The following is a 67,797-nucleotide window of genomic DNA, read 5'->3' as shown; positions in this document are numbered from 1 at the left end:
GGGCCACGGGCGTTATTGAATAGAAACAGATCGGAAAGTAGCGAACCGAAAAGCTAGGGAAGGGTCTGAAAATACAATGCTTTTCCTATTACTGAATTAGAGCAATGAAGTGCTATGTCTATCGTGAATTGTCCGAAAGGACTGCCTCAAAAATCACCAAAGAGAAAGGCTCCAAAAACACCTCCGTTCTTTCCTCAACGCTATCCCCACTCCTTCTGGCAAAACCACTCCTGCGCCCCCTTTATCCGCCGCAAGACCGCTTCTGATACCGATAAAGATAATGAAACAAAGATGAATGTACAATGTGGCCACTTGATTTATCCAACACATGCAAAAGCAAAATGGCCAGCAGCAAAAGATCCTCCAACTTCTCTAATCCCTCCGATATAGATACTAATATCGAGTCTTACTGTTGACAAGAGATGCACTCAGTTGATAAATGAACCCAGATCACCACCGATCGACGACAATTTCTTGCTCTTCCACATCGACTTCTTTTTCTCGCGCTTGGCCTTCATCGCCGCCCACCCCTCCTCATCGTCATCATCCGAGCCACTTCCAGACTTTGTGACCGATATTGTGGGCTGTGTGATTGCTCCCGACATGGTGGTCGATTTCCGGAGATGGCCTGGCGCCACGGGAACGTGTGGTGCCGGAACGTGGGAGACTGGACGGTAGCGGCCAGGAAGGCCAATGTTGCTTCGTTCTGAGGGGGCAATTGATGGAGCGTATCCGCCGCCCTGCATCATGATCGAAGGGGCAAAGCCAGGATGTTGCAGGGGCTGTATCCATGAGGCCGAGCTTGGCTGTACCATGCTCATCGTGCGCACTTGCGCGTCGCCCCCCCGACCAGTGGGCAGATCCAGCATGGAGTCGTTTCCTAGAAACGAATGACGCATCTCAGGAGCACCGCACATCCCCGGCATTGGTGGGAGAGGACCCATGGCGCCGAGACTGCCGGCTGACTGTGAGGTAGTCAAGTAGCCATTGGGCGTGGTGGGAGCGCTGCCATTTTGGCCCGCCATCATCTGCATAAACTGCATCTGCATCTGCATGAATGTTTGCATCTGCTGCGTCATCTGGATCTGTGCCTGGTCACCTGGCGTCAGCATCGGAGGAGCAGCTTGGTTCTGGTACATGAGATGTGACGGCATGCCGGTCATCGGATCGAAAGGACCTGCCCCGGGCATGGCCGGCATCGATGCCGAGCCGTCGATGTGCGGGCTTCCGCGCCTCATTGCGCGGTTGCGCTCTTCGTTTGCGATGATGTTGATCAGGCCACCAGGAGGAATCGCGCCTGCGGGGTTTCCGGGGGCAGGAGCTCCGCCTCCGAGAGCGAAGCTCTCGCGGACAGAGTTGCGAACCAGACCAGCGCCAAGAAATGGGTCTTGGGGAAGATTTCTTGCAAAGGCAGGAAGACGTCCAGGGGTGCCAGCTCCGGCTCCAGCAACGGCATCTCCAGTAACCGACATTGGCCTTTGAAAGCTAGGTTGTTGTGAGGCGCGCAAGTTGGGGTTCGATGCCATGGTGCTCAGGCGTGTGGGCGGCCGGTTTCTGTTTGGGAAGCCGTGTGCAGCGAGAATAGCCAATGGAATCTCCTCATCTTCGTCTGAAGGGTCCGAAGCGTGGGCAACCGCTGGGTTGGCGCCAGAGGCGAGGGCTAGATTGGGGAGGTTCGGGGTGCTGAAAGATATTTGCAGGCTCGGTCTTGAGGAAGGTAGATTGGCAGATTCACCAGTGACCTTCATCATCTGCTGCCGGTATACCGCCATGTGTGCCTCTTGCTTCCGACGCTGCTTGGTCTGCTGCTTCGCTCTTTCAATGTCGTCCTCGTCATCCTCATAGTTGTCCTCGTCATCGTCATCTTTGTCTTTGTTTGAGACAGCTTCCTGCTGTCGTTCCTTGTCTTGTCTTTCCTTGTCCTGGCGATACTTTTCAAACTCGGCTGGGGTCATTACCTTGTTGCTCGAAGGTGGGCTGGCCTTTTTGGCTGTGAAGCGGCTGGCAGATTTTGAAGAGAACGAATGCGTCGTGTCGAACAAACTGTCGTCATCTTCATCTCTGCGATATCTCGACGTGGAAGGGGCGTGAGACGAGATGACAGACCCAGTGATGAACTTATTGACAGTGGACAGAGAGTCCCTCAACAGTCTCGCCTCCTCATCCTCGCCATCAGCCTCCTCGGGGGTTGGTGTCTTTGGAGCGAGCAGCGGTTTCCTAGGACCTGCTTCTGGCGACGCACTGGGCTTCCTTTCGGCAAGCGGCGAGGTATGGCGAGGAACTGGGGGAGGGAGGTTCTCCTTGATGGGGGGCGATGGACTAGACGGCGCGATTAGCTGGTCGTTGGAGTGCTGGCTGCTCCAAGAGTATGGCGAAGCCTCGACCTTGGTAGTCATGTCGATGTGAAGGGGGGAGGGCTGGTTCAATCGCGACGCAGTGAGGGAGCGGGGGGCAAGCGCCTGCCTGCCCTTTTGTTCATCTTTGACCGTGGCCACGCTTGAGCGCTTGTCGCTTCCGAGTATCATCTTGCCAAAGTCGCCGCCCAAATCAAGACTAAAGTCGTTGTCGTCGATCCTTGGTGATGTAACAGTAGTGGAAGTTGAAGTGGTGGTCGCTCTCGATCGGCCATTTACCGGCGTCTGGGCTGTCGGGACATCGGAAGCGACCGGGCTGGATGGCCTGTCCTCCTGCATCTCGGGTGCTGGGGGTAGTTGCTTCTTTTGCCCGCCAAATGAAAATGTGCGACCGGCGGCCTTGAGAAAGTTGGCCGAGGATGATTTTGGAATGGGAGGCACTGGGATATCGGCGTGCAGCTTTTTGTTGTTTCTCCAGTCTTCCTGTCCGCCCATGTCGGCAGACGAAGGGGCAGTGGAGGCATTGCTGTGACGGGACGAGTTATCGGTCGAGTTCGTTTTGGTCGTGTTGGAAGATCCGCTTCCGCTGCGAGCTATTAGCAATGGGAAATGAAAAAAAAAGTGGAACCCCTGCTCTCGCCAGCCTTCTTATATCCCCAGCCAGCTGAAAGACGTACCGGTTGGGCTTGAGGTCAGCGAATATGTTGTCGTCAACCGTGACTTCAGACGCGGTAGACCGATGCGCGCCGTGCGGCTTGCCCGTCAATCTGACACCCCCGTCGAACGACTTTCCCCCCGAGACTTCGGTACGCTCGAGCACCCGGAACGAAGGGCCCGTCACGGCAACATTTTCAAGGCTGTCAGCGGTTGACTTCCGCTTGACAAAAGTGGGAAACCTAGGCATATAGGGAGGTCTCGATGGGGTTGTACGGGGAGATGTTGGGTGGTTGCGCCGGACTAAAAGCCGAGGAGGGCAGGGGACTGCGGTCCCTTTGTGTACTCGGGAAGGTGCGTCGGATAATACGAGGCTGGTAGGAGGTGAGGTGAGACAATGCTCAGAGAGGATACCGAGGTTGCTGTCGGGAACAGTCGCAGCTGGGTCTCGAAAAGCCGGCGGCCGCGTGTTTCTCCTCAGACAGTAACTCGGCTGATACACGCGGTGTTGGCGGACTGCATCGTTGGGCAAAACAAGGTCAGTTACACTGTCTGCGCGAGTGGGGAGGGACATGCTGTGACCCGAGAAGCCCGAGACAGAGTTTCCAGATGGGTGCTCAGGTGCTGGGTTGCTTCGTCGGACAGCCGAGGGGGCAAGGAGGAAAGGATGCGAGACTCAGAGTCTGGTGTATCTGCCAGGCGAACAGACGGACAGGGAGCAGGAGCTGAGACGCACTGGGCTGGCGTGCTTGCACGACACAGGTTCCAGCTGTCCGGCGGTGCCATCCTAACCTTCCCGTGCCTCCCCTAGCATCGTAGACCAAACCGGCACGCCCAGAGATTTAGACTGAACAACGGGAGCATAAGGGCCCTTCTGGCAGCCGTCATTCTCACGAATGATCGGTCGAGGGCTGTTTGGAGAGAGGAAGAGATCAAGGCTAGGCGGGTGACGGGCAGGCAGGGGACACGGGAAGAAAGAAGGTTTTGACTTACAGAATTGGGAGCGAGCCAAAGTCGCAAGCTTGTTGACAATTAGGGGGATTATTGGACGACAGCCAGACGGCTTTGTGTATATAACCGCCGACACTGAGATAGGCGTCAGGTCAGACTCTGACGGGCTCGTTTGTGTCGATGACAAATGACAAAGTAACGATGCACGATAACGCGAGGAAAACCACGCTATGAACCGGCGCTGTGGAGAGGGTTGCAAAAAAGAAAACTGGCGGTTCAAAACGGGCTGAGAAACTCCGAGGCGATGCAGCAAAAGAGAGGCGATTCTCGTAAACAGAGAGAGAGTAGGTAGAGTGTGCTCGAGAGAGAGGGAGGGAGAGAGAGAGAGAGACAGCGAATGCGATGCGGGTATGGTATGGTATGGAATCAGCGAAAGCGAAACTGGTGGGCGAAAGCGATTGACGACACACGATGCTTCAGAGGGGATATCCGCGAGAGCAGCAGGGTGCAATGGGAGAAAGCAAAGACGACAGCGACAGTGACAGTGACAGCAACCAGACGACAGGATGGGATCAGGAGGAGAAAATGGGCGGTTGGCTCGAGAATTATTTTTATTTCCATGGCATGGCATGGCATGGCATGGCGGGCATGCCCGGACAGGGCAGCTGGCAGCGGCACTGTGTGTGTATAGCCCAGCGCCCCAGGTAGGTATGACCTTGGGCACCTGGGATGGGGAGTGGGGAGGCTTTAGAAGGCGCTACCAGCGAGCGCCGGGGCACTGGTGAGAATAGCGCGCTCCCGTTGGTGGGAAACCCCCTGTTCGTCTTTGGCCTCGCACCCCCTGCTGAGCTGCCCGGCTTTGCTGCCCGGGGCCACACAAGTCACAGCATCACAGCACAGAGTACACAACAAAGCCACGACAGCCGGGACGAGAAACTGCGAGCCTCAATAGGTCGCTCGTCCCCCCCGCAACGAGACACGCATGCCTTTCAAGGAATGCGCGCAGCAAGCCCGTCCGTGTTTGATGCGGCCTGCGGGCGGCGGGCTGGGAACAAGGCAGGACGAGATCACTCCACGGAAAACTCCCAGGTTGGGGAGACCTGAGAGTACCTAGGTGAGGGGAATGGGATGGGGATGGAGCCTCTGAGCACGGCGGAGCCCGGTCGGCCGACCTACCTGGGCCAATACATAGCATCTGGATCGCCAAGGATCGCCGGGGATCGTGTTGTCGCCGCTAAATAAAAGCAACAAGACAACGCGTTCCTGTTCATGGGAGAGCGCCGCGGTGTTTGAATATTGCTTGATGCCGATCAGGCCGTCTGTGGCGTGCTTTGAGGCTTTTGATACCCAGTCAGGGCGGAGAATAAAAGCGCAGCTCGGTGGGGGAGGAAGGTGTCACACCCCGAACACCCACCCCTCTTCAAGAAGAAAATATATATCTAGGAAATATTGTGGTTGGTCGGAGGAAGAAGGGAGACTGCGATCGCTCACACAGCCCTCCAGAGATAGTACGTATATCTCCTGAATTGTTCAAAGGGCCTATCAACTGTCCCCAGAAACCTGTCGACAATACCTTCAGATCTCATAGTTGCCAGTATCACTCTGAGCCGCCAGCCTCTAGTATATGTCCAGTGCGTGTCAAAGCCTCACAGGGGTCCGAAGCAAGCGGTGGGCCCTGAATGGAAAAGCATCGAGATGTTTTGCTGCTCATGGCCCAACCATCTGGTTGAAGAGATCTCTTTTTGGCGATGGGTGCAGTGCTTGGCAATTTCGGAAGGCATGAGAAGCATGTCCCATAGCATGAAAGGGTATGTCCATATTATTACGCAGAACAGACATCAAATTTCCAGATGCTGACCATGGACTGGGACGCTGCCTTGCTTTGCCGCCGCGAGCTCCTTGGATCTCTGCTTCATAGGGTCGTGTTCTGCATCGCAAACTGGTGGATCGAGACATCTAACAAAACAGGACCGTGCCGCATGTGGTTAGGAAAGAAGTGATACCGTGTGCATTGGGCACAGAGGCGGCGCTTCTTCCCCACATTAAAAGGAAAAAGGGGCGAGACTCGGAACGACCCACCGTGCTGGACTTGGCGGTGGTGTGGTTGACCATCAAGCGGTTCTTCAAGAAAACGCTGGATTGGGTTTGGTGGGTGGGCTTTTGTCTGGTATACCTGCCTGGATGGTCTTCTTGAAGCTTGTTTTGATATACAATGCCCCCTTTCTAGTGCCCAAGGGTGGCCTGGTTTTCCCAACCGCCAGCCAGCATGGTCATTGCTCTGGCGCACCGGTAGCTATCTTCTCCAAAGACCTGTTGGGATGAACCGAGGTGACGCGTTTACGGCGGACATGGCGCAGGTCTTAAAAAGAGTCCCACGTCAGAGGCGGTCATAGTCCGGACACCAGCATCTTCCTCCATACCACGGGGGTTGATGAGACCTCGCTGATTACCTTGCTGCTGTACGGATTATACCTGGTGTTATGTTCATAACTAGGAGCCAAATGTGCTGTTGGTCCACCAAGCAGTGTGTAGAAATTTCGCTATGCGTAGACTCTGGAGTACCATAGTTCAACCACTCTACGAGTCGTGCCGCCGGTGAGAGCCACGAACGTGTGGTGGTGCCAAACTGGCTTCTCGGACAATGCCGAGTCCGAAGACAGTTGGGATTCATGAAACATCCTCGTGCCTTGTAGATAATCCCGAGAGAAGAATGAAGTATGTGTCCCTGAGGAATACCTTACCCAACAACAAAAGCTGTCCGATAGGTTCAAGCCGCGGACACAAAAGGCTGATAATTGTGTCCAGTTTGTGACTTGACCACAAGCCTGCGCCGCCGCCATGGCAGCGAACGGCGACGAGCTGTGACTTCCCCACGTACCGGTGGTTAGGAAGACTGTGGGGCAGTATTGAGAGTGTATCGTGAGTGTTGGTTCTGGAAAATCTGACAAGATTGGTAGGTTGGAACCCGAGTATGTGGCTTCTGAGTGCTACACGCCGTGCTCTGGTGCTGCCAACGGAAGTGAACTGCCAGGACCCTTCGGGAGTGTACAGAAGACCGTGTATAGCATGTTCTGCGAATAAAGAAAAGACCACAGATCAGCGGTGGTGCGAGTACGGAACTGCGAGGTTGTCCGGCGCTTTTCACGTTGCGCCTTTCTGCTGTTGTGGAAGCACACCTACCTTAGTATTCGCGATGTCTGTCCCGGGATGCGGCCAACTGTAGAGCGGCAGAATACATTTCGATTGCGCAATCCGATTGTGACATCGAGTCAAGACATGGGGGTATCTCGAGCGGCAAAAGACGAGAGTTTTCAGACAATGGATGGCTTCAAGAGGGGCAATGAGCATGTTGGCAGACTGGATTTGATACAGATATATCCAAAGAATCCATATAGTGCAGGCCGAGACTGCACCACGAAAGCTTGATATGAATCTGGATGGCCCTGGTGTTGTAGCACTACTCAAAAGGCGTGTCGCTGCACGATGCCGTCCTGGACTTTGCTTTTCGGTACTGAATGACATCAACCGCAGCCCGCAGCTTGCCGAGGGCGGACGATCGCCGTCGACCTCCGTCCAGTCCTGAGTCCTCAGCTCTCGGCCTCACCCTCAGGCAAGTGGCAATTGGTCGGATTGCTCTCGTGAAGAGACAAGTTCCATCTTGGCCAAATCCTGACGGCATCAGGATCAGATAAAACAGAGAGCCAAGCCAGTGGAGGTGAGTGGATAAACAGGTATCACCTCCCCACACTGCCAACCTTTGATACTATATCCATCCATATTTATAACATAGTTATCTTGTGTATTCAAGACAAACTGCTCCTCGCTGTTTCATTGCGCACCGTTTGTTGTTTCAACCATGTCGTTTTGGAGTTCAGGAGGCGTTTTAGCTTGCACCTTTGGTGGAGCCTTTTGAGGTGGCGTCGCCACCACCACTACTACCCTGGTTTGAGAGCAGCTGCTTCGCCTTCCAGCAGGCCGTTGAACCTTGAGCGTTTGGTGAAAAAGGAGCAAGGCCAGCGTTACTGACTCGAGAAGAGAGGCTGCTCGGGGAAAAAGGTTACCCGCACCGTTTTCTCTGTTCCGTTCATCATCAGGAAGCCAAGAACCTGGGTCTAGACTCGTACAGGTTCTCTGAGAAAACGAGCCGACAAGAGCGTCAATCTGATAACTGCGACTGCTGATAAGCTCACCACGCCGTTCACCAGTGGGTTTTCCTGTGGCTTGTTGCTTTGAACCGTTGCAGCCAGTGAGTGGATCAGAGCTGACCGACACTTTCTCTAGATTCTTTTTTTTTTCCTCCAAATTCTCTCTCACAGAAAAGGGCTCGTCAGGTTATCAACACACAAGTCAAGGTGAACAGGATGAGTTCGCCACCGACAACGCGCCCCATGTTCCCGCGCTCTGCATTTCTTCTCCTCCAAGATGAACCGCCAATTGCGCCCATGGGCCACGGGGCGCTGGCTTCGCTGATCAGGAATCGACCTGCAGCGGCATTAGCAAACCCTTTGTCTTTTGGTGGCCGCGATGAGGAAGAAGGCGCGGCTGAAACGGTTGAAGATGAGGCGCATAGGCGAGACGAGCGCCGCATGAGTGCCATCTTGAACAGCTCTCACATGCGCAGCATGCGCCTGATCGGAAATAGCAACCCACGATATCGATGGGAAAAATACTGGAAGACCCCAGAGGAGCTGGCCGCTATGAAGAAGGATATACGCGAGTACTATGAACGCGTCAACTACCTGGTCCAGCAGTATCTCTACATTGACCGCCTCCTGGACTCATCTTTGCCTCATGACCTGCTCAATGAGTACAACAACATGCCCGCATCTGCCTTTCGCGGTGTCGAGATACCCGCCACCATCACGGAAAACTCACCAACCACGTCACAAGAGCCCGCGCGCAAGGTAAAGCGGACCCCAAAGGATATTTACCGGTCTACCGAGACGACTCCTCTACTTCAAAGCAACGGCGGGGCAGCTGTGGACGACGACGACGACCTTGAAAACGGAGGGCGTGCCAAGCCTGAAATCCCATGGCTTGAAGATGACCTCGTCGACAGCGATGCCCCCATTGTCACCTTGGCTATCTACATCAATTTTGCTGCCAATGTTATTCTCCTAGCTGGCAAAATTGCCGTCATCATCAGCGTCCCGTCGGTTTCAGTGCTGGCCAGCTTGGTGGACGCGGTTCTTGACTTCATCTCAACCGTCATCGTATGGGTGACCACGGTTCTCATTCGCCAGCAGGATCAATATCGATATCCGATCGGAAGGCGGAGACTTGAGCCTTTGGGTGTTCTTGTCTTTTCCGTGATCATGATTACTTCGTTCGTTCAAGTTGCTCTGGAGGCCATCCAGCGTCTTCTTTCTCCCGATCGTCACATCATTGAACTGTGAGTCGATCCAGGCATTTCAAAAAGTCGTGATACACATGTCAATGCTCGGTTGCTAACAGTCTCTCAGGGGAAATGCTGCAATTGGAATCATGTTTGGTACCATTGTCATCAAAGGGTTGTGCTGGCTTTGGTGTCGCATGGTGAAGAACTCGAGCGTACAGGCCCTGTAAGTTTCCTGGTTTCTCGATGCCCGCTGTGTTGTGAGCAGCAGTTTCTGACAGGCGCAAAAACTAGTGCGGCAGATGCGAGTACAGATGTGATATTCAACGCCGGATCCATTGCCTTCCCTATTGTGGGCTATTGGGCACGTGTATGGTGGCTAGATGCTCTCGGCGGCCTTTTGCTCTCCGGCGTTGTCATTTATAACTGGTCTCAAACATCCTACGAACATATCCGCCACCTCTCGGGCTTTTCTGCTACCGCAGACCAGAGAAACATTCGTGAGACCCTGACTACCACCCCCTGTTTTGTCTGAATTCATACCTCGCTGACCCACCTGACTTGTTATAGTCCTCTACCTCACCATGCGCTTCGCAAAAACCATCAAGCAAATACAGGGCCTACAAGCCTACCATGCCGGTGATAAGCTCAACGTCGAGGTCGACATCGTCCTTGACGCCAGCACTCCATTGAAAGACAGCCACGACCTGAGGTAAGATTCAAAGCACCCTCTCTCCCCTCCTGCGCGAGCTGCAATCAAGTATACGCACATCAGGTTTGTTTTTCTCTCCCGCTAAAACAATTTTCATCCACCAGCGAGAGCTTGCAATACGTTCTGGAGTCGGTCCCCATTGTTGACAGAGCGTTTGTCCATGTCGACTACGCAACGTATAATCTTCCCACACACATGCAGCAACAAGGGTCTTCCTAAGCTATGACGAGACCTGGGGGTTACGTATAACCAAGAGCGTTTAGCAGCTTGGTGGGTGAGTGCATGGACAATCTAAACACATGAATGTAAAAGCACATGAATGTGGGTGGGCCATGCAGATTGCTCTTGACCTAAACCCACTCGGATTTATTCAGAGATACCCAGTACATACACCACCGACCTGTTTGTTTGTCTAGCGTGTACTTCTGGTGGAGGATTTCCAGATCGTACCGAGATGCTAAGACCACGGATTTCTAGGGTGAATCGAGCTATTCTTCACTAACCAGGGCCTTTTTCGAATTTATCTTTTTGACTGTGTGATCGTTGAGAGATAAATTATTCGACTGGCGATATTGGCCTTGGCTGTGCCGCGCTAGACAAACAAACAGGGTTCAGTGGTGTAAAGTGGAAGACGAATCATAGACACTGCCAAGGTTGGTATTGGATAAAGTCCTCGTGTTTAAACGAATCAGAATGCCACACTTTATTATCTCTATCAATGGTATCCATACGTAAAATGCAATAAGGCTATTAGACCATCTCCGAAGCTATCCTATTCCAACAACACATCCAGAACCCCCCATAAACAATAAAAAAACGCAGCTATATGATGCCAAAAACACAAAATTAGTACGGGATGCCGTTCGTCAACAGCTGGAACTGGTCATATATGCCGGTCGAGTAGCTGCCGTAGCTCTTCTTAATCAGGCCCTTCATAAACTCGGCGGCCTCACGTTCGGTCTTGTCCAGCACAAAACGCTCCTTGAAGTGCTTGACGCTCTCCGGTTTGAAGCAAGGTAGTCCGCTGTCCATCATGAGTAGCACAATCTGCGAGAGCTTCTCCGTGTACTGCCGAGACGCCAAAAATGCCTTGACACACAGTTCTTCGAACCACTTGAAGGCTTGTGTATCTGCACCACCGCCCATCACGGCAAGCATCTCGGACGTCAGCTTGAAGGGTGCGCGCTCAAACTTGATACCGCCCGGCGCGATGTCAAAGCAGAAGCCGAAATCGATGTGGAGGATGTGGCCGGCGTCGTCAATCATGATATTGCCATTGTGGCGGTCCTTGAACTGCAACAGAAACGAGATGACCGAGTAGGCAGCCATACTCTTCACAAAGTTGTTGCGTGCCTGCTGGAACCGAAGCGAATCCTCGTTGCCATACTTGGAGATGAAGTAATCGTAGAGACCATTGACGGCTTCACGGCCCAGCATGTCGCGTGAGATGGAGTTGGGAAGAACGTCAATGACGCCGCAGCCTGGCGCTGTCGCCGTGACGCGGTAGGGAAACACGTAGACGTCCAGGCCAACACTGTGGAAAATGCCTCGGAAAGCAGCGATCATCTGCAGGGCGAGCACGTCCTGCCGACAATCATCGCCAACCTTGAAGATGGCTGACTGCCAAACCTCAATTGTGTTGTCGTGATCGGCACTTTGGTTCTCTTGTACCGGTTCCGCGAGCAGCTCCTCGGCCTCATCAAGCTCGGGCTTCTTCTTTTTGATACGGAAGGTCGCCATGAAGGGTGCTTTGGCGTGGCTCTGTAGCGGTTTACCGGATTTACGGTCAATACCAATGACCGAGCCATCAGGATTGCTGGGAAGGTAGACCCCAACTTCGACCTTGATCTTTCGCAGTTCCTCCTCGATCTTTTGCTTCTTCTCTGGCTTTGATCTCTTGATCAACGGCTTGAGCTTCCCCGAGATGCTGGTTACCTCGTCAAAGAAGGAAAACTCGCGCTCGTAAAACTCACGATCCTCGTCCGAAAAGCTGTCCACCATGTGGCCCATGACTTTGTCCAACGTCGGCTTGATGGCGTCGGGGATCTGCGAGTCGTCGTCTTTGTAAGCATTGGCCTTCATGTTCCAAATGATCTGATGGGCGAAGAGCTGTGAAAACTGTGCGGTTTCGAGGATGTAGCGTTCGACATAGCCCAAGGCATCGTAGCGCAGAGTCTGTACGATCTGAGGGACGTAAAAGAATGTCACATCCACTGAGTGGCTTTCCAATGCTCGCATAGCATACTGAATAAGATAAGGGTGGTTCTTGTATGCTGGCAAAAACAGCGTCACGGCAGTGATTGGGTTAACAGGAGCCCAGAACAACATGTACTAAAGAGGGTAATAGTTAGCATGGGCGTTCATACTGAACAGTGGGCGAGGGAATGCTTACCTTGAGTTGGAAAGTGACGTCCTCTGGAAGGGAACCATCGATAAGAATAGGCAGTGCCTCGGGTTCTTTGATAGCCTTGGCGGGAAAGTTCAGCAAAAGCCAGCGGACCTCCTTAAGGATACGTGGATACGGGAACCTGCTTGCCAAATGTACGGCTAGAGATGGGCTCTCCGCCCAGGCTGTTCGGATCAAGGGGTGAATGCTAGCCTCAAATGGACTTTCTTTGCCGGTATGATGGTGGTGGTGATGGAAGGTTGATGGAGGTCGTGACGAGTCAGTTGGGCGAACCCAGACGCTCAGTCGAGAAAGCTCGCTGTCCAAAAGCAGTCCAAGGAGCTTTTCTTTGGCCGCAAGGGACTTGATGCTCCCAGCGGATTGTGCACCAATATTCGTGGTGGCAGCCAGGGCAGTCTGGACATCCGAGATCAGATAGATTTCGGTCTTGAGCTGGAGAATGTTGCTTCCAAACGACCAGCGCGGTGGAGCTTCGAACCAACCCAAGCCCGCTGACAGAATCTGATCCTTCAGACGATATTGTGCAATCGCGCCCATGGTCGAGCTGGTCTTGAGTACCCGAAGGCCAAGAAGGACAACCTGGAACCGAATTTCTCTTGCCATTGGGTGTGGTGTTGAGTGCTTGACAGCCTCAAGTGTCACATCAAGGAGGCGGAGGAACATGTGGTTCGTGTCAGGGTTACCCAGACGGGTGGCATTGTAATGACTGCTGAGGAACTGCAGTAGCCTTGAGTGAGGTGCTAGAAGGTTGTGAACCGTCTGTTTGCGCTTCGTCATCGCGGCGCTGTCACTCGGGGCGAATTCCTGCCTCTGGAAGAACGGATCTGGGCTAGCTATTGTTGGACTGAAAAGGCCCAGCTTCTTCTGGATGGTGAACTCCCATTGCTGAACAATCTCGGCCAGGATACGTGGCTCCATCCGGGGGTTTTCGTTCATGACCCCCAGCCAAAGAGAGATTCCGAGTTTGATGGACTGCTTGGTGAACATGGAAAAGGGTATGCTGACAAGATAATGTGCAATGGAGCATTCGTCACGATTACTCCGGCAGAGGAGGGCGGCCGCGCGGCGAAGGATATCGCGGACGTCTGTCACTGATGTAATTTTGCGGTTCAGTGCACGCTTCTCAATGTGGGCAAGAGCCGTGTTCGCATCTGCGCTTTCGTTGCCAGGAGATGGGAGGTATGAGGCCCTGCGATCTGGTCTCATGAGGCTCATCCATTCCATGCTCTGGTCAGGAAGTGCCTCAGAGTATCGGTACTCCTGGCGCGTAGTGTATTGTGCCATAAAATCAGAGGCGGTGTTGATGAGGCAGTCCCCAAGCCTGTCAAGCGAGCCAAGTCTCTGATCCGTGGATGGAATGGTCGAGCCAACTTCAACAGCAAATGATCTGCCAAGTGAGATGTGACCGAAAGCGCTATCGTCATCAAATTCGGAGAGGTAGGTCTGAAGCAACCCTTTGACATCGGCTGGCGCAATACTGATGGCACTTGACAACCACCGTTTGGCCTTTTGATACAAGTTCTGGAGAGTAAGCTGTCTGAACTGGTAGTCGTCCGAAAGCTCCACAACGACGTCCCCCTTGTTCGACTTGAAGGTGGTTCGAGGCTCGTACCGATCAATTTCGGCTTCCAGGCAACTGGACCACATCAGGGTCAGGAGCTCGAGCAGCGCAAACAGCGAGGATCGTTGGCACAAGGCTGAGGGTATCGCATCAATCATGCGGTCAGCGCAGCTAAAAGCAGCCTGCTGAACCCGTTCAATTCGGTGACAGCAACTGGAAAAGATCTTGGCGAGCTGCGTGGCTGCATATTGCGCAGTGAAGGCGGGGTTGGTAGCGTTGATAGTTTTGACGAGGTAGCGGTCAACGACAGCGTTCATGATACCATCCATGGTCCTGCTCACATCACCTCGCCTCATGCTGGGCTCGAGGAAGTACGAGAGTGCTTTGGTACAATCTCCAGCATCTGCCCGCAAACTCTCAACCAAGAAAGCCGCGTGAAGAAAAACGGTCTTGCGGTAGCTCAATCCTTTGATCTCGCTGCTCCGTGAGGGGACTAATTCGGCAAGGTGCTTCTTCATCAGAGACTCCCGATCCGAACTTTCCCCTCTGCGGAGAATGGGATTTAGGTCAATATCGCTTTCGTTCTCCTCCCCGCGGTTCTCCAACACCAAAGGCGGGGAGTGTATCGCCATGATCCTCAGATACTTCATGCTTTCTTTTCCGCGGGCTGTCGACGCGGTAAAGCCATGGACGACGATATTGAACCATGCGTCACGAAGCATGGAACGTCTATCATCATCGGCGGCGTCGTTCAAGGAAAAGTCAATGGCTGACATAAAGGTCGCCAGAGGAGGCAGCAGCTGGGCAATTTCACGCGCAGCCAACTCCAACTCAGAGTCCTTTGTGTGGTTCTGGTGCGTATGTGCGTCTCCCTGTGAGATGATGCCGTCGAGCAAGTGCTCTAGGTAGGTGTCGTAGAGCGGGGAGTCTGCTCGTATGCTGGCTGAAATATGATTACGAGCTTTCATGACAGAGTGTAAAAGTGCCTCTCTGTGCTCGACGACGGCATCATGCGCCACGCTGGCGTATTTCTTCAAAAGGTAGCGAAACTCAGATTGCCCCCCGCTGAGAGCCAGACTGGCAGCGCCGGTAATGATCCGCGCATCGACTGGAGTGCTTAGCTTAACGATCTTTTGTGCAAGCATTGACTGAGCGAGACCGGTAATCTTCTCGTCCTTACACGCGCTTGCAATCTCGCAGATTGCCTGAACCACGTTACCCTGAACAATGGCCGACTCCTCTTCGCCAGAGAACTGGAAGGATATGGAGCTGCCGGTCGACTGTCTGCCAGCGTAGATTTGAGAAGAGTCCTGGCCATCTCCATTGGGACCGCCAGGAAGTCCCCGCTCGTTGCCGGGACTCAAGACGTTGCCGAGTGTGTACAGTGTTGTAATAACGGCGTCCTTGGAAAGCATTTGCAGGACGAAGGCGAGGCACTTTGATGCCACCACCACAATATGACTTTTGGCGCCGCTCTGGACGATAAATCGAGGAAGCAGGCGGCTGACATTGATGGCGTATGAAGGAGAGACCTTGCACAATAAAGCCATGGACTTGAGGACCACAGGCGCCAATTCATGATTTGCCATACCGGACGGGTCGCCAAGTGCTTCTTCTAGCCACGCCATGAGGACCTCGCCATCTGCGGCATCCTCGTTGAGGGTGCACGCATTCAAGTAGCTGACCAGAGCATAAGCCTTGACAGCAAACGCAAGTTTCTGTTTCGCGGGCAGAAGGCTGTCAAAATCTGCGCTGGATTCCAGGTAGTTCATTTGGTCAATGGCAACGGTTGCATACAGCTCCACAGAACGAAAGTCTCCCTCGGAACTCCTTGCCGTAAGGGGTCTGCGCAAGCCACGGCCAGACATGATGATGTCCAGAATGTGCGTCTCCCGCAAAGCATCCTCTTCAGCGACCAAAAGAGAGGTTGCCGCCACTAGGAGCTTCATGAAGCTCTTTTGCAGCAGCATGGCCCCCAATGGACGGCCGGCATCCTCGTAATGGTGCGTCCATCGCCTCCACTCTTTGACATGGCGATCTGGTGAGTGAAAGTTCCGTATAATGGAGAAGGCGGTTTCTACGGCGACCAGAAAGGGTTGCGACAGGAGGTCTCGCAACCGAGAAACAAGGCCGAGGCGGCTGCCGGTTCTCCAGAAACTTGTTTGAGCGCAAGCAGCGTCCAGGAATCCCAGCAGGGCAACGGTAATAGTCGCTGTTCTTGTGGCATCCTCCAAAGCGGCTGGGTCGTCGTCGTCAGTTGGAGAAACACTCTCGGTGGCATGGGCACAAGCATTGAGAAAGGCAGAGATGCTGTCGGCCACCGTCTGCTGCACATCGGCATGACGATTTCCGAGGGACAGTAAAGCCGCGGTAACGTGATAACTCAGTGACTCGGTAGGAGACGGCTCGATCTTGCGGAAAAAGGGGGAATGGGCGAAGGCCTGAACATGGGAGTCGAGCAGATACGGGACAAGGTGACGGGCCAGTTTCTGGGCGCTCTGGGCACTGCGCAAAGCCGGCGCCGACTTGCAAAGGGCAATAAGAACTTCATATTCGCGAATAGTCTATGTCGAGCGCGAGGGTCAGGTCAGCCAGAGCATACAAACGACACAGGGACTGGACTGGAGGTGTATCTGTTGGTGGAGTCTACCATGGGAATACGGGCAGCTTCTGGCCAAGGGGGCCCTCCTGCACTGTGGCCATTGACGCCAGAAAAAGATCGTTTATGGTTGGGGGCAACTCTGCATAGTCTATCCAAGTCTGACTTGTCGAATGAAGTGCTCGCTGGGTCCGAGGCTGCCAGGGCAGCGATGCGCTCTAAGGCCTTCCGCCGAACGTCACGGGCCATGATGTTGTAGGCTGTTTCTTGCCGTATGTCATTCGTAGAGAACGGGGACGGTGAGGTGGTTGTTGATTCCAGAGACTCTCAGGCGCCCGGAGGCTTCCCGGGGAACAAGATACGCTTTGCCTGCGCAGACCGGGAGGCTGTCCAAATATCACAACCTAACGTCAAATGTTGAAACGAAAAGATTACGGGGCGGCGCGGTGGTGAGATTGGTGGATGTGCACCTTAATAACTACCCACTTTCTTCTAGTGGAGTTCTGACCCCCAAATGCCAATCTTCAATTAACTGGGGCATCCCGGGAAAAACGGTGCTGAGTCATCAGGAGCTCCCCCTGTCGGGTCTGAGGTGCAACTGCCAGCGGCCGGCCTCCAGAGCTTTGGGGAAGCAGGCTGCAGGGCTGACGCGCCAAAGAGGTCCCACCTCAACCTATCTGTACAACAACGACCGACCGCATCACCACAGCTTTAGTAGCCAGCTTCAACGTCGCTTGCATCAGCACTCACTAACTACCTTATCTACCTGCTTGAAATTTCTCACTACCCCTCGGCTTTGCAATCTGCAGTCTTCCCCATTCCGCAACACCCCAAAACTTGACTCCCCAACCACGTCCACGATGGCCATGTTCAGCCAGAACCCGCTCTTGAACGGGCCCAACTACTCGTTCAGCGAGGCACCCAAATTCAACGCTCCCGAGGGAGCTCGACAGCATCGCTTTGACCCGTACGCTCTGACTAGCTGTTTGTTCTCCGCGGCCAGAAACAGGACTAACATTTCTTGTAACACAGATACACCGACAATGGTGGCTCGACCCTTGCCATCGCCGGCGCCGACTTCACCATCATGGCTGGCGATACCCGTTTGACCTCGGGCTACAGTATCAACTCTCGGTTCCACCCCAAGGTGTTCAAGATCGGCGGCACAACTTCCGACCAGAGTGATGCAACACTGGTTCTCTCGGTCGTAGGGTTTGCGGCGGACGGGGAAGCTCTCAAGGAACGGCTCGATGCCATTTGCAAAATGTACCGCTACCGCCATGGGAAACCCATGAGCGTCAAGGCGTGTGCACAGCGGCTGTCGACAATTCTTTACCAGAAGCGGTTCTTCCCATACTACGCCTATGCTATCCTTGGCGGCCTCGACGAAGAGGGCAAGGGAGCCGTCTACTCATATGATCCAGTCGGCAGCTACGAGCGGGAACAATGCCGGGCAGGCGGTGCCGCGGCCAGTTTGATCATGCCATTCCTCGACAACCAAGTCAACTTCAAAAACCAGTTCATTCCGGGCAGTGGTGAAGGTCATGCTCTCCAAGAACGCGAGCGACGCCCGTTGACTCGTCAGGAGGTCGAGACTCTGGTGAAGGATGCCTTTGACGGGGCTGTCGAGCGTCATATTGAAGTCGGCGACGGACTGCAGATGATGATTATTACAAAGGAAGGGATTGAGGAGGTCATTTTGCCCCTCAAGAGAGATTAGAGCGGTCCATAGCTGTTATGGCGGTGACCCAAGGGCAGGCAAAAAGAAGGGCCTTGGCCTCATTGACACTTTGGAGTCACGACTATGCAAAATCACGAAACCAATGATGATTCTTTAAAGGCCCCTCTTGTTTCCATCTCTGCAGGCTGTGGACTGCTTGTTGTATTGTTGAAATGTCGACGGTTTCGATTGTCCCGAATGCGTTAACAGTGTCCGGAGCAAGAGATCCGGACAAATTGCGTGGCAGGCCATGTCGCACTCCGTTTTGATTTCAGCAAGCCACAGCTAGGCTGCCAATTGCGTGCCACAATCTGACGCATGAAAATGACGATAAATTGTGCTGCACAAGTGCCCGTTGGCTAGCGGAATGGGGTAACCAGAACAAAACATCAAACAACTGCCCTGCATAGTCATATATAGTGCACGTTGATACTCCAGCACCTCAAATGCTGTCATGCAATCTGATGGTCTGATAACTACTTTTGAGTTCACAGCTGAAACAACATCTGCCCCAAGAAACTCCGCTACTGTGTAAGCTCAACTTGATTGGGACACACCGAAGACTACGCATGGGGAACTATGACGGCCACAGGGTATTCAAAAGCTGGTTTTATCTAGATGAGTTTGCGTCAGTGGATTACTCGTGGTGGCCACTGGAGTTGCGCCTTAACAGATTTATCAGTGGCACAGATCAGATGCTCAACCCCATCTGCCTATGACGTAACTGAGCGCTATCAAAAACCAAGAAAAGGGGACGATCTAGTTAACAAAAACATGCATACCTCTATTTGAACCTCGAATGTCTTCACTCAGTACAAAACTAATTGTTCGCAATACCTTGACCGTTCTGGAAATAACACTATGGACTTCTCGTCTCAGGCCATCTTCGGTCTAGGTATTGTTGTGATTATACATTCCAAACCAGAATATATCTTACCGTCTTCCTCGGCCATCGAGTACACTACGTGCCTACCGACACGGGAAGATCCTAGCGAACAGCGGTTCGTCACCACGCACATGTCAACAGACGCTTTTCTACTACCGGCCCTGTGGTACGACTTACAAGGTAGGGATGTACACTCCGTGGAGACCGCCTTGTTTGTTGATCAACGAGGACACATGTGCTGTACGCTAAACCTTTATAATCCCCGATTTGCTTCACGGGTATGACGAAACAAGTGTTTTGTCTCTTCTCATCTCTTTCCTCAAATGGGCATACGTGCATACCAAGAGTTCAGGAAGGCAAGGAGACCAAACACCGCACCTACACTAGGTAAGTACATTCCAGTTTGAAATCATAACTATTGTTCAAGGTAAGCGGTGGCAAACTGGGTGAGGGTACACTAGAGCAGCTTTGCCCCTCTCCCCCATGTCTCGGGACTGAGTGTCGCTCCTACAGTCAATGGAAATTCCCTTGATTCCCATCAAGCGCCTGCATCGAAAATTACCCCTGGTTCGCCTCTTCTTCAGCCACACACCCGTGACACCCCAAACAGGGTGGTATTTCCCGGCTTTGTCAATAATGACTGCCGCTCTCTCCACAGTCCAATCCGGACTCCTCCCTCGCCATCGCTGTTAGCGATCTTATTCCCGATGTTTCTTCCCATCAAGCGCCTCTCGAGTTTGATGGCGCTCGAGCAACAGCGACTGCACATCTTCGCCTGGACGGCGGCTCAGGACCGGGTCTAGCACTCCCCGCCAACCCGGTGAACCAATCCCGATGTGACCTGTGAACTTGTTGAGCCTGGGCACCGCCTCCCAGACCCAATCTGTTGATCGGGCACGGTTCTAGATGCAGATAATTATCCCCAGCCCTAGTCTTGTGTGAATGCCGAACCCTACCGCGCGTGGGTTTGGCCACCCACAAGCCTTGAATAGCAGATCTGCGGCCCCCTCGCCCATCTGGGTTCGCGAGAGGGCCACACCGTTGCCTGAATGGGGTTCCAGGAGGAGCTTTTGGTTTCACGGGCTCACCCACGTCTCTGGCCAAGAAAATGGGCACCACAGTACACCTTGAGCAAGTTAGCTTTGACAGGTGTTGTTGGGAAGAGATTGAGAACCATAGACACATTTCGCCGCCGTGCTCTCCCAGCATTACGCATTACGCCACTGAACATAATCCCCCCGTTATTCTATCGCACGACGAAACAACTGCGCAGATATCACCTGTTCACGGAACTCTGGCGTGTCTGTCTGTCGTAACAGCTTCGGGCTACTGCCGTGTGAAGTTAGTTTAAAAGGTTCATCCGACATCATCCACTAACTGGTCCTGACTTCTGAGCCTTGCTGCCCACACCACTGGACCGGATCGCTGTTTTGTTCGCGGTGTCTCTCCAGTTGGGAGGGATCTCGTTCTGTCTCGCCTCCACGCGCTACTTCCCTGTCTCCTCCTGCTCTTTGCAGATGAACGACCCGCCGCATCGTTAGACCCGGACGAAACATACCGGGCATTTTCCCCGCCAGATTTGTGTGTCCAACCCATTGGAGCAGCCCTACCGAGTGCTATCGTATCGTGGCGAAGAGTTTACTGGCTGTGCCTACCTAGCTTGGTATCAACCCTATCTTGATATCGTCTGCCCGGTGGACTTGCCTCGGCGTTCGATTTTTCTCCTTCTGGCTTTCTGACCTTGCCATCAAGCTGTCAAAGCTGGGTTTTAAAGGAAATCAAGCTGAAGCTGTGCATCACCCAAGAGCCTACCCAAAAGTATCACACACCCCTGTACCCGAACCTCTCTCGCCCTTGCATTTGACGCTTAACCACGGCGATCTCCCTCCCAAAAGATTGGGATTCTGTCAGGTTCGAGAAGCCCTCTACACCCCCCCTCGCACACTTCCCACTAGAGACATCATTTGGGTCGTGTGAGTGTTGTTGAGAGACTGCTTTCTTGCCATAATCTGCACCCTACAACACAGAAAAAGCAGGAGAACTGAGCAGGTCTCTGGGTGGCGGTATCCCAAATAGACTCTTGAAGCTGGGTTTGATAGCCTTTGGCATCCCAATGGGAGATACACCACTCCAGCACGGCGCTCCAACAGAGTTCCTCGGACAAGACGCCCCTCCGGGAACGCTTTCGGTCTCATCCTCAAGTCTCGGGCCGGGTCACATCGCTGCTGAGCATCCGTCCGTGTACCCCTCGACACGCCCTCAACAGCAGCCAGACGCCGGATCGCAACATGCTTTTGCAACTCAACTCGAAATGACGCATCAACAAAGAACCGGGGGCTTCGATATGAGCAGCATGGCCAACGCCCTGCCCCAGCAAGCATACCGACCGGGCCCTTACGGACAAAGCCCACAGAGATATAACGCGCCTGGAATATCATCCCCCGGAACGGCGCCTCAAATCCCTGTCTCTCAATATGGGGCACCGAACGCTATGGGACCGGCCGCCCCTTCTCCTCAGTATTACATACCACAACCGCATATGGCGGCGCAGTACTACCCGACTCCCCTACCCCCCCAGCAGCCAGCGGGTGCTAACATGCCACCTCCGGGAGATGTGAACTACTATGGTAGCCATGTTGTTGTGAACCAACAACATCACCCAGGCGCACACTACTATTACCCGCCGACCGCACACTTTGCTGGGCAGTCACCGCATGTAGCAACACAGCTCATGCTTGGACAGTATGCGCAATCGAATCTGCACCACCTCGATGCTGGTGCGCAACACCCGCATCTCAACAATCAAGGGGTTCCCATCCATTCCCCAGCCCATCATGGAACGCGTGAGTTGCTTCACTAGTCCCGCACGCAAGTCTCATCTCTAATGTCAAACAATAATAGCCTCGACAGAAAGCCGTCAAAATAATGTTGTTCGCGGTCCTCCCCGAAAGCCGCGCCAGAGTGGTGAGTGTTCTCAAGTCTTCCCGAGTGTTGGTGGACTCAACAAGAACTGACAAAGTCTCCTGAACAGGCCACGCCATATGGATCGGCAACCTACCTCCTCAGACAGAGCTCATGAGCTTGGTTCATCACGTCTGCAAGGAAGCTGATGGACTGGAGTCACTGTTCCTCATCTCGAAAAGTAACTGCGCGTTCGCGAACTTCAAGGACGAACAGTCATGCATCGCGGCGCAACGAAAACTCCACGACTCCAAATTCATGACTGTCAGACTGGTCAGCCGGTTGCGAAAAAGCACGGTAGAAGGACCTGCCGGTATCACGGCACCGACAGGACCGGCTATCTCGTCAACGCCGACGGTAACAGCGGCTCAGGAACAAGCTGCTACTATTGGAGCCGATTCGGATGAAACAAAAACTCCCGCTTCTTCGACGCCGGCGGCCGCTGCCGATTCGAGTGTAACAAGCCCCAAGGTGGAAAGTGGTTCTTCTCAGAAGGACAGGTTCTTTGTTCTCAAGAGTCTGACGGTGGAGGACTTGGAGCTGAGTGTCAGAACGAATATATGGGCGACTCAGTCGCATAACGAAGGGACCCTCAACAATGCCTTTAAAGTAAGTGTTCTGGCCATGTTCTCAACCTGATTTCGTTATTTCAACGTACAGGACACACCTGGCTAACTGTGTTTCCAAACAGGACTCGGACAACGTCTATCTCGTATTCTCTGCAAACAAATCTGGCGAATACTTTGGCTACGCCCGCATGACATCTCCCATCAACGACGACCCCGCAGCAGCGATAGAATTTGCACCCAAGGCACAGTCCTCGGCTGATGTTGACCTTCCCAAGGCCATAGCCACCGAAGCCACCGAATTCGCGCCCAAGGGCCGGATTATCGATGACTCTGCCCGCGGCACCATTTTTTGGGAGGCAGACCGCGGAGACCAGACGCCTGATGGCGGGCAAGATGAGGAATCCGGTGGGTCGGTCGGTGGGGACGGTGGAAGTGTCCAAGGTGTTGGTCAAGAGAATGGGGTTGGTGTTGAGTCTAAAGCATGGGGCAAGCCGTTCCGACTGGAGTGGTTGTCAACGGCGAGGCTTCCGTTTTATAAGACTAGGGGACTTAGAAATCCCTGGAACTCCAACAGGGAGGTGAAGATTGCCAGAGACGGTACAGAGCTGGAGCCCTCAGTTGGAAGGAGGCTGATTGGGTTGTTCAACAGGATACAGAGTCCGGCCATGCCTATCATTCCAGGAATGGGGCCAGGGCCAGTGCCTGTGCATGTCCCTGTGTCAACGGCCGGAATCCCGCTGGCAGCCGGTGGCTACCCCCTGCCGCCGAATGTGTTGATGAGGTGATTAATTGGATATGGGTGCTTTGTGTGTCGAGTCTCTTGGAAGGATGCTGCTGGCTGGCAAAGACTTGTACGATGGTACCTACTACTAGAGACAGCGACATGCTTCCCTCGTCGTGTATTTTGAATGGCATCTCTATAGTGTACAATCAGCCTTGTTCTATTGATTGCTTGTCTTACCTTCCAGTACATAGTCTGGCATCAATGAGCTCTGCATCAAGCTTGGGTAAAGCTTCCCATGTCTTCTGCCTCAGTGCCTTCTCAGCTAGCTAGTTACACACGGACCACTTAGTGCAGTGTGCACCGAAAGCTGTCGAAGCTTCTAACTGGTTCGGTTGTGGTGTCAAGAGTGGCCCCACCCTTCCCGTCTTGGCAGGAACTGGTGCCGAAACATGGATGCCCTGTCTAGCCGCCATCAAGATAACTTGACCTTCAACATCGATATCAGATGGTTGTGGTAACCTTTGGTGTTGCTGAAGGAAGGCGTAACTAAAACATGGTCATCTGAGTGTGCTCAACTGGCTAGGTAGAACGCGAGCAGATGGCGTAAACGCCTCTCGCTCAACAACTGATGACTCCGATGGTGTGAATCACCGCCGGCCTGGCCACATCGATATCAGAGACAGCCACCGGGTATCTACGCCAAAGTATGACTTCTTGAAAGAGCAAAAAGCATGCAAAATCTAGGTAATTTCCAGTTCTGATTTGTCCATTTGCTAGGCAGTATGAAAGTCTAAAGTTGATTCTCATTTGTTTTTGGATGAGTTGTGGTGGACTTTGGAACCTTCTGGAGCCTTCGCAAGTCAGCCTTCCTTCCTTTTGTTTCTGGCAAGTCGACCTGCAAATGCAGTGTGTGCAGCACATCATGATGCAAACACCTCTTTCCGCAGCGTGTCATGCTTCTGCCCGGAGCATCAGGTCCTTTCTAGAAGCTACAGGTAGCATCACACTCTTTTCTTTTTGCTGTGGGCTTGAAGCTTGTGGAAAACGCCATCAGGCTTGACCAAAGCTCCTCTCAAGTATATTAAGCCTTTGAATCTCTTTCAACCTCTCCAACTCTTTTCTCCCAAGATCAACAACAACAAAGCAAAGCAAAGCAACCACAACAAGCTCTCAGCTCTCAAACGCACTTCAATCTTCCCCGCTCTTCATAACAACTTTCCAATTCTCACAACTCAACAACAACAACCTTCAACCACTCTTTAAAAATGTTCTCCCGCAGCTTCTACGGTGCCGACCCCAGCTTCACTCCCCTCTTCCGCCTCCTTGACGACTTTGACAACTACTCGCGCGAAGTCCAAGGTAACGGCAACGACAACCACCAGAACGGATCCCGCAACTCTCGTCGCGCCATTCGCACCTTCACCCCCAAGTTCGACATCAGCGAGTCGGTCGATGCCTACGAGCTCCACGGCGAGCTCCCTGGCATTGCCCGCGAGGACCTCAGCATCGAGTTCACCGACCCCCAGACCATTGTGATCAAGGGCAAGGTGGAGAGAACCCGCACCGCCGGAACCCCTCCCGCGGGTCTCCTCGAGAACAACGACCAAGCCAGCAAGGCCATCACCGAGAGCGGCGAGGACCAGCACCCTTCTCACAAGGTCACCGTCGAGGATGAGAAGCCCGAGGACGAGAAGGCCACCAGCACCACCACCGTGGCCAAGACCGGCGAGAACAAGGAGGCTGCCACCCACCACAAGAACAAGCAGCCCGAGACCAAGTTCTGGCTCCAGGAGCGCTCGATCGGCGAGTTTAGCCGCACTTTCAGCTTCCCCAGCCGGGTCGAGCTCGACGGTGTCAAGGCTGGCCTCGACAATGGCATCTTGACTGTTGTGGTGCCCAAGGCGAAGAAGCCTCAGGTCCACAAGGTTCCGATCTGCTAGATTCAGTTCTGAGGACTTGCCAGGTGAGAGGCATGGAAGACATGAGTTGTTCGGAGTGATGGAAATGCATGGTGTTATGGAATTGGTACTTATGAGCATTGCTAGGCGTCTTTTGGAAGGTATCGAGTTAGGCACGCACAAGATACGGAGGATTTTACTCGGCACAGTATCGGGTTAGTTAATGGGATTGTGGAGGAGGATGATTGATCATGCATGAGATTTGGTGCCTGACAGTACATGGTAGTCTCACGGCTTTGGTAGTCAATGAAATAAGTTTTCGTTATAATCTTTTCCCTCGATTGATGTGACTTGGACTGTGATCTGACATGCATGTCTCTCCATGAATTGTTACCGAGAAGAATTGTGCAGCGGTTGAGGTGCAAAGAGCCTGCTCCGGTTCCTATTCATGATTGGCTATCGTGTATACGAAGCGACAGCTTCTCATGAATGGAGGGCAAATGCCATCAATTGCGCATTCGCTGACGACATCGGAGCTAAGACGGATATGATGTTCTTGGAAGCGTACCAGCTGATAGTGTAACCTCTGTATCTCCAACTGTAAGTAAACAACGTACGTACAATCAGATTGATCACCTTTTTCCCACGAGACAACAAAAATACAACATTTTTGCAAAAAGATCTCCCAAGATACCATGTCCACCACTGCTATCTCGTTCCGGCTCCCCAAAGCTGCGAGCCAAGGCTTCCAGAACGCTTCTGCTTACGACACCCACCGGCCCTCATACCCTCAAGAAGCCGTCACTTCGTTACTTTCCGCGCTGGGACTGCTGGGCAAGCAAAATACCAAGATCCTCGAGATTGCCGCTGGCACGGGGAAGTTCACCGAGCTGCTTGCCAACCGAGAGGAGGGATTCAACGTGATAGCCGTTGAGCCCCACGGGGACATGAGGGGTCAGCTCGCTGGGAAGGGGCTAAAGGGTGTCGATGTGAGGGATGGTCATGCGGGAAGGTTGGCGGTGGAGGATGGGGAGTGGGCGGATGGGTATATTGCTGCGCAGAGCTTTCATTGGTGAGCCTCTCTTTTGTCGCGTCTTGGAAGTGTGAGAGAGATATTGTTCGGGAACACTGATCAACGCGACGAGGGGACAATAGGTTCGCAAATAAGGAGACGTTGAAGGAAGCTCATCGAGTCTTAAAAAAGGGGCGAGGGTTAGGTGCGATTTGGAATATTGAAGATTGTGAGTTGATGATGTTTGCTCGATGGCTCGGTTCAGTGAGCTGATAGTCACGGTAACAAAGACAACAAACCCCGTGAGTGGAAGGCAACGACTACGTGGGAGGAGAAACTGAACTCATGGTATGACTTTTCTAGACAGGAAGGAGAATAGTAGAGCTGATCAATATTAACAGGATTTATTCCATATCATCCGACGGCCAGCCTCGTTTCCGCGATGGCCAATGGAGAGGTGCCTTGGAGGACCAACAACTATTCGCGCTTCCACTTAGTGAGGAAACCGTGAAATGGACAGTGTGGCTGTCGGAGGGTGCGCTTTGGTCTCGTATCAACACTCTCAGCCAGGTGGCGATACTGGAAGGGTCAGACAGAGAGGCGGCTGTCAGGGTGTTCAAGGAGGCGCTTCAGTCACCAGATGTTGAGAGGAACGAGAAGGGAGAGATTGCTCTTCATGGCGTTACCTACTTTGTGTGGACCAAGAAGCTCGACTCTTGAGATTTCTTCCAAACCACCAGCCCCAAAACTCCTCAGCAGGATATCAGACCCTACTCCCATGCCGCCGGATGCAGTGAATAACAGATTAAAACTTCTTAATCGGCAGCGATATACATGACTGGAAACATGTTAGAATCATAGTCAAAACTCATGTGTGTATTCGGTGAGGTGGTCACAACATACCATTGTTGCCTCTGACAAAGGCGTCGCCGTAGCTTCTTCGCTTGGCGCCATTAACATACTCCTCGGTCTTTTCCAGGGCAATGTTCATGTATCCATCCACAGACTGCAGCTCCCCTATTTTCATTTAATCTGTCAGTGGGATTGTCCTCTCTCAAAAGTTGGGCGGGACTCACCCTTGTAAACAACACCTGAGTTAAGCTTGACTGTGACAGGATGTCCAATGATTTCGCTGAGCCAGCCTGATGGGTCCTTGCCCTCTCCCTGAGTTATAGCGCCGTTCTCCATGATTAACTGAGTGACCGGTTGATAGTATTGGGCTGTTGTTCACAGAATCGATGTCGTTAATTGAGCGTGGCTCTATTCTGGATGAGTGGGTTGAGTGAATGAATGAGTTGAGTGTGATGTGTTGTTGCAAGGGGTGAGTGGTTCAGTGGTGACTGCAATCTGGGCCCACTTTCTTCTCTTTCAACACAGAGGCACGGGCCACGTGGAAGCTCCGGCGGCCCCCTGAAGGCAGGTGCAACTCCAGTTTCACCAACCAACATGGATGGATGAGATGTCTGCCTCAATATGATCCAACTCTGCAGTTCACCGAAGAGACATGTATATACATACATTTCTATCCAATTCCCAGTGAATCTGATACATTTGTATCTGCTGCAATTCTGAGAATCCTCCTTCTTGTCTTTTTCGTCTCATTTTCTCCAAGTGACTCACTCACCCATCTCATCTGGACCAGCCTTATTCACTACCTATCAACAACCTGCCCGGTCTGACACCCACCACTGACCAAGATTCCATAAGTAAATAGAGAGCGGTTCCTATTTTGACTGGCATAAGTATCAGGAACCTGATTCCCGACTTTCTTTTCAACCATCACCTTCTTTGCTCTGCAGTAGGCCTCATCGTCCCCCCAGTCAAGCTATTCAAGTCGGTCACTCATATCGGCCAAGCACCAGAGCCTGACAGTACTTCCAGCCTGCTCGTTTAATTCTATCAAAACTCTCATTTAACTCTATTGGTCTTTAATATATACCTTCTATCTATTAGCCGGAGCTCTTCCATCCATCATGGGCGGCTCAGCCTTCTCAGACCTGGAGAATCCTCCATACACTCCTCGCATGCCCACAGATATCTACGAGCAGGTAAAGGCATCCTGTCATACCGCTCTCGAAAAGATTTTCCTCCACGTGGCCACCCCCGTCGAGGGCCCTGCCAAAGCCGACCACGGCGACATCGACATCCTCGTCGCAAACGAGCGGCGTCTCACACTTCAGGATTCCGATGAAGACACGACTCCCTCGCCCCTGCCCACACTACACACCAAGATCCGAGAAGCACTAGGCGCAGAATTCCACAAAGCCGTCCACAACACCACAAACCTAGTCGTCCCTTGGCCCGGCTCCAACGGACAAAAACACATCCAAGTTGACGTCCGTATCTGCAAGAACGAAGAGGAGCTAAACTGGGTGAGCCCTCCCCCCTTCTTTCCCCCAGAACACAACCCAAACTAACATCCCCTCAACAGTACCTCTTCAAACACAGCCACGGTGACCTCTGGAACCTCCTCGGCTCCACCATCCGCCCCTTCGGCCTGACAGTAGACGAATCCTCCCTCTGGATCCGCATCCCAGAAATCGAAAAATTCGACCGCAAAAAGGCCAAAATCCTCCTCACCAAATCCCCAACCGCAATCCTCACCTTCCTCGGCATCAGTCTCGAGCCGTTCAAGTCCGGCAAGCCTTTCCCAACGGTGGAGGCCCTCTACGAGTACGTAACCACCTGCCGCTACTTTTTTGTCCGCCCCGCCTCGGAAGAAAATGACGGCGATGGCGCTGGCCTTGTAGGAGGCGAGGAAGGCGTCAAAAAGCTCAAGAGCAATGACCGGCAGAGGATGAGGCAGCGGGCTGTGTACAGGAGGTGGATAGAGGAGTATATCCCCAGTCTTCGGGAGCAGGGCCTGCACGTCAGGTCGGATGTCTCGGTCAAGAAAATGCGCGCCTCGGTGCAGGAGGACGCTTTTGCCGCGTTTGACGTGGAGGTGGAGTGGAACGCACGGCTGAAGGAGTGGCGGTTGCAGAAGAATGTGGAGGCGACGAGGAAGTTGATCAAGGAGGTCATACCTGCCGACGTTACGGATGTGAATTATAGGGGTTGCTTGCTGTCTGGGTTGAAGAAGATCATTATGGAGGATGGCGATTCAGCTGGGTTCGAGTTCGTTTCCCGCCCAGACTTCAAAAATGAGGATGGGCTTTATGACGAGGAGGTTATCCGGCGTTTTGTGGAGGAAAAGATTGACGAGGTAGGCAAGGTGGCGTTGGAAGTGCAGCTGGAGAGGTCAAGGGCAGCGATGCAAAAAAAGAGGGAGAAGATGGCAAGCGCCGCAGAATAGGCGTTTCAAAGGGGAGGAATGATGACAGGAGGAACGAGATACCGCATTGTCACTATACTTAGCAAATCATAACTTCGCTCAAAGAGCATTGTAATTTCACACTCATATTACCCGCCGCTTTTTGCAACCCCCTCAGATCATGTCAGTCTGTCCAGTAGATACAATTTAGTAACTGCTTTGCATACGTTCCACATCATGAATTCCAGCAAATGTTCCCAGCAAATCCACACAGCTAAATTAGACAATATTACCAGTCAAAATCCGACGACTCCCCAGCATCTTCCATCTCAATATCCTCTTCCTCGCCTTCCATCTCACAATCACCACTGAGGCCGCCATCCTCACCGACATACTCTGCGAGACCATCAAGAGCCGCCTGCCTAGCATCTCGCATCGCCTGCTCCAACATGGCCCTCATATCAATAGACGGGTCCCCGTTCTTAGCTCTCTCCAACACACCTCTAGGCAGCGCGAGAAGCCACCTTGTCAAAAAAGTTGCCTCGATCTGCCTTTGCAACTCTTCACCCGAGAGCCTTGCTGGCACCTGCGTCAAGCTGACCCCAGCCTCCAACATCTCGACAATCTCATCCGCTCGATTCAGAATACGGGCCGGTATGCCTCGCATCTCGGCACACTTTATTCCCAAACTTGATGGGCCCCGCCCCGGCAAGAGACGATGCAAGTATGTGACCTGGTCCTCGATCGCATCTGCTCCCAGGTTGAGACGAACATCCATGTGCGCCAAAGCAAGGTCGTCTTCTTGGTAGCCATCGAGTAGGCCATTTTCGAACACCTCATGAAAGTGCGTTGCTGCAAGAACCTTTGGTTGCTGCGATTTCCCAAGCTCGATAAAATGGGACAGATATGAAGCGAGAAGAGCCGCGCCGTTTGATGCCGTGGTACCCTTTCCAAACTCGTCGACTACAAGTAAGCTCCTCTTTGTGGCAAAATTCAACGCAAAAGCTGCCTGCTTTATATCGATCATAAAAGCACTTTGGTCGTCGAGAACTGTCTCGCGCGTCAGAATTCTCGTCAGAATGCGGTCCGTCAGACCTATTGTGGCTCTCCCTGCAGGGACAAAACTCCCCACATGGGCCAGCTGTACAATGAGCGCAACCTGTTTCATGTAGACGCTCTTGCCTGAATCATTGGGGCCGGTGAGTACTAACATACACGGCTTGCCTTCGTACACCGTAAAGTCTTCCTCGTCGGATACCTCGGAGCCATACAACCCGGTACTAGAAGCGCGTTGGGACAAAGTCGAGGGGCGTGATGGGGCTTGTGTAGTTGGCCAGCTGAAAGCAATCTCTGGAGAGGATATGGATCGGGAAGCCGACATGAAGCTTGCTTCGGTCCTCTGATAGTTTTCCAATTCGTCCATGGTGTTTTCCTTCTCTTCACCGCCCATATTTTCCTGGTCCGGGTCGAGGGACATGCGGTTATACCCGTCATCATCAACAAGGCTGTCATTGTACCAAAAACTGTCATTCATGTTCAAGTCGTGTGTGTTCTTGGTGGAGCATATAGAAGCGGTCTCATCAGCCCCTTCCATGCACTCGTCTTCGTCCAGGCTTCCATGTAGTTTGGTTTTCCCAAACCCACCTCGCAAACTACAATTGTTGGGTATAAATGACGGAACTACCAACTCTTGGAGGGGGTGGCGTCCGTCGATAATGTCGATGATGTTGGAAGTGGTCATCGTAGGTGCCACCCAGTTGTACTTTTCCGCCGCGGAGGCCAATGCTGACAGACTGTCAAGTTCACCGTATATTTCCGAGGCGGCGAGGATTGCCTTTTCCTGCTCTCGAACATGGCCAGATAGCTCCATGACCAGAAGCATTTCTTCTTCGGTGATGTAGGATGGTAAGTCGCCATATTGTGAGTCGAGATCGTGCATCAGCTTGTTCTTGTAATAGGCGACTCCTTCGGTCACAAAGACCAGTTCCCATTCATCATCGAGGAGGTCATGCCCATAGTAGACCCCCACGCCGGTATCTGGCTTGATGGCAACACCGATAAGAAAGCCCGACTGTTCCATGACGGTGCAGTGTAGAATATGTTTGTTTGCCCACCTGGGAGCCTCCCTCGCAATGTTATCCCTGATATCAGGAAGCATGTCACAGACCTCCGCCAACTCTTGCCTAAGCTGATCCAGTCCAGGGCTTGCACCCGACAAAATGATGGTACGTTGGCTGTCCTTGGAAGCCTCGAAGTCAAATGTTCTCATGATTTTGTCGGCAAGAAGAAGAAACGGACGAGGATCAATCGTGTCGCAGATCTGCAGAAATCAGTCAGCTTGAAGTTAGTTTTCAACATTGAAGTGCTAATGGCTTGCCTTGGAGATGATCTCAAGCCCCGAGGTGCGGACAAGTGAGGTCACGGCCTGGTGAACGTTGGCAGCAACTGTAGCAAAGCGAACCACAGCTTTCCAGTCGCCCATTCGGAGCGACAGATGGCCCCTTACACGATCCACGCCTTTCTTTACGTGGAGCAGCAGTGTCTTGGGACTCTTCAACCTCTTGAGCAGTTTGCGCATACTCTTCACGATTGAAACATTCTCTGGATCCAACATCATATGAATCGTCGACTGGCGTTGATGTATCACGTCGAGGTTGAGACTTGGCCGCAGCAGCATCTGGCGCACTTTCTGCTTTCCCTGCGTCGTTGATGCCAGCGAGGCCAGAAGGTCCGCTACAGAGAGGTTTTCTTTGGCTCGTGGTTCGTCGCTAGACCCGCGGAGTCCAGGAATGGCTTGAAGATGCGGACGTATAATGTTAAGAGATATCAGGGCATCGGCGCCGAGCAGCATGGTATCTGTGGAAAGGTTCATCTTGATACGTTTCACCCGGAACGGAACCTTCCCTTCTTCACCGGAGCCGGACTCTTCCTCCACTGCCCTTCGGCGTTCGAGGTCGGTGAGAACTGCCCCAGCACACCCTACAGAAAGCTGGCTTTCCAAATTGATGATTCTTGCCAGGCGCACAAGGTTGATATGGCTAGAAGACCCAATGCATTGAATAGGCTCTTCCTCTCCAGACTGCACCTGAAGGGGGTCGGGCTCTTGCGACTCGTCCGAGAAAATGCCGACATTGGCTAATAGCTCTCTCGCTGTGTCGTAGTTGAACTGTGCTGAAACAAGGTGGCGTAAAATATACGGGCCTTTGTCTGTACGTGATGTCTGATCATCATCGAACTTTTGTGCGTTTGGTTCGAGAAATTGAACTAGTGAATCCGCTGCACGATTGGAAATGAGAACCGAGGTTGGCTCCAGGTGAAGGAGAAAGGTTTCAACAGTCTCTATGCCTCCCATGGCTATGTCGTCCTCAAGAAACAGCGTTTCATCCACGGCGCTATAGTAAGCACAGCCCACTTTGCCCTCCCGATCCATGTTGACGGCCATGATGACTTCATTCAGAGTGTCATGGTCGTGGCTAACGCTTTCATCCACAGTTATGCCCCCATAGTACGAAGGAGTGTTATGTCTCGAGCTCATGTACGTGGACTCCCGTGATTGCCATGGCCGGCGCATGGATGCTGCTCTCGAAGGCTCCGTGGAAGTCGTTACTGATGAAGTTGACGAGATGGAAAAGTATTGGCTCGACCGGATAGATGGAGTCTCTATCTGGGATTTTCTCCGCCGACGACTTTCTCCTGTTGCTGTCCAGGAGTTTGACCTGCTGCTTTTGGATTCTTTGGAGATGCCAGACCGCAAAGTGGACTTTGAACGTCGGGAAGGAGATGAGGACCTCGAGTGCCGCGAAGTAGACAGTGACCTTGAACGTCGCGACGACGACTTCGACCTACCATTGGCAGAGGGAGTGGTGCTTGTAGAGGAAGATCGAGAACTCCTATGGCGGACCTGTTCTCGTGAGCTTCTGGACGGATGGCTGCTAGTATGATGTCGCGATTCATGTCGCGACAGCAAGGAATGGGACGCATTGTCCTGGTGAGAAGGTTGAGATTCTGCAAGTCTGTCTGCATCTTGATAATTGTGAGGGGTGAAGTAGCGAGAAGTTGACAATGATTCTGCATAGTCCGAAGACAATTGGCGAGATGACGGCGTGTGATCTGTTAGGGCATAACCTGATGAAGCATATTCCGATGATCGATAGCTCAAAGATGTATCAGGGGCGGGGTGTATGATATCTTCAGAACCAGAAGGGTTGTGCGATGCCGACAAAGTCCGGCCACGCTCGACTGACGAGTCTAACAAGGATACCGGGGAGGAAGGGTAGTCGGAGGTCTGCGGGGATAGCAAATGAGAAGCAGTCGAGTATGCACTCCTGGTGCTTCGGGCACTCCGGCCACTGCGGGCGCTTTCACTGGGTGGCATCTGTGCTGTTCGTACAGCTTTGGCATTGAAGTGAGGTAGGGCTGACTGATAGTCGAGATGCCGACTAAAGCTGTTGTACTGGTCGTGGGTGATTCAGAGGTAAAATCCCCGACTGGGCCCAGAATCCGCGACACAGGGCTAAGGCAGAAACATAACATATACAACAGAAGGGGATTCTCGGATGTTGAAAGGGATGATTGAAGAAAATACAGGCGGTAAAGCGGACAAAACATCTCGGGCTGTCTTGTGTGTTGCTGTATTTTGGGAGGAAGGAGCTTCCTGCCCCAAACCCCCTCCTTCCTGCTGAAGCATGACACACTCACAAGTAAAAACTGGGTATCGATTCCTGCTGTACTTCGTCCTCAACAAAACCATCTAGCAGAGGTAGAAAATATCAAAACAACCATGGATCATGTTCCAAACAATCCAGTGATTCCCACCCTCACTTTTGCTCTTGCCCCTGACCTTTCACCCACTCGGTAAACTCATTGCGTTGCTTCCGAATGTCCACAAAGTTTGGCCTACCCTCGATGTACGCGAACGGATTGCCCAAGTAGTCCCGGTTCACCTGCCCGTTGTTGTCCTTGAACCCGTCCTCGCCCTCCCTTTCAATCTTCCCAGCCCACTCGCGCCACTGGATCGGGCGCAGGGGGGATGTGCCGAGAACCAGGCCGACAAGAATAACCAGAATAGCAACAGCCGTTTCGATCGCGATATCTATCGGCAGGGATGTGGCAGCGGTGGGAGTTGACGTCAATGCCGCCGAGGTGGCAGCTCGGAACGACTGCAGGGCCGAATGCTCCTGGGCCGAGTAGCACCTATCGGGGGAATTGTCAGCGCATTGCTCGTTCTGACGGCCGATGGGGAATGTCCAACTTACGCATGTGCGAGTAAAAGACTGCCAAAAGCAGTGATGGACTTGGATATTAACGTCATGGTGGAGGAATTTGGGTTTATGCCTTTTGCTGTTGACTTGGAGATGCTTCTGGTGACGACGATGCCAACTGGTTGGGAGCACTCCCAGAAATGCCAAGGAAGCAGGGGCCATATCCCGATAGTTGCATAGCCGCAACGGTCCAGTTGTGTGCATGCACTTAAACGAAAACTTTCACCCCCTATTCTCATTGTCTCCAAGACACGGTCCCAAGTACTCGGTTCTTTCATCCAAACCCGTCCATCTTCCAAGAACTCAAGCTGACGGGAACCTGTCTTTGATTCAACCTGGCCTCTTTTTGTTTTCTGGCTGCTACAAGCTAGCGATGTTTCACAGATCGGGACGGGGCGGGCTGGGCCACAAAATATGCATAATAGCATTATCTGGTGGCTCCTACAAAGAATCCTGATGTCCGAAAAACTACCAAAGAACAATAAAATTCACTTTCACCACCCCCCTCGGATCCGAGGCTAACCTGAACAAAACAACGAAACAATGTAGCATGGAAAGATATGTACAACCAGATCAGTTTTCTGTGTCCCCTATCGACAGTAGGTTGCTTTCCCCCCCTTCTTTTGCGCTCGCTCTCTCCCTGCTTCTTTCTTGGTTCTGCCCATTTCCCATATTGCCCTCCTCAAGAATGAGAAGACCTCAACTCGCACCTTTTCTTTTGTGCCCACCCAATGCTTTTTTCTTGAATAAATACAGCAGCTGTCATTTTTACGCCCGACTGAGTGACTATTGATCAGCCTTGGTTTCGGCCCAGTTGGCCTCAAAGTGCGCCCCTTCTGACAAAGGCTCCATCCGCCACTCGTCTGCCCCCCCGAGAAACTGGCTGTGCTGCTCAACCGAAAGTGTGTTGTCGAGCCCTAGGTTGAAGTGGGAGAACTGGTTCTCTGGGTTGTTGTTGGATGTCAGCTGGCCTGTTTGCCAACCATGCTGCGAATTGTTGGTGCCGGCGAGCCCGGTGCCGTCGAAGAGGTTGGATATGGAATTGTTGATGTTGTTGAGGTTATTTGTTCCGTTGAAGAGCTCCTCGTGAGACATCAACGACGGATCGATACGGTGCTCAAAGCGGGGGGGCTGGGGTTGGGAATGACCTTGTGACTGGGATTGTGAATGAGCTTGTTGCTCGTGAGAAGGGCGTGTGTGTTGTGGGTGGTGGTATTGATTCAACTCGTAATGCGAGGGCAATCCGTGGGTGTGTTGTTGGAATGCCATACTCGGCGATGGCGTCTTGCGCATCAGAACATCCTCTATCATACCTGGGTGCAAGTGGCTCCTTTGGGTGTTCTGGATGTGGCTCTCGTAAAAGGTGTTCGTTAACCCTCGAGTGTCGTATGCGGACGGCATTGGTTTCCCCGGGTTGGAAAATTCAAAGGCCGATCGGTTCTGGTGATGAGGCCCTAGCCCGTGCAATCCCATCAGAGGGTGATGGGTTGCGGCATAGACGGAGCGACTTGGAATGTAGTCCCCGTCGTCGTTGGGCGTGTTGGTAGCAGACCGCATCCGGGCCGCCGCGTGTTGCCAGTCGCCATACTCGTCCAAGTCCGAGGCTTCACTGTGGGCGTCGAAGTTTTCGTCGTACTTTGCTGGCTTGTGAGGTTTGGACGGCGTGAACTTGTAGTTCGGGTGCGCTTTTTGGTGGTTGTCACGTTCGAGGTCGGCCCAGGCTTTGAACTGCTGTCGGATATGCTCGGGCTCAAGTGGCCAGCTGGAACCGCAGACCCGTGAGACGATTTGATGGTTGTGTTGAGACGCCCATTCTTTGGCACGTTGCTGATAGGCCTTGCGATACAGCATGAAGGCGTTCATGGGCCTTTTGACCTTGCCGGGGTTCTTCCTGCACTGGGTGACCTCGTCTTGCCGTGCGGTGGCGTCTCGGTTCACGTACGTCTCGATATCGGTGATTGGAATGGCCGAGTCTTTTGTCAAGTCACTCAGCGGCCTGTCCAAAGTTGGCAAATTTTTCGGCGGCTTCGCTCTTTCCTTCTTCTTCTTTTTAGACGATGCCTTTTCCACGCCCGCGCGTCTTGGTGCCAGCGCCTTCCCGATTACGATATTGCCGCCGTGTATGCTCATGATATCAGACGCCCGTGAAGGTGTAGGGGGTGACGCTGCCGGTGTGCCATAAGGCTGCGACATCTGTAATAAATTGTCAGCGATCAACCAGAGCCCGTTGCCTATCTCGACCAGGCGACGAAACTGTACTCACATCTAGAATAGGGCCGTACGGACTGCTGTCGGGATACATGGGGTGGAAGCCCGGCTACACGCAAACAATCAGCATTTTGAGCCATGGCGGGTAGATGGCAACCCTCACAATCTGAGCAACTCCACGCTGGTATGACATGGACGGATCGAAACTTTGCGAATGTGTTAACTGGGGCGCCGGGGTTCCATATCTCGAAGCCGGTTGCGATTGTACTCGAATGGAATCGGCGGCGTTCATATCGTGCGGTGTGGCAGCGTTATGTTGCAGAAGCTCATTGAAGCCGACAGGTAACGGCTCTCCTTTCGGCAGGCTTGGGGAGAGGGGGGTATTGCGATCCATGCTAGAGGTTGTGTTTTGCTTGTGTGAGAAAGTATCTCTGGGTTGAAGCCGAGGATGATGGAGGGTGAGTGGGAGGGAAAGGCAGTAGCTCAGACACCGGGGATGAGCTCTTCAAATATCTTTGCCAGTCAACCCGGACGGAGTGGCCGACTGGTTGAGTAGTCGAGGTTGGACAAACTCTAGGAGCAACCTGTAAGGATGATAGGACCGCCCCAAGATTTTAAGGGCAGAGCCTGGCTAATCGATTAGCAACCACGCAAGCATAGCAGTCTGGATAGGTATCAAGACTATCAGTGGATGGTGCAGAGGCTGCGGGAGTAGGGCCCAGGCTAGTGTGTCTTGAGGAGAAAGGTGCTGGGAAAGACGGAGTCTGCAGTGATGATTTGCTTGGATGAAGAGACAGCATCAGATGGCTTGGGAGTGTGCACCTAGCGGTGTAAGGAGGCTCTTGTCTCGCAGGCTGGTCAAGGTGTGCAGGAAGCGGTGGACATCACAAACCTTTTGCGACAGCCTGTCCTGCAGGCTGCGACACGCCCGATGGGTATTTGTGGTGGATGGACTCGTTGTCTTTCCCGGATCACGGCCTGTTGCCCCGGTCTCCTGGACAGCGAGGTGCTTGTCCACGCTGAGAGACCCTATCGGATCTCACGACCACACACCTGAAGCTTCCACAACCGGTGCTGTCTCTCCTGCCAAGGGTGTATGTTGCTTGGCCTTCCTGCTTGTTCCTTTCTTTGTTCCGGCTTCTCTAAGGGCTGGAGCTGGGGTGGGAAGCACCAGGATGGGCTTGCGGCTTTGGTGGTCTCTGCTTCTGCCGCTTCAATGAACGTGGAAGCCGTGCTTTGTCTCAGCGAGAAATTCTTGAAGGGCTGGGGAAAAAGGAAGAGGGGACCGGGTGCGTATTTGTATTCTCTTTATTGGGCTCTGGTGCTGAGCAAGCCTGGTGCGGTACTGTCCGCGTCCCCAGAGGGTTGACGCATTCGGAAGCCTGGCCGGGCCAGAAGAGCGGAACTAGGCTCTGGACGGCAGCACTGAGGAGGGAAGAAGCCGCCTTCTCGACGACTGTTGGCACTCCACATCCGCGTTCGGGGCTCAGAGTGCCAGAGCTGCTGCAGACGCCTGGCAACAGTGGAGGAGGTAGCAAGCCGACCTCTTGGGAATTATTGGAGATGCAATGACATGCTCTCTCCCGGTCCCCGGCAATACCCACCAGGAGGGGAATTCTGAGCAAACCACTCCTATCCGAACTTCACATCCCCGAGCTTTCCTGTGTTGGAACCATGTCGGCAGCAGCATAGCTCCACGTGTTCCTGCACCAACCCGGGTTACAGCAGTTAGCCAGATTTTCTCGAAGCTGAGATTGGACTCGCCCAACACCCAACAGCATCTTCAGTATTTCCCTCGCCATTTTTGACATTTGGAGTCTCAGTTACTTCTAGGTACGCGGTTCCATAGGGGGGTTCATCTGCTGGTTTGAGGTACCCGAGACCGGCTGGAATGTGTTCGGGTCCCTCCCCGGAAGCGGCTTGCCCTCCTTCCCCTCTGCAGTGACTGGCTGCTCTCTTCTGCGTGACGCCACAGAGGCCAGTGGCTTGCTTCCATTTCTTTGACCTTTTAGATCCAACCCGTTTCTTTGAGGTCTCGTGTGCTCATCGATCATGGCGGTTGATGCCTCACCTGGGCCCATATCCCGCCATAGATGCGTGCACATGACTTGCCGCTCATAACTGCATTTAAAAGCAGCTCGCGATTAGCAACAGCCCGCGGCAAACCTGGATACTTTGGCTCTCGTTGTTGCCCAAGCCTGGCATAGGTCCCCCCCTAGCCTCAACGCGCATCATGGACAGTTGCAACGTCTTCTGGTTGGTCGCCCTCCCTGCAGGGCTTTCGGGTAGCTGCATTAGCCCGCGACTGTTTGAACATCAGTCGTACAGCAAGGCACAGAATAGCGGCCCTTTCCACGCGCCCCCCTTTATTTACCAGGCATGACTAAGACTCCACAAGGGTCTCACTCACACACCCTTCTCTACTTTTTGCATATTTCACTTCATCAAAAGATCGAAATGAAAAAACTGCCCTGGCCCAAAGAAGAATGATGAACAATATACACATCTCCTCTTATTCCCACCTCATCGTGAACGCCAGTGGTATCCATCTATCAAAGCCCTCCTTTCTACTCAGTTCATCCTTATCCTCTCCAACATCATCATCTCTCCCACAACCCAAGAACAAACTCAACATCCCAAACGTACGCACCTCCATACCTCCCTATTCCCCCCCCCCCAACCACGGTTGGCCCAAATAACATGCAACCACCCGCTCAATCATAACCCCAAGATTACCAGATCCAATCGCGAACTGTTCCGCCACTTTTTCCACCTCAGGTGACAAGGTTAGGTTGTCAACCAGAAATCTGATTCATCTTATTTTTTCTTTTCTGCAATCATGATTTTTTTTGGTCGAACGTGTCTCAGTCTCGCACGCTTCCACCAAGCTCAGGCCACAAGTTCGTCCCCTCCCGGCCGCCGGGTTCAGATTCCATCCAAGTACGTTGCTGATATGTCAAGTTATCCCATCGTCATTTTCTCACTCTTCTGGTTTTCTCTCCACTGTGCTGTTTTGAGCAACACTCCCTTGGGTGTGCCAAATATCGAGAAGTTGAGCCACGTGGAAAAAGATGAGAAAAAAATATCTCACAGCCGGCAACGTTCCGGGGAAACCAATGAGCACATTTTCCTCAGTGGCGGACTGGCCAACGTTCATGGGCCATGAGTTATGTGATTGACAATATGTATGAGTATTCTTAGCAGGAACCACTCGGACTCTTTCCGACTACCCTATCAGACCAAGGATCAGATGCTCCGCACCTTATTGAACAACAGCAGAGATATCTCATGGAGTTAGTGTACCCAGCTTCTTGATATTTACATTATTGCTCCCATGGCTCCCGTGTTCGGTTTAGTCCATTTGTACTAGGACCTCGTCTATGAGGCCAGACAGCTCTCTATGTGCTTAACGATTCCGCGATACCCCCATTCCAGAAGAAAACCCTACCACCCCATAAAGTATATCCCCATCCAATCCGCCCAACCCAGCCGAATGTATATCTAAACAATGTATCTCCAAAGTACGCAAAAACAACCAAGCCTGCACCTTATACTTGCTACTCACCGCCAAACCGCCACCATTACTGGCCAGATTGAGACTTTGATTGCCCCCTTATTGATGACTAGGTACTTCCCGCATTGGCCAAGCATCTCACAAGCCAATTTGCTCAGAGGACTGGTTCGGTGTAGGAGGCAACACGGCAGGTGCGGGTCCCAGTGGGGGGACTCTGACTGGCCCTGGGTTTTTCACGGGAGGGGTGAGGATTTGCTGCCTCGGGGAAGGCGACAAGGCGGCAGCGGGAGGGAATATCAACGCGCCTGGATTGCCAAAGCTCTGCGAAGGAGTGGCGATCCCGTTACCATTGGTCCCGTTGACACCGCGACGCTGAGGAGGAGGCGAGTGCTTAGTGGGAGAGATACTCGATGGCGGCAAAGGTGATGACCGCCCGTCTGATCTGCTATCCTGGGACTGCCGAGGTCTGAACGTGTTGGTAATGTTCAATATAGGCGAGGCAGGTCGGCCTGGCTCTCCGATCGAAGCAAGTGTCTTTGTTGGTGGTGACGAAGGACGGTGCGATTCCTTTGTGGGGGAGATACCATTGCCGCTTTCGGGGAGCACCGGAAGACTGCTATCGGAGGCGCCGGACACAGGAATGCCACGGGACAGCTGAGCGTGCGGGAACAGATTCGGACGTGGTGATGAAAACGGGTTGCTCCCCTGTGAATCTGGGAGTTTCGTCGTTGCGGGACGGTCCCCATTTGCTTCGTCCAATGATGGTGCAGACGCCGGCTGCTCTGTCGATTCATCAACACCAGACGAGGCCTTCAATGGCAGCTCCACAACCAGTCGGGCACGACCGTCAGCCTCGCCCGTGGTGTTTTCAGTTGGTGCGGATTGTGGCGAGGAAGAGACCGGAGCTTCTTCCTGCTTATTCACCTTGAGCTTGATGAGAGGCCGCTGCTCAGCTTCCTTTTCGCGCCGACGACAAGGTTCGCAAACAAAGTGAAAATCTTCCTCCTCAGCCTCCTTTTCATTGATGCCAAGACACTTGCTGTGCTGCCAGACATTACATCGCTCACAGGCAACACTGTGGGTTCCGTCGTCGATTTGTCCGTATGCGCCGCAAATGCAATCAAAAATCCAGTCCTCCTCTTCCTCTTCCAGCTCCTGCAAAGCCTTCTTGTTCCTCTCGATCTCGGAAATCCTTCGACGGTCTGACATACGGGCAGAGGCTGTGCTCTTGCTGTCCTCGGACAGCTGAGCCAACTCCTCCTCATGCTGAAGACGTCGAACCTCTCTCTCCTTCAGCCGGCGCTCTCTTGACATCAGCCTGTGTTCTCTTTCGCGCTCCATCTTTGCCCGTTTCGTCTCCTCCTTGCGTCTAGCGGCCTCTTCCTCGCGTTGCCTCCGCTCTTCTTCGCGGGCACGTTCTTCCTCTTTACGGTGTTCAAGCTTGCCAGCGATTCGACTCGACCTCTTAGCGTGCGCCATTTTCTCCAGGTTCAGAAGCTCCTTTTCTCGTTGTAGTTGTTTACGTCTTCTGGATTCTTCCTGTTGCTCGAGGATCGGCAGGAGATGAGCTTGAATCTGATTGCGGAGAATCTTCTCATTGGGGTCTTTGGTTTTCTCCAAGGATGAAATGAAGTCGCGGACCTCGCTCAAGGTGGCGGCTAAGCATTCCCATTTCATGCCTCCAAGCCCATCATCCTCTGGTTCGGCGGGCGCGCCAGCTTCAGAGGCCTCGTCTCCAGCATCCTCGGTATCGCTCGCGGCACCAGATGCTACGCGGCGCCGTTTGTTGGCACGTTGTGCTGCTTTCGCCTTCTTGGTGTTCTTCTTAGGTTTTGCTGGTGCCGCCGGCGCCTCCGACATGCGGTACAATCGGTTGTCGTCGAGCACGTAGTATGTTCGATCATGTCGATCCCATCCGTAGGGTTCAATCCGCTATAAAAGTATCAGCTCTCTGCCAAGCACCCATTGCACATCGTCTGAAAAAGCGTACCCAGTTCGTCTGATCTGTATCCTTTTGTTCCTCCGTCTTATCCCGCAACTTCTCGGAGCTCATGATGATGAACTGCGTCATTTGTTGCAGAATACGAATCTGCGCGATCCGGCGCTTGTTAGTATGGGCAATTCACTGACTGTAGGGCTCCAAAACTGCTTCCCACGTACTTTGGTGAAGACATCAAAATCGGCAAAGCGCAATGAAACCTCTGAATTGCCAAACGGGTTCTTCTCCGGCGCTTTGTTGAGATATTGTCGTCTCGTGTACTCGTCGAATAGATCGTGCCTGATGTAGAACGTGGTCAGCAGGCTTTCGAGGCAGTTGACAGGTCGGCGTTAGAGATGGCATACGTTAGGCCACGGTGGGAGGAGAGGAACTTGAGGAAGCCCAGGCCAATGTTCTGCAAAGCCATGGACCCAGGCTTCAGACATTCTGCCTCCAAATCCTATAAGCGACCACAGTGTAAGCAAGGCGATGTCTCTTGCCAGGGTCGCAATATGCCCACCTCTATGTCCAAATTGTCGTCGAGCTTCAGGGCTTTGCCAAATAACATCATGAACTGAACCAAGTTGGCGAATTGCCACATATTCCTGATGCGAAGGAGAAGGGAGTCCTGCGGCGGCTCTTGGGCATTTTCCGAGCTGACCTCGGGCAGCGCCCGTTTGCGCGTTGCCGGCATTGTTCGATCGGCCTGTTGCTTTTCCTGTTGCGCAAGCTGTGGTTTGCGGTGCAAGCGATCGAGGGAAGCGATTGGACGAGTCTTGAAAGGGACGGTGTTTTGAAATTCAGCGGCTGTTCATGGCCTAGGCGAGTGTTGTTGCGAGTTGGTTCGCTGCGAATTTGTTGTAGGGCTGACTTCTTGAGATGGAGAGATTCTGACGTTTCTCACAAGGTGGGAAGCTACGCGCGTGAGCGGCTCAAAAGACGCGACTTGGAATTGGGCCCCACTAAATTTTACTTTGGGCACTTCTCTGGTTGAGCCAAGCGCCCCGCTCAGCTCCAACTCATGCAGTCAGCAAGCATGCTATGGATAGGTAGGGAATAATACTTCTTCGAGTCGAGTTATAGTATTAAGTAGTATACAGGGGAAACAGGCTGTGCAAAGTGCAATTGTTAACAGCCCAGTCCAACTGGAAGATCTCCCTCCATGTCCACGAGTACTTGGTATCTTCCTCCTCCCGTCTTCTTTTTACAAGATATCTTCAGTTTTCAGCAAATCCTTGGCTCTTCGGTAGTATCGCGACGTTTTCGGCATAGAGCAACACGCAACTCCCGAGCCGTTTCAGCTTGCGCAAAGTGGGGTGCTCCAATTGAGCCTTACGCACGTGAAGCCCGCACTGTGTTGCTCGCCAGCAGAACTGTGTGCACTACCCTATCCTCACAGTAAACTGCACTGTACGCTGGTTGGCCTTCAACTTGCCATCGCTGGATGGAAGCTGCCTCTCCTGGGCTGGGGCAGCAACCATTGTGTTTTGCGGCGCAGTCATCTGTCCTGACCTCCTCTGTAGACCCTCCCCCATACGTTCTTTCTTTTGACGATAATTAATTAATCACTCTTTTCTTGTTGCCTCTTGTTGACCTCTCGCAAGCCACCCCTTTCTCGTAGTGCCGCCAGCCAAACCAATACCCCCGTGCCCCTCCGGCGACACTTCAAACTCCATAAACAGAGCCTTAACGTCCAACCACCACGAGGCAAAAGCCAACTCGCACACACTCTTTGCATGGCATAGACATTAAGACTTTCTTCGCATATCATGCCTGCTACGAGGCTCTAGTGGTCCATGTTACAGCAGTTCTAGCGCATTCGCGCGCCCACCTCTCATTTAGCTTGTCGAATTGACACCAAGCCACCACTCGGCACCATGAACGACAACACGCCGCATACCCCGCGGCGAACCTCGCACAATTCTATACCTCCTCCGCACTCGATACCTTTGCAAGAAATCCAGCGCTCGCCAGAAGGAACCAGCAATGGGCGTGGGGGAGGAGATGGTTTCGGCGCTGGGGGGTCTTACAATGGAGCTCAGGATGAAAATAACAGGCCGCCAGCATCGCCGGTTTCCATGTCGGCCAACCTTCCAGGTTTCTCGTCTTATTGGGAGAACCCATATCCAACGGCACCCCACGATGCGGGCAGGACCGGCGGAAACCATTCCCCTATCGATCACTTGGGCCTTCAGTTTGCGCTGCCACCTGAGATAAGACAGCCATCGCCTTCTGCCTCACAGGGCTACATCACCTCGGCCGATGACCCGTACCAAATACCTCACCCTTATTATGACGAGCGAGCGGATACGGACTCCTTGGAGTCGGATAGAGTACCTCTGAAGCCATCGGCGCAACCCATCGGCCGTTTAGAGCCACCGGAAGGAGAAGCGACCCCCCGCCATAGCTTTCAGACCGTATCCGATCTTGGAAACACACCCTCTCGAGCACGAAGTACCCAGATGCTTGGGTTTGATTTGGAGCCGGGATTTTCAGCGGACAGGCATCGCAACTATGGGGACAATCTCTCACCAGTGGACGGGGGGCGGCGGTCCCGAACTCAGTCTACCAGCGGCGCCTTGCATAGAGCAGGCTCTATCATGAGGGCCATGTCACAGCGTGTTGTCGCTATCAGTGGTGAAGGTGATTTAGTGGATCAAGCAACCAGGCGTGAACGCGAACGGTCTCGGTCGCGCTCCCGTTCACCTAGTGTTGACGGCCGCCGGCCGGGCCATGTGTCCGCACCAATGCTTGTCGATACCTCGTATCCCTCACAGTCGTTCCAAATACCAGCGGAAAAGGATTCGGGGGCCACCTATGTTCATTCTCAGCAGCCATCCTCGCCTATGCCTCGGCGGCGTGGCCCTCTTCCAAACCCACTCAGGGGGAACTCACTTGGCATTTTCCCCAAGGACAATGCGCTCCGAGTATGGCTGTGCGATCTCCTGGTGAATCCATGGACAGAGCCCTTCATTTTGTTGCTGATTATTGCGCAAACAATTCTCTTGGCTGTTGAGTCAGCACCCGACGTTTTCGTCCCAGGAAATGAACGACCAGAGCGCTGGGGCACCACGCGGATAGACTGGGCCATATTTGCGCTGTTTATTATTTTCACACTCGAAATCATCGCCAGAATCATTGTTTCTGGCTTCATCGTTAACCCAGAGGAGTATGCTCCTCCCAAGACTAAGCGCCGAATTAAAGAACGGGTCGCCGAACAATATCGGGCCATATTTCGACCTCAGCGGCAGCGGTCCACCAGACAGCCAAAAAAGGAAGAGGAGTTTATGCCGACGTTTGCTAGGTCATTTACCATGATGCATGGCGTCGCGGCTGGTCAAGGCACCCTGGAGGAGCAACAGCGCCTTCTGCTTGCGCGCAGAGCGTTCTTAAGGCATGGCTTTAACCGGCTTGACTTCGTGGCAATCGTTTCCTTTTGGATATCGTTTGGGCTTGGTGTTGCTGGCTTGGAGAGCAAGCATTCCATCTACGTGTTTCGCATGCTCAGCTGTCTGCGCATCATCAGGCTTCTTGCCCTCACAAAAGGCAACCTTATCATCCTGAGGAGTCTGAAAAAGGCAGCGCCACTTCTTGTTAGGGTCTCTTTTTTGATGGGCTTCTTCTGGCTCATTTTTGCCATCATCGGGGTTCAGAGTTTCAAATCGAGCCTGAGCCGCCAGTGTACTTGGCTCAATCCTGAGGACCCAACGAACTTTGATATCACCTACTCGCCAAGCATGTCCTTCTGCGGTGGTTATCTCAATGCCACTACAGGAAAGGCAGAGCCTTGGGTCTACTCCAACTCTCCGACAAGAAATCTATCGGAAGAGTTTCTCGTGAAGGGTGCTCAGAATTCCAAAGGCCATGTATGCCCGCGAGGGTCCATCTGTCTTCAACAAGACAACCCTTTCAACGGAACGGTCAACTTTGATGACATCGGACACTCTCTTGAGCTAGTGTTTGTGATCATGAGCGCGAACACCTTCAGCGACTTGATGTACTATACGGTCAGCTCCGACTTTTTACCTGCGGCACTGTTCTTTGGCGCTGGAATCATCATCATGATGCTCTGGATGACGAACCTGTTGATTGCCGTCATCACATCATCTTTCCAGGTCATTCGCGAGGAATCCAAGGCCAGCGCCTTTACGTCCGAGGACTCCTATTTCGCAGCACCTACGGATGCCGCTACGCGGCGACTTTCAGGATTGCAGCGCTTTGTGAAAAACACACAGTGGCTGTGGGCACTTGTGATCACATTTGGGTTATTTGCCCAAGCCTTGCGGACGGCTTCCATGGATGCGATGCGTGAGAGGTTTATCAACACAACAGAGGTCGTTGTAACCATCCTTTTGGCTATCGACATTGCCATACGTTTTGCTGCGGACCACCATCGGTTTCATCGCAGTCCTCGTAACCTCTTCGACCTATTCCTAGCCGTCGTCACCGTCATCATTCTCATCCCTCCCATCCGCAATTCAGGTCAGGTCTACAACTGGTTGACCATCTTCCAAATCCTGCGGGTGTATCGCGTTGTTCTCACCATACCAATGACGCGAGACTTGATTTACCTCGTCCTTGGAAATGTCACCGGTATCGGGAACTTGATGCTCTTCGTCTTTCTTATGACCTTCCTTATGGCCATTTTCGCATCACAGCTATTCCGTGGTCAAATCCCAGCCTTGGATTCAGATGACGAGTGGATCGGGATCCCCTTCAACACCATCTACAACTCCTTTCTGGGCATGTACCAAGTTCTGTCGAGTGAGGGCTGGACAGAAATTCTGTACAATGTCACCACGTACACGGTGAGCAAGAAGACGTCGTGGATCGGCGCCGTGTTCCTCATCGGCTGGTTCATCCTCTCGTACTTTATTCTCATCAACATGTTCATTGCTGTCATCCAGGAGAACTTCGATGTGGGAGAGGACATGAAACGCCTTGAGCAAGTGAAGGCGTTTTTGCAACGGAGAGAGCTGGGCGGTTCGTCCAATCTGGCCTTGTCCAAAGTCTTTGGCTTCGGCCGGTCCAAGCACCGCTCAGACCCTCTTGATCAGGGCACGGGAATGATAGATATGTTGTTCAAAGAAGGGTTCGTTCGCGAATTTCTCGACGAAAGCTTGGACCCTTTGGAGACTACAGATGGCCAAGCACAACCTCGGGCAACAACCACATACAACGGCAATGTCAAACCAGGGTTCCTCTCCGCCATATGGGGCCACTTGGTGACCAAGTTTACCAGCCGAGAGCCCAATCCATTCTACTCCAACATCCGCTTCGAGGCGGCCAACGCGACTTTGGATCCTGGCCAGCTCGCCCGCCAGGCTGTGAGCGCAACGGCAGCCCGGCGCAAAGCACAGCGGGAGTATCTGATGCGCCATCCAAATTACAATACGTCTCTGTTCATCTTCAAGCCACGAAATCCTATCCGCCGTCTCTGTCAAAAGATGGTGGGCCCGGGCCGCGGTACTGAGCGCTTTGAAGGTGTTCAGCCGAATAAGTACGCATGGTACACCTTCTCAGCCCTGATTTACGCTGCCATTGTTGCCATGGTCATTCTCGCTTGCATCACGACTCCCCTCTACCAGAAGGAATACTTTCAAGACAAGGACAAAACCAAGGTCAACTGGTTCGTGTGGTCAGATATGGCGTTTGCCATCGTGTTTACAGCCGAAGCGGGCATCAAAATCATTGCGGACGGCTTCATGTGGACTCCGAATGCGTACTTCCGCAGTACATGGGGCGCTATTGATGCCATCGTGTTGGTTACCCTGTGGATCAACGTCATCACGCTGTTTACCCAAAACGGAGAGGTATCCCGCGCCGTCGGTGCCTTCAAGGCTCTCAGGGCGCTGCGACTATTGAATGTCAGCGATAGCGCCAGAGAAACGTTTCATTCATTGCTCATTGTTGGGGGTTGGAAGATATTGAGTGTGAGTTTTCCTGTTTGTTCCCAGGCCATCATCTGACCAAACGCTGATTATTTCCTCCTTTAGGCTGCTTTTGTGTCCATATCGCTCTTGATTCCATTCGCAATCTACGGCCTGAATCTGTTCAACGGGAAGATGGTCTCTTGCAACGATGGGGAAGATATTATAAACCTCAGTGACTGTGTCGGCGAGTATTTCGCAACCCCGTTCAACAACGAATGGCCGATGCTTGCGCCCAGAGTGGCAGACAACCCCTTCTTCAATTTTGACGACTTTGGATCGTCCCTTTTTATTCTGTTTCAGATTGTCAGTCAAGAAGGGTGGACGGACGTCTCCTTTGCAGCACAGGCCATCACCGGCCAGGGACTTCAACCGTTAGGCGCGCCGCCATATCCGGCCGAGGGCAACGCGTTGTTCTTCGTCGTCTTCAACCTCATGGCCACCGTCTTTGTGCTCACCTTGTTCATTTCTGTCTTTATGCGAAACTACACGGAGCAAACCGGCGTCGCCTTCCTGACGGCCGAACAGCGCTCGTGGCTCGAGTTGAGGAAGCTCCTCAGACAAATCTCGCCTTCCAAAAATGCTTACGACGACAGCAAGAACAAGTGGAAGATCTGGTGTCATAAGCGCGCCATCGAGAAGCGAGGGAAATGGTATCTTGCCATCACGTCGGTTCTCGTTTTCCACCTTATCCTGCTGCTTTCGGAATTCTACAACGAGCCTGAGTGGTGGAGGTGGACCCGAGATGGTTTATTCTTGTTGTTCACGCTCATTTACATCGTCAACATCATCATTCGCATTGTCGGCCTTGGCTGGACGCGGTTCCGGCGGAGCTCATGGGACTTGTTCTCTCTGGTCGCAGTTACGGGCACTTTCGCCACGTCAATTCTCTTTCTCACGGACCAGATGCAGGACACGTACATTCAACTACATAAGTTCTTCTTGGTGGCGCTCGTTCTCCTGCTGATCCCCCGGAATGACGCACTAGACCAGCTTTTCAAGACGGCAGCTGCCAGTTTGACGACCATTGGCAGCCTTCTTGCTACGTGGCTGATCTTCTTCTTGGTGTTCGCTATAGCGCTGACGCAGACGTTCAGCCTTACCCGCTTCGGCAGCGGGGAGGATGGCAACATCAACTTGCGAACAGTGCCTCACGCTCTGATCCTCCTCTTTAGGTTCAGTTGCGGCGAGGGCTGGAACGAAGTCATGGAGGATTTTGCACAGATCAAACCCCCGCTCTGCGTAGAGAGTCCTATTTTCTCTGAGAGCGACTGCGGTAGCACTGCTTGGGCTAGAACCCTGTTTGTTGCCTGGAACATCATTAGCATGTATCTCTTTGTCAGTTTGTTTGTGTCGCTGATTTATGAGAGTTTCTCGTATGTGTATCAGCGGACCAGCGGCTTGGCGGTGGTTGAGCGCGACGAGATTAGACGCTTCAAGGAGGCCTGGCGAAGTGTGGATCCACTAGGCACTGGATTCATCAGCAAGGAGGCTTTTCCCCGACTTTTAGGCGAGCTCTCTGGCGTGTTTGAGATGCGTATTTACGAGGCTGAGGACTCGGTCCGTAGCATTCTGGAAGACGTGCGTAAGGATAACGATGCGGCGAGCACCAGACACGCTTCTGTCGTCAGCAAGAGCCAGTACCAGACTGGTGTCGACCTGGCCAAGCTGAATGAGCGGCTGTCCAAGATTGATGTTCAAAAAGTGCGCGCACGCCGCCATCGTTTCAACATATTCTTCGAAGAGGTCATGGTGTCTGCTGACCCCGAGAGAGGTATCTCGTTCACGACGGTGCTGATGATTTTGGCACATTACAACATTATTAATGACAGCAAGAGTCTCAGGTAAGTTTTCTTCTTGCCCAAATCTGTCACAACAAATTGATGATACGCTAACACATTGTAACCTAGACTTGATGAGTTTCTGCGTCGAAAATTGCGCTTGCAGCGTGTCGAGGAAGAAGTCCGACGTCGTATCGTGCTAGGCTTCTTTGATATGTTGTACTATTCGCGACAGTTCAAGCGCCACATGCAATCGAAACAAAACGCGCGCATGACGGCTATCCCGCAGTTGGATGTGCCTGAGATTCTGGTGGACAACGAAGAGGAGCGGCGGGAACGTAATACGGTTGCGGGCGTACCAGGGGGGGCCGGTATCGGCACGCTTACAGAAGAGGGCGCCACTCTTCTCGCTGCGGCGGCAGCTGACAACAATGGGCGGGCGCGGAGCTGGTCTGGTCTTGGAGCGGATCTGTCGTCTTATGACACGTCCTACGGCCACCCGCTTGCTGGCCCACGGACATCAAAGCCGTCTTCCTCGGGACACCAAGCTCAGCGCAGCGGGTTCAGCTTCGACCTCCCTGACCCGGCAGACGGCGCCCAGGATGACGAGGCCACCAGTCCGATAGGGAGACGGGGTAGCTCGGTGAGCCCAGCGGTGGTTAGGGACATGTTGGACGATTCTGTGTGGGTGGAGAGCATTCGGAGAAGTGCCACGATGAGAAAGAGCGGTTGGGGACCGTCGGGGGGGTTCTAAGCCATAATGTCAAGCTTACTGGGTATGGACTCAAAAGAGACGGTTGATCTATGGCGTTTGGGTGCGGGTTTATCTTGGCCTCATGATTTCGACGATCAAGGGAGGAGCATTGTCATTTTTTAAAGCATTGGCGCACCAGGACTTGGGGGGTTGGATTGACGTCTTCACTACCGGAACATGTGCAGATGGAAAGTATTGCTAATATTTACGATGTAGAATGGGGAACAGCCTTTCAAGAATGGTGATAGATGGAGACAAACCAACGGCTCGCGTTCTATTTTGGAATAGAAACGTTTTCAGAAGAACAGGTTCGATCACAGAGACTTCAGGCGTGGCATGGTGCACATAATAATAGGGAGATCGTAAGGGGCTCAATCATGGCGCCACCATACCGGCTGATGCGATGATGGATGGTCTTCAATGTAAGGTGAGCAGTTGTCCAAACCTGGCCCACAGCGAAACTGTTGGGAGAGGGAGGGAGGGCTATGGAAGGCCCAACCGAGAGCCATTATTTGCATATTTCCAGAAGCTTTCGAAGGTATCAAACGAAGATGGACACATTTGGTGTTTGTCAGAAATCCGTCTGAAGTAGAGAGTGGTGTGGCAAAGCGAGCTTCTGAAACAAGCCGTGCACGCCATTTTGTTAGCACAACACAGCAACGTCAAGCCCCTGAGGTGCAGGGTCGCTGAGCCAAGGCCCCCTAACACGAGCCCGCGATGGCCATGAGGTTCCGATGTTAGTGGGTGTCTCTTTCTTGGCTGGGGAAGCTCACCTGTAACGGACGATCACACGCAGAATAGGGGGTCGACTTACTGGGCCTGGTCCCACGACTGGTTACTTACTCGATGTTGATATTAGGGTTTGTGTGCGATGATGCGGCAAAACACTAACAGCAAGGCAGCGACCACGACGAAAGAAGCTATCGTCAAGCACTTGGGATGCGCTTGTTGACGGCTCTGATGGCTTCCCGGCGGCGACTTCCCGGCAAATACTACTCCTGCGTCGGCGAAAATGCCAGTGATTGTGCATGTTGTTTCACGCCCAATTTTGGATGTGGGGCTCACCTGTCGATTGTTTCATGGCTGATTTGGTTGGGAGTTACAGTCTTCTTGCCCGCTGTCATGTCTAGAACCTCGTGCTCTCAACTCTAGCAAGTCGAAGCTAGGCCTTGCTTTGCGGCCTCTTATCCCCGCGACGAGAATCCATTGTTGGGGATCCTCGGCTGCGCCAGATTGATGTGCAATTGAGCAGCATGTCTTCAAGGGCGATCGCATAAGAGTCATGGTGTTGAGTCTGGGTGAGCTCCCTTCTTAAGGGACACCCATCCCAGCAACGTGCATAACAGATGTTCTTGCAGTTCCTGTTACCCACACTTTCGACTAATCCACTCCGGTTCTTTTCTATCCGTCCGAGCTAGGCTGTGCTTACTCCTGCATTGTTTTGTATCCTACCGTCCCGTGGGGCACCATTTCTCACCTTTTTTTCTTTCTCTTGTGGCCCTTGCAGTCGTCCCAAATCGGACCCAGGCTCTCCCTCGCCCCCCTTGTCGACGTTGCAGGACCCCTGGCGGACTCCCCTTGCAACACCACTCAGGTCCCTCACCTTTCCCCCTCAACATACAACATCAACTCCTGATTACTTAAAGTGAGCGGTTTCCCAGCTCGGAATCTTAGGAGAGAGTCTTTGTGTTTGTCCCCCTCGGCCTTCCCAAAACCGGTGCTAACTACCAAGAGGCAGTTTTGCCAAATCTTCGTCGTGATCTTCTAGATCGTCCCGTCTTTTAAGAAATCACAATAAATAAGCCTTTGGCTTCACCCAACATTCGCTTTTGACAAGCCTTGCCTCATTCACTTCTTCAGGCTGTGCCTCCTCAACTTTATCTCAAACGACCTTTAAGACCACAACACCAACATTCTTTCTCACCCAACCTCACCAACCCTCCATTCTTCCACCGTCAAGATGCATTCCCCTTCCCGCTTCCAGACCATCGCGGCCCGCTTCTCGCCTCACAAGCTTCGCACCTCGTTCCGCCGGTCCTCCTCTGCTTCCACCTCTTCCCGTGCCAGCAGTGACCGGATGTCGTTCACATCACAAGCCAGCTCCCCAGTCGAGACAATCAACAGCATTGTGCTCCGCCAGAAATCGTTCGACCTGGACGGCGATGAGAAGGACCTGTTTGTCCTCGAGCCGAGACCGGCCGCCACGTTTTGCAGTCTTGAGGCTCGCATGTCGTCCTTTTAAGTTGGGGGAATGGCACGCACGCACACACACACACACACACACACATGGCGTGGATTACACCAACACAGACACATGGCGTGGATTACACCAACACAGACACAACGCACACACACAAATGAAACGATTCTTACGACGACGACGCAACAACACACCACGCGGCACTGGGAAGTGGCAAGTTTATTTTATGAGCAAAACAAGGGGGAAAAAAGAGGTGGATAATGGTCTTCCAGTGCTGGAACTCCGACATATACACAACATCTTTCACCCAGTCCTCTACATCACTTTTTCACGACACCCATTTTTTTATACGAAAGTTTTAGGGATTATGGTTTTTACGGGCGGACTGACACACGGACGGATGATGCCGACAAAGATACCGGCCGGCGTTTTCTTTTGGGAGCAAGAGTCATGAAGAGATTTGTTTTATGGCTCAGGCTATTGGTAGCTGATTTTTGGGATATATTTTGGGGTATCTTTTTCTGGAGCAAAGGCAATGCCACACCCCGTAGAAAAGGGGGTGGGTGGCTGCCGTGCATGTTTAATGCTTTTCTACGCTTGTGTGAGAAAGTTGGTCCTGATATGGTTTTGTCAGACTGGCCTTCTTGCATCTAGTCTTGCGACAAACTTCAATCAAAAATCTGGCTTTATTTGCAGTCTTTGAAACTAGCACAACTCTTGGACCGTTTCTCTCTCTCTCTCCTTTTGCTTGTGATCTTGGGTTTGATGCAGTGGTTACCGTCGGCTATGTGAAGAGGAATGTTGTGCGCGCATGGACAGCAGCGGGATGCAGGTCAAGATGCGATGCATTGCAGATGCAAGACAGACTTCTCGTCTGAGCATGCAAGGCACCGATCGATCGTTCTGGGCTTGAGCTCTCGAACTCCTCATTGTTGCCACTGTCTCGGTTCCTGTCTGAGGTTCCTGAAGCAAGCACAAAGTTCGAAACACCGATGGGCACTTTTGGATTTTGGTTAAGGGACGGAGATCGGAGACGGGGATTGGTCTCGGATTGCGGGGCCGGAGAACCCAACTGTAAAGCCGATATAGGTGTGTGGCCGGGCCTCTCCGCTCTGGCGTTGTCGCGCTTCACCGCAACGAAAAGTCTCCAAAACCTCTTCCGAGGAGGAGGTTGGTCTCGGCTTTGCGAAAGGGACGAAAAACAGACGTGCAGCGGACGAGATAAGATTTTGATCTAACTTGATCCAGGGCTTCCATGTGGGACCACCAAAAGGCCAGCGAACGAGACGTCTTTCTCGGCGCTTACACAATTTATCGTGTGTTGGGCCACTCAGAGATGAGACTGCACATTTGAGCAAATCCAAGAAGACGGTGGAGGTTTTGTACAGCTGGCAATTCCACCCCTGTGTTCCCCAAACAGGGCGAGCAAATCCGGGGCGTTGCTCTCGCCTTGTTGCACCTGCGAGATGGGGACCAGCATGTGCCTGGTGACCAGCTAGACGTACGTAAGTGGGAGCCGATGCAAGCGTGGGTCGGGCACCAAAGGGGGAGAATGTTCGAGGGCACCTCCCACGGGCAGATTAAGGTTGAACCACTGGCAGTGGCGGTAGGTAGGTAGGCGGTGCGGGTGCAGACACTGCCATGACATGTTCTTTCCCACCTTGATCGCATTCTGCATCAATCCTATTGGAGCCGGTTGAGACTAGACATGACACTGCTTCCTGTTTACTTAAGATCGATGGGAAACCCCGAACCACTGTCTATCATGACGCTCCTGGCCAGACACTCCCCTGGCTCTGCTGCTCTCACCTCACTGATCAAACATCTCCGCCGATCTGGCATCATCGACATCCTCATCTCTTGGAGAGCATCCACAGTTTACTGTATTGTCTCCCCAATATCAATTCTGAAAACAGTCCCACGGAATTCAGCCGCTCGTCTGAGGAACACAGTCCGGAGGGTCTATCGCAGCAACAGATCAAAGATGGCAGGACCACAGACAAAACCTTTGCCAAAGGGCCGGCAATCCTACACTGCTCGTGAAACAACACCAATGTCGACGACAACAAAAGGAAGGATGATGGATTCCAGGGTGATGAAGCGGCAAAGCCGAACTGCCATAACGAAGAGACAGAAAGTGTCAGTTGTAGCATCACATTGCAGTCCGCATCCAAGACACAAAAGTAAGCACTTCTTTCAGATCTCACTTTTGCATCTTGAAGAAGCATTGTTTTCTGTCTCTTTTCATCGGTGTTTTGGCTCTTCATCAGTGTGAGCTGTGCCTTTAGTTTACTGTTTCTCTGGTTTTCGTCCGAGCTATTATGTTGCTCTCTGCGTCAACAAAGCCTTGTAGGCTGGAAGAGCAACTTGTTCACGTGTGGGCCTTCCGGCGGCGACAAGTGAATAGAATGGTTCTCTCTAGTACTATTGTTTGTTCAAGTGAATAGCCCTCAGTCACGCCAAACCTCTGCCTTTTCAGTCCTCCCACTTTTTCACCCATCAAGTTTCGCCGGAGCTGTCACTGCCAGCAAACTCCAACTGCCAAATTACGTCCACTGCTTCTGCTTTTGCGTTGCAGTTTTCTTCGTCCTTTCTCAGCAAACACGCAGAATTCGACGAGTCGCTAACGAAGGACCATCGAAAATACAGATCTCGAGGACTTCCTCACAACCAAGATCTTCCCAGACATGTATCTAGGCAACTTCGTGAACATCCTTCAGTTCAGCCACCAGGGAGTCGCAGCCCAGGGCTCTTCTGATTTTGATCCCAAGACCCAGCTATCGTCTCGACGCGGCAACCCTTGCTCGTTCCGCACGCTTCTCAATGACGGCGCTTCATCTTGCGATTCTCTCAGCAGCAGCACCTTTGAGGAGTTGGACAGTGGAGACATTCGATTTGACGACTCCGAGTGTATCTCTATCGGCCGCACCCTAGGGAACGTCCCAAACCATCAGTTGCAGAAGCGTGTGGACAGCGGCATTGTTCTTGAGACGCAAGGTCGTAATCATTACTCAGTTCCCGCGGACCTTCTTGCGCCGGAAAGTGAGCACGGTGACGAAACCATGGGCGACTATAGCTGTATTGAGCAAGATATCGACATGGCGATCTGTTCACCCATCTTCACTACACAAGACCACACGTTCAAGCGATCATTCAGCGCCAACGAGTTCCCGGCCGCCAGCAACCTGTCAGGCGTTTCAGAATCCGACAGGCAGGTGTTTGGCTCAATGGAGGCAATGAACATGCCATTCTCCTTGAACGAACCCGTTTTGAGAAGACACAAAAGATTCCCTTTCCGCGACCACGATGCCGCCAAGGACGATGAGGACGATGACATGTCCATCATTTCCGACTTCTCGCTCATTCCCAGCTACCCCCCTGGCGGAATCGACCAACAGTACAAAGTCAAAGTCAAAGTCGGCCGGGCAACCTTTAAGCGACTTCTCAAGATCCAGGCGAAGGTTGCCACCAAGACTGTTCGCCATATCAAGCGATCCTGTCGCGAGGCCATGGGGCAGGCTTTTGACCATTCCAGCCCCGTCTATAAACCGGCTACCTGTGTCCGTGTTGGGGGTGCCTGTTAAGCTGAGGAGAAACACAGCAGCTGTCGATGTACAATAATTTTGGAGTTTTGTTATTGCACAAGAGTCACTCGCTATTTATCACCCACCTCATTTTTGGACTCACCACACCTATCACCCAGCACCAAGACCTGAATGCGACTGCTCGGCACAATACAGTACCAACCGAGATCCCGATATCATGATATCACAGCATGTCACAGCCAAGGACTACGCGCAAGGGATGGCAAATCCGTCAAGTAGAGCACCATGAAGAAGCAAGTGTATCATCCACTGGCTTTTTTGCCTCGTTTTCCGGTTTGACAATGGCGCTGGATTCTCGCCAGCATCACCGCAGTCAAGATGCCAGATACTGGACCCCGGACAGCTGTGGCCTTTACCGAGGAGGATCCTACGATATTCAAACCGTACAATACAGAGAAGAGCGCAATGGAGCAAGCACCGGCTATTGTGCAAGGAGCGAAGGAACGGCATGGGAGGGGGAATTGGCATGAAGAGGGACAAAAAGCGAATTTGGGAGACTCGCAAGGAGAGGAAACTTTCGGGCGGAGAATGGGAGTGAGGTTGGAGAGTAGAGGGAGGGAGGGAGAGCTACAACAGCGATCAAACGGTCCTCTGCTTCACAAAGGGAACAACCCACAGCGGTCATTCTCCATCCTCTCGCTGCTCGCTTTTCCTTCGCGGTTCGATTCGTTTTTCTTTCTCTTTTGTGTTATTGCGCAGCATCCCTTTGGGAATGGGTTTTACCACTTGGGCATCGGTTATCGGAGTTTGGTCGGGCTGGGTTGGATTGGGCATGGAAAAGTACATTTGATACCCCCTTGTTGATATTCTAGAGAATTCACTTGCTTTTCTTTTTTGCTTTTACCCCTTGGTTTTGCATGTTGTGCTTTTGCCATTTGATAGGCTATTTTTTTTATTCTTTTTTTTTGGCGGGGGGGGGAAGCACTGGATGGTTGTGACGGTATGGCACCTAAGGCAGCTAAACATATCCTGATGTTGAATAGTGACCATAGGCATAATAGTAATACATTGACGATTTAAGTTGTGATGAATGCCATCTTGCTTTGGGTGCTGCATGTCAACCCACCCCACGTCTGCGGTTAAAGAACAAGACAACCTCCTGTCTCGCAGAATGTCCAGTTCGATCATCACAAGTAAACTTCTTTAGGTTGTTGCGGCTTCATGATACTGACTGGCCTGCACCCCTTCACAGCATCGCGGTATTCCTCAGTGTTCGTAACTCTCCCTCTCTTCTCTGTGATCTATCTCTGTACACATATACATACACTTCCACCCAGCCCCCTCTTGCCACATCATCATTAACCCTGTCTGCCTTCAAAAAAACAACAGAAACACGCAGAAACACAACAAACACAATCCCCAAAAACACCAATGTACAATGCAATGCTTTCATTCCCGATGCTGCCGTCCAGAAACCCATCATCGCCTACAAGTAAACCGACAGACAGACAGATACTATATGTACACGATTTTTTTACCCCCTCACCAACCCCCCGTTGCGGCCTCTCCACTTTCCTATCCCTTCTTTCCTGTGCCTGTGTGAAAGATATGTGTACCCTTTCTTCCTTTCCTTCCTTCTTCCTAATAAGTCTGCTCCTTTCTCCGCCCGTTTCCCCTGCTGTCCCAAATCTTGTCCGGAACCGCTTCCAATGTGCCATTAACATGCAACGATAGAAGCAACCGGGGAGAGAGCGAGAGACCCCATCCAAATCTCCGGTTCTAATCGGTGTCGTTGCTGTCCCCCTGAACAGAACGACGACGAGATTCCAGCGATAGCAAAGCTGAGGGGGGAAGAACAAAGTCATGGTACAAAAATCATGACAACGAGCAAACTAGGTAATAAAACAAACCAGACCCGAAACACCATCCCGTCTGCCCCAAGACACCGGGCGCCGCCGCGATAAAAATCGACTTTGTGACAAAAAATAAGAACGATGAACAAAAACCCTGCCCATGCCGTATGAAAAAAGAAGTAAAGACGCACGGCTGTGATACTGAAAGACGCCTCCGCCAATTAACCTTCAGTGGATATCCGTGATGATGAAGTGACGATAGCAAAAACACCCACGCCTGTCGTGGCCGGGTGTCCAAAAAATCTAGATGCCGAACATGGAACCATGATCTACAGCTAATCATGACGTGTCGTCAATGCGCCGAATCCAACCACAGAGTGGTATCCTGAGACTGTACCAGACTGGACATCAGAGGTTTAGAAGGGCCAACAGTTAGGCATCGTCCGAGATTTGGTCGACCGTTAACCCAAGGTTTTGGATCCCAAGCAGACCGGCCTGCTTCTTACCCCAAGCGCGAGTCACGATGGATGCTATGCGCAAAGTCAGCATGTGCTTCAACAGAGCATGAAATGATTGGACACTCACCCTTGAGGAACTTCTTGCTCGCGTATTTCTTGAAGAACGCCTCATGGCAGACGGGGCGGGCTAGGTAGTCCACCATCAAGCGATAAACGGGGTCAATTTCCGCCTCAGTGTAGCCGGCATAGTAGGCCAATGTCTCGTCCTACAATTGAGTCAGTTAGATGTATACACGATCGCAAAGTCCTAAGGGAGGCTTACCCATTCTCCACGGTTCAGGCACATGCGCGCGCAGTACATAGCAGCGGCGGCAATGTGGCTGGGGCGGTAGGCCATGAACCGATGGTCCAGCAAGCTGATCTCCATAAGATACTTGCCAAGAGTGCGGGAGTGGATGTCGTAGTTGTCAGCCTTGGAAATGCGACGGAGGAAGTTCATTGGGTTGGGGTAGCTGAGGTCGTAGTTGAGGGTTTGCAGAACGAATCTCTCGGCACTCAAGATCTCGGCCTCGCTGAATCCATCGTCGGCGACGTGACGGAAGTTGGCAATGTGGGGTGAGAGAACCTCCTCGTACTTGGAAGCGATGAACATGGCGGTAATGCCAACGAGCTGAAGACGGTCGAGCTGCACAACCTTTTCGGACAGGAAGCGGTCGATGATGTTGACGGCAAGGAAGAGGGTCTCGGGCAGGAGATGGAAGCGAGTGTGAACCTCGACAAGCCAGTCGATCAAGATGCCGCGCGTCTTCCACTCCAAATCATCCTGGTGGTCCATGTAGTGGGGGTTGGGGACCGAGTTGCATTCCAGATCGCGCAGGTACTCGAAAATGTCGTTAGCATATTCGGCGACCATGAGCGGGTCATCGTAGTCCTCGCGGTCGAGATCCTCGACACCTTCGGGGAAGACATGCTCGGCAGGTTCGGCAGCAACGGGCGCGGGGACAGCCTCTTTGCGGCGGAGATCCTCCTCGATGTTGGAGCTCTTGACGCGGAAAGACTCCTCAACCTTGGTCTTCTTCTCAGCCTCGAGCGTGTGCACCTTCTTGGGGGCCGGCTCGCTCTCCTCTGTAACACGCTCCTTCACCGCAGCGCTGGCTGCAGTAGATGTGACCTTCCTCTTCAAGGGACCAATGGCGCCGGCACCAGTTTTCGAGACGACTTTTGTGTTGTTGGCTTTCTCCTTGAGAGGAACAGCAGCTGAACGAGTTGTCGCAGTTGTTCTCTTCTGAACGCCAGCGGTGGCCTTGGGAGCGAGAGCAGCCTTTGCTGGCTTCTTGGCCTCGGCAGCATCGCCCTTCGTCGCATTAGTGACATCACCCAAAGCATTACGCTTCCGCGTGGGGTTGGCGGCGACAGTGGTCTTCTTGGACTGCAATCCCTTGGAGACCAGCTCGTCCACCTTCAAGGTAGCGGCCTTGGCACGAGTAAGACGCGTCGTATCAGTGCTGTTCTCGTCGTTTTCGTTCGCTACCGAACGAAGGTTTCTTGTCCTCTAATGATGATGTTAGGATGAGGTCCTGGCAGGAACAGGATGTGGTAGTACTCACAACCATCTTGGCTGATATGATCCGAGATAAGTCAATCGAATGTTAGGTAGAGCTGGATGCAAAGAGTGAGTCGGTCGGTTCCCAACGCGTCGGCACAAGCAAATGGACAAGTGAGGAAGAGGTCGAGCACAGCAGTGGGAATTGGATTGGCGTACAGTGGTCCCTTAAATGACGCGACAAATAGGAAAGGGCAGAGTATGTATGTGTGTGTGTGTGTGTGTGTGTGTGTGGGTGGGTGGGTGGGTGGGACTGAAAGTAAACAAAAGGAAGGGCGAGGCTTACCAAAGATGCTGGGGATAACGAACAACACGGGCAGGCGGCGTGTCTTCTGGTGGATATGCCTAGGAAAATCGGGAGTCGTGGTGACGGGGGCCCAGTCGTTGATTTGCTGTCGGAGTTGAGAGTCGAGATCACGGATTGGCGACGCGTTCCTGGGTCAAAAGGAGAACACTCGAGTTGATCACGACGACAGACAGCCTGCCACGGTCGATGGCGGTGCCAATGGTGGAAGCGTTGCTGGGTAGTGGGTGGAGGTCTTTGGGTATGGGAAAGAGAGGATGTTGACAGAGCTGTCTTGTTTTTAAGAACTTGAATGTGGAGGTTGATGGCAGAGTGGGACCTCCAGGGTTCGCGAGCCCAAATCAGAACGCGGTCGTAGCAGAGTCAAAGGGACGCGGTGTCCTGCACTGAGCCAGCGGCTGCCGGAGCAACAGCGGTCAGAAAACGGCCTGATTGGCTGCGGCCACTGGAACGCGCGAGAGCAAGTCCTTGGCGCCCCACCATGACTTTCCCTCAACCCTGCCAATCCAGGGTTATGTATGTCTCTGTCGCGGGAGGGGCATCCAACTTTGATCCAGCTGTCTGCGCATCGCAAGGGCGAACGCGCCGACCCACTTCCCGGTGCACAAGCCAGCAGAACTAGCCACAGAGCCACACAAACCAAGCCACATTTTCCGCCAAGCATCGAGCTTCCCACGCAAAAATCCCAGCATCTCGGGTGGTTATTTGAAGGCTAGGTATACAGAGATCCCCCGACGAGCTCCCCGACACCTCGCAGCCCATTGGCTGCTTCCAGTCTTTCCAAGGCCCATACGGAGTCTTTTCAATGTCCCGGCTTTGACTCCGGATCTCAACCTGCTTTCGCCTTGCGAACACCCCCCCGAGCTCCCCCGCGGAGCCCTATCCAGGACACATCTATACCATACCTAATGTTGCGATCGCAATTTCGGCCTTTGGCCGCCGGTGTGTCCGCCTTCTGCCAGAGCAGCCTCCGACTGGCTGCCCTGAGGGGATATGCGACCCAAGTAAGGAGCAACCACGACAGCGATGCCTCGACAGCCCTCTCCGGTGCTGGCTCGCAAGCCGATTACGAGCCTGTAAAGATGCGAACATACAAGCCAAGGACACCCAGTCTTCGTCATCTCAAACGTCCGATCAACGATCATCTCTGGAAGGGGAGGCCGTATTTGCCTCTGACCTTCCCCAAGAAGGGGCACGGCAAAGGCGGTAGAAATAACCAGGGTGTTATCACAGTTAGACATCGTGGAGGTGGTCACAAGCGGAGGATTCGTACTGTCGATTTTGAGAGATGGGCACCTGGGCCACACCTTGTTGAGCGCATTGAATACGACCCCGGCCGGAGTGCGCACATTGCCCTGCTGACACGCAAGGCAAACGGCAAGAAGACCTACATTGTGGCGGCGGAAGGCATGAGGGCTGGAGACGTCGTTCAAAGCTACCGGCAGGGTATCCCCAAGGACCTCCTCGACAGCATGGGTGGTGTTATCGATCCAGGTGTGTTGGCTTCCAAAACGGCGTGGAGGGGCAATTGCTTGCCAATGCACATGATTCCTGTTGGAACCAATGTCTTCAATGTTGGCTCCCAGGCGAAGGGTGGTGCTGTGTTCTGCCGCAGCGCCGGCACCTATGCCACAGTCATCTCGAAGGAGGAAGAGACTCGCGAAGACGGCAGCAAGGTCGTGACGGGTAGATTCGTCGTTGTCCGGTTACAAAGTGGTGAAATTCGCAGGGTCAGCAAGGATGCTTGCGCCACGATTGGTGTTGCTAGCAACGTGATGCATCACTACAGACAGCTGGGCAAGGCCGGAAGAAAACGTTGGCTGAATATCAGGCCGACAGTTCGTGGTTTGGCCATGAACGCATGTAAGCAGCACCTCTCCCCCCCAAGGCAATCTTGTCCCGTCAGCGTGATCACTAACATTCAGGCCAGTCGAACATCCCCACGGTGGCGGTCGTGGTAAGTCGAAGGGTAACAGAATTCCCACAAGTCCCTGGGGTACACCATCCAAGGGTGGTTTCAAGACCCGCCGGAAGAGCAACATCAACAAATGGGTGGTCACTCCCCGTGTCCGGAACATGGGCAAGCGGAGAGACAAGAAGACTGCCTAATCCCTCGCCGCGAAACGGCTCTTGTACATTATGTAGATCAGCAACATGTATTCTTCATGAGAAACTGGGAGTGCATGTGCAATGCTGTACCGTCTGTCCAACGTCACCCCCCTCATGAGATCACACCCAAGCAGGCGGCCTGGATGGCCTGGACGATTGGTTGATCTCAACTACCGGCCTTAGCTCGTACGGCCAGACCAGGCGCCAAACACAGGAAACTTTGGAGACCCATGACAGAGGGGCAGAAAACAAGAGGAGAAGATTCGACGTCTTGTCTAGAATGTAAAAACGCAATCGCTGTCGAGCCGCGTGAGAGACTTCCGAAAAGGGTCATTGATATCGATAGTGGGGTAGAGTGTTGCATGCACACACTGCAAAGGAGGGGACAATTTCAGGTGGCTAGCGATAGGACTATGCCTTATGTAGACGGTCTGCCTCGTATGATATAGCCTATAGAGGCTGAGGATCTGAATGTGGTTAGGAAAATGTCCTGGGGTGGTAGTCCCTCAGGTGCCTGTGCTCGTAAAGATCACATCAGACGACTTAATATAGCTCCGCACCCCAACTATAACGGACGATAAGCTAAGTAGTCTAAAATAAAATTTCCCAGAACTTGAATAAGTAAATATATTTTATACCTTATAAAAAGCCTTAATTAATAAAGTAGTTAACGGATACAGTATTACGGTATATTATAGTAATATGTATATAGCTAAAAGAATTTATTATAGACTGCGATATTAAATTCGTATCGAAGTTTTAAAAAGCGTTAATAACGAGGCTAAAAGTAATAAGTTATGACGAACCCCTATACAGAACCTCTGAAAGGGATACGGGTTGAAGGTAATTTCTAATAATTAGTTCGGTGCAGCTAAACAGTACACAATAAGATATCTCAATATAAATATAAAATACCGTAAATATAACTATAAATTATATATTACGGAACTATTTATTTACACTAGCTAGTTCCTCCGTATATATAGATTTCTTTTCTTAGCCGTAATTTCTTTAATTAATATCCTAAATATACTAATTACTTACATTTAGTTTAATTAATATCCTAATTATATTAATTATCCCGGCCTAACTTATTTAGTCTAATTAGTATTTTAATTATATTAATTACTATCCCTTACTATAATTAGTTTTCCTAAATATTTTCCCGATTAGCCCCTACTTCTATAGTTCTATAATTAATTATTATTTTCGTTTATATATTAGGGTTATAATATAATATTTCTTTTTTTAAACTAATGTCCCGGTAACCTTATTTCTTTTATTTTTTTTAATAATAATTTCCTTCTTTAATAAGTTTTTCCTTCCTATTATTATTTTTTTATAATATTTAACCGCGTTAAAAAGCTTACGCTAAAAAGCCCTTCTAGTACCCTTCGCTACTAAAATTTTATTACCGTTATTTTTATTTTTAGTAATAAAATACTTCTCTACTCGTCCTACGAAGCCCTTAATATTTTTAATTATCGCGCTTTCGAACGCTTTTTTAAATATAATTATTATATTAGTTTTAATCGTTCCGACTATAACGTTTTAGATTTTACTCCCGCCTTAATAACCTCCTTTCGTCGTTAAAAAAAGAAACTAAATACCGATAAGTAAAAAGCCTGCATAACTATACTATAAATTACTTTGAAGCTTTCGCGAGTAAAGACTTAATATTGTATCCTAGTTATTAAATTCCGTTATATCGTAGCCCGTAAGGAGCGGTTAATTAAGGATTTAAAAAAAATATAAACTACCTTTATTATTAATCCTCCTTTAATCTCTTTTCTTAATTAAGCTTCTATAATATTAAATTAACCCGGCTTAGATCTTCCAAATAACTTATCCTTTAACTTTCCGCTTAATTTTAACCTTTTTTTAAAGTTAGCCGCTAGTCCTTCCCGGAGTTCCCCCCTTCTGGCCGCTCCGGAATTTTCCGGCGGTAGTCCTCCTATTTCTTAAGGAAATTAACGTTTATAATATTATTTACGCCCGGATTCTTTTATATTTACTAACCTCGTAATATAGTATATAATACGTTAATTATTATATCGAAAATATAAGTTCGATTCCTATCGAGGTTTTTTTATATTTATATTATAATATCTTTCTGTAATTCGGGTATAATTTTTTTTATTTACTTAGGTTTTAATCGGTTTAACTATTACCGGTAAAATTCTTTTTATTTATTTAAATAATTAAAGTTTATTTTTAATTCCTATAAATTATTTATAGCCGGATATTTTAATTAATTAATTAAATACTTTAATTAATTTTTATTAAATTATAAATCTAATATTTTTTTTATATTATACCTTTTTTTTTATCCTTCGCTATTACCTATATATTAACTTTACTTACCAGTAATATAGATTCCAGAAATAAAATATAAAAGGTATATAACTTTAAATATATCGTATTAAGTAACTTTAATTTAAATACTATTTCCGAAATCTTTTTTTTAATTTTAAAATAAGTTTACTCTTTTATAGTTTAGCTTTTTATTAGGTCTTTTAATACGTAAATTACGTATAGAAAAGAATATTATATTTCTCTCTTTAAAGTAAGGTCCCTTAAGCCTTTTAATATTATAGTATTTCTATATCCTTTCTTTTATAAACTCCAGTTTTTACTTAAGTTTATTATAAAATATATATAACTTATTTACCTTTACCCTAATATTAGGTACTTTAACGTTAAGTCCCTACCGTAAATTTACTTTATATTTAAAGTTTACGAAAAGTAGTATAGCTTTAATTATTTCTATTAATAAAATATTATATATTAATTATATTATAAATAATAGTTTAATTTAATTATTTTATTCGAAATTAATATAATTTTATAAATACTATTCTATAATCTAATTAAGCCGTTCCGTTTAGCCGTCTATCTAAAGGTAATAAACCGAAAATACTTTATTTATTACCCCGAGCTTCGTTATTAACGCTCTCTAAAACTTTAATACGAATTTAATATCGCGGTTTATAATAAATTCCTTCGGCTATATATATATTACTATAATATACTATAGTACTATATTTGCTAATTACTTTACTATTTAAATTTTTTTATAAAATAAAAAATATATTTATTTAATAAGCCTATCGATTATTATTAATATATTATTTATTTTAACGTTAATTATTATATTTTTTAACTTTAGTAATTTAATAATAAACTCTATCGTAATTAAACTCTATAATCGTTTTACTATTAATAATAGTTCTAGAAATCTATAAGGCTTATACCTTATAACCTTTGTTTTCTCGTACGTATAATATAATTAAATAACTTCTTTAATATTATTCTTAATCCTTAATTAATTAAAGTATTATTTAATCCTTTCTATAATCTTTATAATACTTACATATCCTCCGAACTTCGATCTGTAAATCTCTATTATTAGTACTATCTTATTACCTAGCTTTACGTACGTTCGATTCTTATACTATAGTCTTCCCTAATTATTTTTTTAAATATTCTATAGCTTTAACTCCTCCTATTAATATTATTCTATAATATCGTTACCCAACTTCCTTTAATATTTATTAAAAATAGTTTATTTATAATATACTATATAATATTTTATTTACGGCTAAAGTAAATACTTAAAAGTACCTTCTAGCGTTTCTTTAAGTAATAATAGTAACTCTCTAAATATATCCTTATAATAATCGGCTCGCCGGCTAAATATATTTGCCCTAACGTTCTCCAAACCCTTTTTATAATTAATTTAGAAATTAAATTCCGAAAAAAACTCTAACTATCGTGTTTACCGTACGTTAAGAACCTTTATAGTAGTAAAGTATCGTAGGTTTTTATAATCTATTGTCACGGACCTGACATAAGTGGGGAGCGCGGGGCGCGACCCGTCCAACTACTAGGAACGGAAAAGTGGGGAAGTCAGATTATCACTAGCGCTAAGGGTGATAATCACGATTATCATCAGCCTTCGGTGAACGACGAGTGATAATCGACATTATTACTGGTGATAATGGTGATAAACAGGTCTATATATACGGAGGAACTGGCTGGTGTAGATAGACAGTTCCGCAGTATGCAATTCACAATTGTATTCACGGTATCTTGTGTTTACATTGAGACATCTTGTTGTGCACTGTTTAGCTGCACCGAACCAATTGTTAGAAGTTACCTTCAACCCGTATCCCTTTCAGAGGTTCTGTGCAGGGGTTCGTCACAGTATGACTTATCTTTAAGCTTTTAAATACGAGCGAGAAGCTGGTCGATAGTAAGTTAAGTAGATGCCCCTGCCTAAGTATTAACGTTTCCGGCTATAGCGTTAATTTACTACCTTTAACTTATCCATAATAGAGTTAAAATAAATATATAACGTATAACGAACCTTTATCCAGAACCTCTAAAAGGGATACTAGTCGAAGGTACTTCTAAATAATCCTAGTTCGGTGCAGCTAAATAATATATAATAAAATATCTTAATCTAAATATAAAATACCGTAAATATAAGCTATAATTATATACTACAGAACTATCTATTTACACTAGCTAGTTCCTCCGTATATATAGACTTGTTTATTACCCTTATCACAAGTGATAATGTCGATTATCACTCGTCGTTCACCGAAGGCTAGTAATAATCCAACTTCCCTACTTTTCCGTTCCAGTGATTAGCCGAGTCGCGCCCCGCGCTCCTCACTTATGTTAAGTCCGTGACACAG

General features: G+C 51.2%; 18 protein-coding genes across 18 annotated transcripts in view; 10 read left to right on the top strand and 8 right to left on the bottom strand.

The window, feature by feature from the left end:
- The window catches only part of PODANS_1_14060 (uncharacterized protein), a gene marked incomplete at both ends in the record, with an annotated part of 800 nt that extends 777 nt beyond the window's left edge, over positions 1 to 23 (top strand). The window contains one exon of the mRNA XM_001905075.1: positions 1 to 23. This exon is cut by the window's left edge and continues 377 nt beyond it. Coding sequence (XP_001905110.1) covers positions 1 to 23 — 23 coding nt within the window.
- A 405-nt stretch (positions 24 to 428) lies between these two features.
- PODANS_1_14050 (uncharacterized protein) lies at positions 429 to 3,582 on the bottom strand (the record flags this gene model as incomplete). The annotated part of the gene is made up of 2 exons (XM_001905074.1): positions 429 to 2,984; positions 3,028 to 3,582. The coding sequence occupies 2 exons, from the start codon at positions 3,580 to 3,582 to the stop codon at positions 429 to 431; spliced, it is 3,111 nt and encodes a 1,036-aa protein (XP_001905109.1).
- Positions 3,583 to 8,320: 4,738 nt separating this feature from the next.
- On the top strand, positions 8,321 to 10,225 carry PODANS_1_14040 (uncharacterized protein; the record flags this gene model as incomplete). Its single annotated transcript, XM_001905073.1, has 5 exons — positions 8,321 to 9,351; positions 9,422 to 9,520; positions 9,589 to 9,794; positions 9,865 to 10,006; positions 10,111 to 10,225. The coding sequence occupies 5 exons, from the start codon at positions 8,321 to 8,323 to the stop codon at positions 10,223 to 10,225; spliced, it is 1,593 nt and encodes a 530-aa protein (XP_001905108.1).
- A 627-nt stretch (positions 10,226 to 10,852) lies between these two features.
- Positions 10,853 to 16,822, bottom strand: PODANS_1_14030 (uncharacterized protein; the record flags this gene model as incomplete). Its single annotated transcript, XM_001905072.1, has 3 exons — positions 10,853 to 12,337; positions 12,378 to 16,538; positions 16,625 to 16,822. 3 exons carry the CDS (start codon positions 16,820 to 16,822, stop codon positions 10,853 to 10,855), a joined length of 5,844 nt encoding a protein of 1,947 aa, XP_001905107.1.
- Positions 16,823 to 17,433: 611 nt separating this feature from the next.
- On the top strand, positions 17,434 to 18,293 carry PODANS_1_14020 (uncharacterized protein; the record flags this gene model as incomplete). Its single annotated transcript, XM_001905071.1, has 2 exons — positions 17,434 to 17,540; positions 17,606 to 18,293. The coding sequence occupies 2 exons, from the start codon at positions 17,434 to 17,436 to the stop codon at positions 18,291 to 18,293; spliced, it is 795 nt and encodes a 264-aa protein (XP_001905106.1).
- Positions 18,294 to 21,292: 2,999 nt separating this feature from the next.
- On the top strand, positions 21,293 to 23,494 carry PODANS_1_14010 (uncharacterized protein; the record flags this gene model as incomplete). Its single annotated transcript, XM_001905070.1, has 4 exons — positions 21,293 to 22,022; positions 22,081 to 22,143; positions 22,211 to 22,749; positions 22,832 to 23,494. The coding sequence occupies 4 exons, from the start codon at positions 21,293 to 21,295 to the stop codon at positions 23,492 to 23,494; spliced, it is 1,995 nt and encodes a 664-aa protein (XP_001905105.1).
- A 1,204-nt stretch (positions 23,495 to 24,698) lies between these two features.
- Positions 24,699 to 25,373, top strand: PODANS_1_14000 (uncharacterized protein; the record flags this gene model as incomplete). Its single annotated transcript, XM_001905069.1, has 1 exon — positions 24,699 to 25,373. The coding sequence occupies one exon, from the start codon at positions 24,699 to 24,701 to the stop codon at positions 25,371 to 25,373; it is 675 nt and encodes a 224-aa protein (XP_001905104.1).
- Positions 25,374 to 26,026: 653 nt separating this feature from the next.
- On the top strand, positions 26,027 to 27,063 carry PODANS_1_13990 (uncharacterized protein; the record flags this gene model as incomplete). Its single annotated transcript, XM_001905068.1, has 4 exons — positions 26,027 to 26,403; positions 26,487 to 26,572; positions 26,634 to 26,691; positions 26,745 to 27,063. The coding sequence occupies 4 exons, from the start codon at positions 26,027 to 26,029 to the stop codon at positions 27,061 to 27,063; spliced, it is 840 nt and encodes a 279-aa protein (XP_001905103.1).
- Positions 27,064 to 27,158: 95 nt separating this feature from the next.
- On the bottom strand, positions 27,159 to 27,531 carry PODANS_1_13980 (uncharacterized protein; the record flags this gene model as incomplete). The annotated part of the gene is made up of 3 exons (XM_001905067.1): positions 27,159 to 27,181; positions 27,247 to 27,360; positions 27,420 to 27,531. 3 exons carry the CDS (start codon positions 27,529 to 27,531, stop codon positions 27,159 to 27,161), a joined length of 249 nt encoding a protein of 82 aa, XP_001905102.1.
- Positions 27,532 to 28,316: 785 nt separating this feature from the next.
- PODANS_1_13970 (uncharacterized protein) lies at positions 28,317 to 29,638 on the top strand (the record flags this gene model as incomplete). The annotated part of the gene is made up of 2 exons (XM_001905066.1): positions 28,317 to 28,715; positions 28,775 to 29,638. The coding sequence occupies 2 exons, from the start codon at positions 28,317 to 28,319 to the stop codon at positions 29,636 to 29,638; spliced, it is 1,263 nt and encodes a 420-aa protein (XP_001905101.1).
- Positions 29,639 to 29,885: 247 nt separating this feature from the next.
- Positions 29,886 to 33,038, bottom strand: PODANS_1_13960 (uncharacterized protein; the record flags this gene model as incomplete). The annotated part of the gene is made up of 3 exons (XM_001905065.1): positions 29,886 to 30,778; positions 31,253 to 31,916; positions 31,974 to 33,038. 3 exons carry the CDS (start codon positions 33,036 to 33,038, stop codon positions 29,886 to 29,888), a joined length of 2,622 nt encoding a protein of 873 aa, XP_001905100.1.
- A 1,375-nt stretch (positions 33,039 to 34,413) lies between these two features.
- Positions 34,414 to 35,061, bottom strand: PODANS_1_13950 (uncharacterized protein; the record flags this gene model as incomplete). The annotated part of the gene is made up of 1 exon (XM_001905064.1): positions 34,414 to 35,061. One exon carries the CDS (start codon positions 35,059 to 35,061, stop codon positions 34,414 to 34,416), a length of 648 nt encoding a protein of 215 aa, XP_001905099.1.
- Positions 35,062 to 35,643: 582 nt separating this feature from the next.
- Positions 35,644 to 37,459, bottom strand: PODANS_1_13940 (uncharacterized protein; the record flags this gene model as incomplete). Its single annotated transcript, XM_001905063.1, has 2 exons — positions 35,644 to 37,050; positions 37,187 to 37,459. 2 exons carry the CDS (start codon positions 37,457 to 37,459, stop codon positions 35,644 to 35,646), a joined length of 1,680 nt encoding a protein of 559 aa, XP_001905098.1.
- Positions 37,460 to 40,717: 3,258 nt separating this feature from the next.
- Positions 40,718 to 42,984, bottom strand: PODANS_1_13930 (uncharacterized protein; the record flags this gene model as incomplete). Its single annotated transcript, XM_001905062.1, has 4 exons — positions 40,718 to 42,511; positions 42,570 to 42,683; positions 42,740 to 42,857; positions 42,923 to 42,984. The coding sequence occupies 4 exons, from the start codon at positions 42,982 to 42,984 to the stop codon at positions 40,718 to 40,720; spliced, it is 2,088 nt and encodes a 695-aa protein (XP_001905097.1).
- Positions 42,985 to 44,434: 1,450 nt separating this feature from the next.
- PODANS_1_13920 (uncharacterized protein) lies at positions 44,435 to 51,022 on the top strand (the record flags this gene model as incomplete). Its single annotated transcript, XM_001905061.1, has 3 exons — positions 44,435 to 48,490; positions 48,554 to 50,331; positions 50,398 to 51,022. 3 exons carry the CDS (start codon positions 44,435 to 44,437, stop codon positions 51,020 to 51,022), a joined length of 6,459 nt encoding a protein of 2,152 aa, XP_001905096.1.
- Positions 51,023 to 55,909: 4,887 nt separating this feature from the next.
- PODANS_1_13915 (uncharacterized protein) lies at positions 55,910 to 56,806 on the top strand (the record flags this gene model as incomplete). The annotated part of the gene is made up of 1 exon (XM_001905060.1): positions 55,910 to 56,806. The coding sequence occupies one exon, from the start codon at positions 55,910 to 55,912 to the stop codon at positions 56,804 to 56,806; it is 897 nt and encodes a 298-aa protein (XP_001905095.1).
- A 2,246-nt stretch (positions 56,807 to 59,052) lies between these two features.
- PODANS_1_13910 (uncharacterized protein) lies at positions 59,053 to 60,691 on the bottom strand (the record flags this gene model as incomplete). Its single annotated transcript, XM_001905059.1, has 4 exons — positions 59,053 to 59,150; positions 59,206 to 59,344; positions 59,401 to 60,630; positions 60,686 to 60,691. 4 exons carry the CDS (start codon positions 60,689 to 60,691, stop codon positions 59,053 to 59,055), a joined length of 1,473 nt encoding a protein of 490 aa, XP_001905094.1.
- A 1,010-nt stretch (positions 60,692 to 61,701) lies between these two features.
- Positions 61,702 to 63,094, top strand: PODANS_1_13900 (uncharacterized protein; the record flags this gene model as incomplete). Its single annotated transcript, XM_001905058.1, has 2 exons — positions 61,702 to 62,848; positions 62,916 to 63,094. Coding segments are annotated over 2 exons (1,326 nt in total), but the record flags the coding sequence as incomplete, so codon positions are not given.
- Between the last annotated feature and the right edge of the window lie 4,703 nt (positions 63,095 to 67,797).

The sequence above is a fragment of the Podospora anserina genome, chromosome 1 (assembly GCF_000226545.1).
Source record: "Podospora anserina S mat+ genomic DNA chromosome 1, supercontig 3".
NCBI classification, from domain to species: domain Eukaryota; kingdom Fungi; phylum Ascomycota; class Sordariomycetes; order Sordariales; family Podosporaceae; genus Podospora; species Podospora anserina.
The sequence above is the reverse complement of the archived record's forward strand: the minus strand, read 5'-3'. Positions and strand labels throughout refer to the sequence as shown.